Consider the following 62,471-nt stretch of genomic DNA (forward strand, 5'->3'; position numbering starts at 1 on the left):
ATGTTATTGCAGAGAGCGCAGCACTCTGTAAACTCAAGTAGCAGGAACTAGGGCATGTCTCAATTTCCCATAGTAGCACTGCAATAAGCCAGCTCCTCTGTAAACAGCAAGCCAAGGGCAGGGTGGCCCTATTGGGCTGTGGAGACTTTCCTTTTCTTTGGGATAATTCTTACTTTGTTTTCGACTTTTCTCCTTCCTTTATGCCCTCTTTTAGGCTCTCTCTCTTTTCTCTTTTTTTTTTTTTACTAGAAAAATAACACATGCCAGGTGTAAAGTCTGTAAAGTTCTTTGAAGTACAGAACTCAAAAACAAAGGCACTGGATTCTGCTTCTCAGTTAGGACCAGCTCTGGGAAACTGCACCCTCTTCCAGCATCTTTCCACGTGTGCCAAACATATTGATGCCCTGCTTCCTACGCTGACTATTGTAAGATATTTAAGAATCAATTGTAGCTATCATTTTAAGAGGCTAGTGAATGTTTTGCTCATGGAATTTGTCTGGATAGACCTCTAACATGAAATATGCTTCACTGAGTAATGTAACGTCAAAGTATCTGTGAAGAGTTTAGGTCATTTCTTTCACACAGATCTCAAGGCTGGAGTGCCCGGCAAGAGAGCAGACTATTTTGAAGCCTCTCTGAATACATTGTAAAGTTGCTGTTCATAGAGGTTTCACCGAGCTTCCCTCCCTCCACCAGCCATATGGGAGCCAACACACTTTAACCCCCGTGCTGGCCAAGAAAGCCACATCTTATTAATTTTTAGCAAAAGCCACATCTTTTGCTAATTTGGAAAGTAAACAGAGTTTAATATACTGGCAGTTTTCGTTTTCAGCTATTGAATTATAGATGGATTTGTTCATTTTAACTAAATGTTTGCTGTTTAACTGTATTCACATCCATGTTCTGGTCCGCTGTCTGGTGAAAATTTAGAGTTATCTATTGTTTGACTCATTTTTATGAGCTCACTCAATGTTTGTTTTTGTAATTTCTCTCGAATGATTATTTATATTTCAAACTTGCATGTGTCTTTTTAGTTCATATAAATATAAATATTTATGCAGTTCAACCCCTCCCTCCCTCCCTCCCTCCCTCCCTCCCTCCCTCTTTCTTTCTTTCTTTCTTTCTTTCTTTCTTTCTTTCTTTCTTTCTTTCTTTCTTTCTTCTAACCCAGAGGCTTGCATGCTGGGTAAGTACTCTGTTATTGAATTGCGTCACAACCCTTGTGTTCCATAGTCAGTCAGTCACTCTCTCTCATTTGCTTTGAACCCATGAGCCTCCTGTTTGTCAAGCATATGCTGCCATGCTTGGCTTGTTTTGTTTATTTTTTAATTTATTTTTATTTTTTTAATGCTGGGGATGGAAGTCAGGGTCTTCTGCGTGCTAAGCACGTGCTCTTCCACTGAACTCTACCCTCAGTTCCCTTTTATGTCTTTTATTTATTTATTTAGTCTAGAAATATTTCACCTGCATGTTTGTGCACTATACATATACCTGGTGCCCACAAAAATCAGAAGAGGGCTTTGGATACCCTGGAACTGGAGTTATAGATGGCTGTGAACCACCATGTGGGTGCTGCGAATAAAACATAGGTCTACCAGAAGAACAGACAGTGTTTTCAAGCTGAGCCAACAGTCCAACCTGCATATGTGTGTGTGTGTGTGTGTGTGTATATATATATTTGAGACATGGTTTCTCTGTGTAGTTTTCCTGGAACTGGCTCTGTAGACCAGGCTAGCCTTTAACTCAGAGATTCATCTGCCTCTGTCTCCTGAGTCCTGGGATAGATAATAGGTGTGTGCCATCATGACCAGTTATATTATTATTATTATTATTATTATTATTAGTTTTTCGAGACAGGGTTTCTCTTTAGCTTTAGAGCCATCTAGCTCCTGTAGACCTGGCTGGCTTCAAACTCACAGAGATCCGCCTCCCTCTGCCTCCTGAGTGCTGGGCTTAAAGGCATGTGCCACCACTGCTTGGCCTTTTTATATTTTTAAAAAATGTATGTGTATGAGAGTTTTGCCTGCATGTATATATGCACTATGTGTGTCTGTTCCCACGGAAGCTAGAAAGGGATTCTAGACTTGAGTTACAGATGCCTGTGAGCTGCCCAGGATGTGCAGGAACCGGGTCTTGGACCTCTGCAAGAACAGTTAGCACTGTTAGCACAGTCAACTCTCCCTCCCCACCAGCTCCCTTTTCAAAGATTAGTTTTAGCAGGGTGGTGGTAGCACGTAGGCAAGTGGGACTGTGAGTTTAAGGCCAGCCTGGTCCACAGAGACAGGTCCAGGACAGCAAGGGCTGCACAAAGAAACCCTGTCTCCAAAACCCAAAAAACGACAACAACAACAATAAACAAACAAACAAGAAAATAAACCCCCAAAACCAAACCAAAACTAAACAAAATTTATTTTTTACGTCAGATCCAGTTGATAAGATTCAATAAAGCCTTCTATTTTCATTTTTTTTGTGTGTGTGTATATGTAATCTTTGGTTTTCAGATTAAATTTTATAGACAGGGCCTCACACTGTATGTGTGCAGCCTAGACTGGACTTCGGTGCTCAGAAATTTTTGTGCCTTAGTCTCTGGAATGCTGGAATTACAGACACCTGGCTACATAAACTGTTTTGAATGCAAAACACACAGACACACAGGCCTGCCCCTTCCTGGGTCTGGAGACTGAAGAGTCGACTCAAGGAAGGCAAAGGTAAAGACGCATGGAGTTAAAACTGTCGCCTGCTAGGAACCAGTTGGACCGCAAATCCCAACAGGAGCCCTTGAGCGTGTGCCACTCGGGAGGAGCTGCTGATCCTGGAACACCAGAAGAGGGTACTGGAGGAAAGAACTTTCACACCCAAGGTCTCCATTCTCCCCACCCCCCGCCCGAGTTTCTAGAGGAAATTAACGGCATTTGCGGACTTATGATGTGAGACAGCTTGGGGTGGTAGAATGTTCTATGGTTCCTTTTACAGAGACACCAGCAGACACAAGTACAAGAGGAGCATGCAATTCAGTGGTAGAGGTCCTGGCTTTGATCCTAGCAGCCCCCATTCCTCCCCACCCCCCAACTCCTACCCACAGAGACAGGGAGGGAGGCTGGGTGCGCGTGCACGCGTGTATACACACACACACACACACACACACACACACACACGGGGTGGGGGGGATGTGAGGACAGGGGAACTAAGCTCATGGGGAGTGTTGCCTGGGAATGCCTTTCCTCTAGTAACCAGAAGCAGCTCCTTAAAAGTGGAAAATGTGAGCCTCAGGGTACAGAAGGTGAGTCAGGTAGTTGTGAAGCAGACACAGTGGTCTGGCTTACTTTTATTTTTGCCATTTTGGATTATGTAACTATTTTTATCAGGGATGTATTCGGCAAATGCATTTCTTTTTCAGTCGCATCTATGAGAGGTCTTTACAATCTCTCTTCCTTGGGAGAGTCTAATGACTGGTTCAGCACCTCCGGCAAGGCTTTGCTCTGAGCCTCTCTGAAATGCAGGCATCGTGACTAAGAGGAACCACTCGGTTTGTTAAGAACTGGCTTTGTGAGCCTGGCCTTCTGAAGTGACCACAGATTTCACAAGTCCACACGTGTCTGTTTGATCATGTTTGCCAAGAGGCCTCTATAACGTGAGTCTGATTCTGCACCTTTGAGGAATTGAGGCCAGACTCTTCAGCTACGGCGTGGAGACTTGGGCTAGGTCTCCAAGCCTCCTCCTGCTTTACAGTTTGCTTGTAAAATTGGGCTGCAGGGGCGTACCTACCAGACAGAGCACTTCTCGCCTTCTTCCTTCATATGAAGACAGCGTTTCCAGACAGTCAAAGCCACCCCGAAATTCCTAGATGATCAGAATACTGGAGAGATAGGAGCAGTGTGAGTTGGAAGTCTGATTTTTAATAGAATTCCTTAGGAGTTTGACCTCTTGCTTTTCCAGCCTGGGCCAGGGAACCATGGACTTTACCTCCCAGCTAGCTACTTGCAGAGCGGTCAGGGCCCCCGGTGGTCACACTGGCCTAGAGTGGCCTCATCTTCCAGTTCAAGCCTGCCCAAAGTCAGACTTGTTCTTCTGGAGTGCCTCCAGTTAAGTCTGATCTTGGCATGTAACTCAAGAGTGTGGAGCTCCCCTAGGTTTGGACAAAAAAAAAACAAACAAACAAAAAAAACAAAATAAAACTGCATGCTAGTGACGGAGTTTCCAACAAAGAGCTGGTTTGTTTGTTTGTTTGTTTTAAATGTGTACCATATTCAATTAGGTTGAAAACCTTCCTTACACATTAATACACTTCAAAAAAAAAAAAAAAAGACATACATACTAATGTGTAAGGCCAAGGCCAGTTTTATCTACAAAGCAAGTTCCAGAAACTTCCTTACACATTAATACACACACACACACACACACACACACACACACACAAGACATACATACTATTCTGGAACTTGCTTTGTAGACTAAATTCTAAATTGGCCTGGAACTCACAGAGAACTGACTGCCTCAGCCTCCCGAGTGCTGGGATTAAAGGCATGTGCCACCATGTCTGGCTATACTATCCTTTCTCTTTGGTAGTTCTGGGGACCAAATCAGGAATCTCTCACATGACTGGTGACATGAACCACACCCATGCCCTGGAACACCTTTTTATTAGTAAAATCTTTACTGGAGAATTACTGTAACTGGAGCACTACTGCCACCTGGTGGAACATACCCTAATTACAGGAAAATATACAGTGAAGAAATGACAGCCAATGTCATTTGAAATTTATATTTAATAAGGAAATTGCTACATAGATCAATTAACATGTATTAATTAAAAATAAGAGTCATTAAATCTGAAGTCTTGTGACACTGACTTCAGGTTTTTCATCTCTATCTTTGGGAAAGAAAAAAAAATTTACCTTTTAAAAATTGCTCCAGGGACTGGAGAGATGGCTGCTCTTCCCAGCAGAGGGCCCAGCTTCAATTCCCAGCACCCACATGCCAGTTCAGAACCATCTGTGACTGTCACTCCAGTCCCAAGGGACCTGACTCCCTCTTCTGTCCTCTGCTGGCACCAGGCACAAATGCGCAGATATTCATGCTCGGAAACACTCACACACATTAAAAAGTTTATGCGTCAAACGGAGTCACGGCAGCCAAGAAAAGCCCGATAGTTCGTAGTGATGAGTGTGCGGTAGATGGAGTAAGCGTGGAAAAGGGAAATCTTTCTTAGACGTAAACTCCTAAATAGGATGGTAGAAGTCACCACTTTGAAGGAAAAGTAGTAAATGAGCGGTAGAGAAGCCAGGAAGGAACGGCCTGATCCTTATTTGGAGTGGGACCTCACGCGCCTACGGCGGGACGTGACTGCACATGAGTCATACAGGAGTCATGAGGACACATCAGACAGCCCAGGGTGAGCAGCCTGCTGCGGAAGGACTGGACGGTACCGATCAGAAAGTATCTTTCTTGTAAAGGGCAGTATAGCCAGGCGTGGTGATCTTTAATCTCAGCACTCAGAGGCAGAGGAAGAGCTCATGAAAAATGAGGAAGGTCTGAGGAGCGGCTTCAAAGTTAAGGAGACCAAAGAGCTAGAACAAATGAGTTTGGTTCATCATCTGGGCTTTCATTACTATAAAACTCATTATTGGCTGGGCATGGTGATGCAAGCTATTGGAGTCCGTGAGAAGTCCCCCCAAAACCACAGTCACGATGCAACATGGGGTACACACTTGTACAAAATGGCAACGACCCCAAGAGAGCCGTGTAAGATCCTTTTAAGCACAGCTACAGGAAATTTAAAAGCCGGGTGACCATTCTGCTTAGGATTGGCTTACGCAAGTGGCAATCATATTAAGACATTTTTAATTGGTTAGCGTTAGCAGGGGTGGGCTAAGGCAATAGTTTTTCCATTCTTGGGCAAGTCTGGACAAGCCCCAGGCTTTGTTCTTATTTAGTTATCACCAGTGTGTGTGTGTGTGTGTGTGTGGGGGGGGGGTTGGCCCAGGCCCAGTATGTGCAGGAACGGAGGTCTAATTCTTAAGTGAGTTGTTAGGTTCCTGTCATGATGTTTGTTTGCCCCTCTCACAAACCTGTAATCCTGGGAATTGTGGGACAGGGACTGGAGGATTGTGAATTCCAAGCCGGTTTGGGCTATAGAGCCAGACTTAGAATATCCAAAACAACAAAAGTCAGTATTGGGGCAATTGAAATAACTTAGATATGACTTTAAGATTAACTAACAGGATTTGATCAATATCAATAATTTAATCAACTTGATTTTGGTAATTGTATTAGGTTATGTAACAGAACTTCTTTGATTTAGAGAATGCATGTGAAAATATTTAGAGGTTAAGGAACATCATGTTTTCTCCATACCTTCAAAAAGTTTACATACATGATCACTCCCCACTTACCTTCCCAACACACACACACACACACACACACACACACACACACACACACACACACACACGGTAGGATGGGGGGGAGAAGTGAGGGCAGGACTAGAAGGTCTTTAACTTTTTAACCTTTGGGGTGTCTGGGTGAAGATTATAAAAAAATTTTGTAGCATTTTCCAAATTGTTGTATACATCTGAAATTTTATTAAACAACATTTAATGGTATCAAGGTAATTGTCCAGTAAAAGGGAACAAAAGTGACTTTGAGTCTCTTTTAAGCTGGGTCTGGTGGTGAGCTAGGACTTTGTAAGGAAGCTGAAGCAAGAAAATGGCTTGAGTCCAGGAACTCAGGACCAGTCTAGGCAATATGAGACCCTGAATCTGGGGGAGTTGAAAGAGGAGGAAAATCATGATATTGTATGAAAAAAAAATTATGTAAAAATCTCCTTTTAACTGCTGTCCTTAGACATTATCAGACTAATTATTTTAGTAAGTAGCCTACTAAATTTTTTCTATGCAAATATAAACTATATATGTATAGATTTTTATCTAAAAAACATGTTTATACACAGATTTATTTGTTTATTTTTGAACCAGAGTTTCTCTGTGTAGCCCTGGCTGTCCTAGAACTCTCTTTGTAGACCAGGCTGGCCTTGAGCTCAGAGATCTGCCAACCTCTGTATTCTGAGTGCTGGTATTAAAAGCATGCTCTTCCATGCCTAGCTCTAGACAGAAATTTTAGTAGGTCCATGCTATCCTACAATAGACCATACATGCTCCTTGAAATAAAATTTTATTACATTTGTTTTCCTGTTGCAAGGAAGCTACTTGTTCATTTTCCGGCCACTCAGACTCCAAAAATAATCACACAGAAACTATATTATTTGAATCATTGCTTGGCCCATTAGCTCTTGCTTCTTATTGGCTAACTCTTACATCTTAATTTAATCCATTTCCATTAATCTGTTCATCACCACGAGGTCGTGGCCTGCCAGCAAAGTTTCAGTGCATTTGTCTCCAATGGTGGATCCTTGGCTTCTCTCTGACTCTGCCCTTCTTTCTCCCAGCATTCAGTTTAGTTTTCCCCGCCTAGCTAAATTCTGCCCTGCTATAGGTCCAAAGCAGTTTCTTTATTCATTAATGGTAATCACAGCATACAGAGGGAAATCCCACATTACCTCCCCTTTCCTGCTTAAATAAAAAAGGAAGGTTTTAACTTCCTTTTTAACATATAACATATGTATTACCATAACTAAGGAAAACTATCTATTCTTAAACTCCATCTAAGACTTCAGAAGGATATAATATTACCTAAGTAAACAGGAAGTATATTATAAGCAACTTTCAAAAACTCTAAAATTGACAGAGACATCTCGCTACCTGGACAGTCACCCAAAGTTCTTCTGTACCATTGGGGTGCATCCATCTTCAGCCTACAGACCCATAGTATCCAGCAGACTTTTCCATGAAGCAGAATATTTCAAAGACAGTTCAGCCTATATTGTCAGTTTGTCAGTCACTTTCTTCTGTGTCCTGCAGAATGTCTGGCAGACTCTTTCATAAAGTAGGTGCCCTGAAGAACCGTCTCACCTTTAGGCAAACTCAGCAGTCATTTCTCTGTGGGTCCTGCATTTCCAGTTTATATAGCATACCATTAAGCAGTCTAGGTAAGAGCAGTTTCTTGCCCAAATGACTAACAAACTCCATGAGAAGCCTCTTCAATACCCATCCTCCTCTTGAGTAATTGGTGCTGCCAGGAGCAGATGTGTCTCATGAAAAGTCCTCAGTTCTTAAAACATTTTAAAAGACAATTCTGTAGTCTTTGAAAGGGTTGAAGAATATCTTTCTCACTGAAATATATCTCTATATATCTAGAAAACTTAACTAACATGATTAGAAGCTTGACTATTATAGATGACTCCCTATTAACCTATATTCTTTAATTATACAGTACATTTTTAAATGAGCTGGACAAACACAATACCTTAATCAAGAGCAGAAATATACATCTACAGTATAGCAAAAATGACCTTAGATTTGTACCAATAAAGCAAAATTCATGCTAATGCAAATCTGTATAGCATATCCCCCTTTAAATGTAAACTTAAACAATATTTGGGAATATGGGAGTAGTTCTTTCCAAACTGCTTCCTGCTTTTTGTTGGGTGAAGTAATTTTTTGAGGGGTGTTTAGGGCAACCTTTCAGGGGATTTTGGTCTATCAAACCACATTAGTCTGGAAGCAATCCACAGGTTCTCATCCTCTGTGGAAACAAAAGAAGAATCTCTTTTCCAAAACAACATGTACTTAGACTCAAACTTTGAAAACAAGATAACTTTAAAGTGTATATGTTGGCTTATCTTAGCAATCCCAAGAATCAAATGTCTCCCTGCAGCCAAGAAATCCAAAGAAAATACAATAGTATACATAATTCAGACTCTCTGTGTATATTCCATCTTTATGTGGCTTGTTTTTACTCTATTACTTTTTAATATTTATTTTATTATCTTTACCTTTTTATTACATTTACTATCTCTTTACTCTTTTTCTTCTCTCTCCCAAGCCTATGTACATTTATCCAGCACTGTGACCCATTTAGAGATCTTTTCCATCTGAATTTGTCTTTATTGTGTATCTGTAATTATCTTTTGACCAGAAGTGCTTCTTGAAATGCTAATTGCTTCTTAAAAGCCTAAGCTGCAACATTATTAGGGTATGTACGGCACTTCCCGCTTGCTCTGCTCAGTCCGATATGGCAGAGGAGGTCCGTTCACTGCCTCTGAGAGGTGCGCACACTGCCCCAGTTCCAAGTATGCAGTGGGTCTATGTCAAGTCATTGAGCAGTTTGTAACACACCACTTACAAACCCCACTTAAATGCTCAGTCTCTTGAAAGAGCCAGAGTGCAAAGCTGCGTGGCTTTTTTTCTGGTACTGCTGGATCAGGAAAACCTTTCTTAAAGGAGCTGTGGCATGCTGTTAGCAAACAGTGAAAGCTGTGTTAAACACTGTATTTTTGTGTTTAGAATTCCTTTGTAAGCTTTCTCAGGTTTTATATGAATTGAGTCCACCACTTTGGCACCAGTTTGTTGTTGGGAGGAGGCCACTTGTTGGTTCCAGCCCTGAAATAATCACACAGAAATCATATTATTTAAATCACTGTTTGGCCCATTAGTTCTAGCTTTTTATCTTAGTTTAACCCATCTCCATTAATCTGTGCATCACCATGAGGTCATGGCCTACCAGCAAAGTTTTAGTATATCTGTCTCCGGCGGCGGCTCCCTGGCTTCTCTCTGACTTCTCCACCCTTCTTTCTCCCAGAATTCAGTTTAGTTTTCCTTGCCTACCTAAGTTCTGCCCTGTTGTAGGTCCAAAGCACTTTCTTTATTCACTGATGGTAATCACGGCATACAGAGGGAAATCCCACATCATGTTCCTTTTTGTGTGTGTGAGGGATTTATACATGCCAGGGTGGACATGTGGAAGTCACGGGGCACCTTGCTGGAGTTAGCTCTCTCCTTACTTGTGGAGCTCTAAGAATCAGCTCAGATGATCAGAAGGGGACAGTACTTTATACGAATCATCTTGCCAGCCCCAGTTACCTGACTTTTTTAAAACATTTTTTATTTATTGGCTTTTTTTTTTTAAAAAAAAGAATATCTTGCTATATAGATGGCCTCAGACTTGTGACCCTTCTGACTCAGATACCAGAATATTATAATTGTTATTTTCTTGTATGTATGTATGTGTGTGAGGCATACATGCCTTCTTATTTTTAAAGCTCCCCTCCTTATATCTAGAGTCTGAATGTAATACAATTTATTTAATAATCTTCTTAGTCATCAATGTAGAGATTGTTTCCTTTTTCTAATGGAAAAACCACCTCATTTGACATTTTTGTATTTTTAATTATTTATATAGTTTAAGTGTGGAATCCCTGAGTCAAAGAGCATCCACCTTGAACTTACTGGTAAATATTTCAATGGTCATTTTAGATTGCAAAACTCAACTGGAATGGCTTCCAGTTGTTCCAACCACCAGTGCCATAACAATACATTCAGAAAAAGTGTGACCAGTGTTTAGGGTTGGTCTGTGTCCCATCTAAATGTTCCTTACACCCATGGCCTGCTCACCACTGTGTTTTGCTGACACACACAGAACCATGATTAACGCCCTGGGTTTTACCAGAGAACGTCTCTGGCTGTGTTCTCTCATGCAAGTTGGTACATGACCACAGTCTCTCAAGAGTTCACTGCTAACCCGAGGGGTTATGCCAGCTCTGCTAAGTGCTTTTAATTACCTGCATGTTTTCTGGTGTGTTTACTTTAGGGATAGAGCTACTAATTATTGTGACTCTTGGATCATTACTTTTCTTGCTTCTTTTGACAATTTTCCTGTCTTTTAATTGCTGCTAATGTAGTAATATCACTTGTATATATTTAGGAAAGTATTAGAAATACCAAGAAAGGTTTCATGTAAGTGAATAAATATAATTCTTCCTAAAACACATTCTTATATGCTAGATTTGTATCTACAGCAGGTTGTTGTGCTGGGAGAAGGGTGTTGTGCAAGGGGAGGAGCAGAAATAGTTATCCCAATGAAATGTGGGTTCAGAGATTGTTTCCAGGTCAATGGAAGTGTTTGGAGTCATTACTGTAAATTAGCATATGGAAAATATAAGAATAAGTAATGTGACTGCATATAGCAATAATGTTTTGTGGGTTAAGAAAGAAGTCGGTCATGGCAGCCAGAGCGACATAGTGAGACCCTGTCCAAAAAAAAAAAAAAAAAAAAAAGAAAAAAGAAAAGAAAAACTAAAAGAAGAAAGGATTTTGAAATGTTTAATCATAAAGAAACAACCAGTGTTTGGGGAGATAGACACGCTTACCCTGAAGCCAAGCTCACGAGTCCCAGCGCTTAGCAGGCTCAGTGGGAGAATCACTGGAGTTGAGGAGTTTGAGAGCAGTCTGGGTAACATAGCAAGATTCTCTGCCTCTGTCTCTCCGATAATGATAATGGTAAATAGATATGCATACCCTAATTTGAACGTTATATAATATATACAAGTGTATCAAAACAACACATGGTCTGGAATATGTAAAACTTCTACGCATCAATTAAAATTATATTAAAAGTATAAGAACAGCTTTTGAAGGCGAGGTTAAGATGTAAAAGTCTTCATATGGATAAGGCTTCACTCCTATGTTACTCTGAAACAGAGGGGGAATGGAGACAAAGGTAGCTTTCCCGGAACATTTGCTGAGTCTCTTCTGGGTTACTTGCAAGGGATGTAGAAGACTAAGACATACTTTTGTCCTTGAAGAACTCAGTTTCATGAGCATGTTCTATGATAGGAAAACTGTGTAATATTGGACGTGATGTGAAGGGTGAAAGGTGAAGGGTGTCGGGGGACTTCAACGTGATATGGGCATAGAAGGATGAGCAGGAGTTGGCCGAAACATGATAGATATTTCCAGTCATAAGCTTTCTCAGGAAAGCGTTTGGATCCCTGGTGCTCTTGTGACCTTGGAGGACACCGGAAGTTACTCTAAGTCCTAGGATAGCAGTTCTCCCATGGTATGCAGAACATCTGGGGTCTCCGTAAGGTGTGGGTTCTGATTGTGAAACTCTGGAGATGGCCTGCATTCCTGAAGAGCCCCCCAGGGGCTCTGTGGACCACACAGAGTAGAAAGGCTCTAGGCGCTGCAGACAGTGATTTTGGTTGCTCCTGTTAGTTGGCACAACTTCAGAGCAAAAAGCAGAGTGCACATTTGCCTTTGCCTCTAAGCAAATTAATAAAAAGCACCTGGAGGCTCGTTTTGGAAAATATGCCATTGTGCGGACAGATTCGGATTGTCGTTGTATCAGTCCGGGTGCAACTAGAGACTGACCCATCCTAGGGGTCGCTTGCCCGGATGACGCGGCAGGCAGTGCTGCCGGGAAGGCTCAGCCAGTCCCGCTGATTAAAGTAGCCGCCCAGAGGTGAAATCCTGAGTCTAGGGCCTGTGGTGGAGGGTGGGAGGAAGGCAGGACACATGGAGTTGTCACAGGTTTTTAATTGGTTGGGACTCCTTCGGCATAATAATTAGGAACACAAGCTAGAACAACAGCTGTTTTCGACTACGCCTTTTCAGACGTTTAGTTTGCAGTGAGAGAGCAGCTATACCATTCCGGGACAGGTTGGTTTGATCATGGCATTGCCTTATCTAAAAATACTTGCTCTTTGTAGATCAGTTAAGAATAAGTGACATTTTGGGATTGTCACAGTTGACTAAATAGTTCGAAATAAATCCTTCCTGTTCTAGCTTCCTAGTCACCCCCTTGGCTTCTCTGATTCTGTGAAGCCAGGACCAGTGAGCGGATGGGAATGTGGCCAAATAGAACCTGTGGTCAGAGCAGAGCTGGAGCGCCTGCCTGTTGTGTGACCTCCAGATGGGACTGCTAAGTTCTCACAGCTCCCCTGATGCTCGGGGCTGGTTGTGGGATGCAGTGAAAAGACTTTCCCAGGAGAATCCTAGCTCTCACCATGCCTGCCTTAGCCTGTGAGATCTGCAGCTTATATAGATGATCTAGAGCCCACCACGTGACTGGAATTTAGCACCAGGGACTGGGATACTCTCATTAGCTTTATCTCCAAACACGTCGCACATCGAGACCCTCGTGCAGATAAGATTGGACTAGAATACACTCAGAAAGACAGACATGTTGTGCACTCACTCATAAGTGGACAGAAGATGCAAAGCTAAGCAAAGAATAATCCATAGTTCCAGAGAATTGGGATCTAAGGGGCAGCGGGTAGGGTGGAAGGGGAGAAGGGAGGAAGGAAGGGGAGTGGGAAAAATATATACAGCTCAATAAAAAGAATGAAAAAAAGTAAAAAAAAAAAAGGGGTAAGTTATGGAGATACACAGCACAGTATCTAGAGTTAACAATATTGTATACTTGATATTTACTAAGTAGATATTATTACTATAAATAAAATGATTAATATGTGATGTGAAAAATATATTTATATACATATATATATATATGTATCTATCTCTATATATAGAGAGGTCTTATGAATTTGAGATAATAGTCATACCTTATGAAAAAGTTTTAAAGGGTCAAAATAAAACCAAAGGATTATGAAAAAAGAGATTGGACTAGAATAAATGCAATTAATGCTGAAGACTCACCAGGGAGAAAACCCACCAGACACGTGAGCTTGTGGAGGAAAGAGATAAGTCTCGGGGCTGAAGGAGCCTAGGTAGGAGGATACCACCCTGCAAAGTGAACTCTGGGCAGCTTTCATGTGTTGCCAGCCCAAGCTCAGAACCCACATCACCTAGCACCTCTGTCTTGTCAGCTTTACTTGGTTACAGGGTGTCTAGATATTTTGCTAGAAATTTCTGATGTGTCTGTGCTTTTCAGGATGATACTAACATCAGAATCAGTCAGAATCACTCAGTGTGGGTGGGCATCACCTCATTGGTGGAAGGCCTGAGTAAAACAGAAGGCAAGAGAAAGGGAGAATTTGTCTTCTTTCTGGCATGACGGGTCCAGCTGGGCCATCCTATCTCATCTGTTACTGAACCGAGATTTTCCTTTTTCCTTTTTTCTTTTCTTTTTAGATTTTGACCTTTTTTTTTTTTTAAAAAAAAGATTTTTATTTAACTCTGCAATTTTCTCTCCTCCCCTTCCTGTCTCTCCCCTCCCTTTCAACCTTCTCCCAAGGTACCCATGTAGTTTAGATCCATGTATGTTTCTCTTAGGGTCCTCATTGTTGTCTAAGTTCTCTGGGAATGTGATTTGTAGGCTGGTTTTCTTTGCTTTATGTTTAAAAACCACTTATGAGTGAGTACATGTGATAATTGTCTTTCTGTGTCTGGGTTACCTCACTCAAAATGATGTTTTCTAGCTCCATCCATTTTCCTGCAAAATTCAAGATGTTGATATTTTTTTCTGCTGTGTAGTACTCCATCGTGTAAATGTACCACATTTTCCTTATCCATTTTTTGGTTGAGGTGCATTTAGGTTGTTTCCAGGTTCTGACTATGACAAACAATGCTGCTATGAACATAGTTGAGCACATGTCCTTGTGGCACAATTGAGCATCCTTTGGATATATACCCAAAGGTAGTATTACTGGGTCTTGAGGAAGGTTGTTTCCTTATTTTCTGAGAAATCACCACACTGACATCCAAAGTGGCTGTACCAGCTTGTATTCCCACCAGCAATGCAGGAGTGTTCCCTTTTCCCCACAACCTCTCCAGCATAAGTTGTCATCAGTGTTTTTGATCTTGGCCATTCTTACAGGTGTTAAATCGAATCTCAGAGTTGTTTTTTTTTTTTTTTTTAAATATATTTTTATGGTTTATTTTAACTTTATTTTATGTGCATCGGTGTGAAAGTGTCAGATCCCCTGCAACTGGATCTTCAGACAGTTGTGAGCTGCCATGTGGGTGCTGGGAATTGAACCCGGGTCTTCTGGAAGAGCAGTCAGTGCTCTTAACCACTGAGCCATCTCTCCAGCCCCAGAGTTGTTTTAATTTGCATTTCTCTGATGACTAAGGATGTTGGACATTTCCTTAAATGTCTTTCAGCCATTTTAGATTCCTCTGTTGAGAGTTCTCTGTTTAGGTCTGTATTCCATTGTTTTTATTGGATTATGTGTTCTTTTGGTGTCCAATTTCTTGAGTTCTTTGTATATTTTGGAGATCAGACCTCTGTCTGATGTGGGATTAGTGAAGATCTTTCCCTGTTCTGTAGGCTGTTGTTTTGTCTTGTTGACCATGTTCTTTGCGTTACAGAAGCTTTTCAGTTTCAGGAGGCCCCATTTATTAATTGTTTCTCTCAGTGTCTGTGCTGCTGGGTTTACATTTAGGAAGTGGTCTCCTGTGCCAATGCTGAACTGAGATTTTCACGGAGTGCTTTGTTCCCAGCCAAGCTGAATGACACCACCAGCTTCCCTGACCACCCTGCTTGTAACTGGCAGGTTGAGGGGCAGTCACTGGGTACCGCCATAATTGTGAGCTACTTCCTAACGGTAAGTATCTTAGTGAGTTGTGTTGGACAGTCACAGGGTTTGCCCATCCTTCTGCAGTCCGGAGAAAGCTTGTTCTGAGAATGATGTATTGGAGGTGCTGCCTTCTGGGGCAACTGTTACTTGTTGGAGTCAGCCTTGGGATTTACTGTTTGTTCAGGAACCATGAATCCTTTGGTGGAAGAATAGTATTGAAAAAGTGAGATTTAGATCTAGTTTATTTCTAGGCCAGAACACATGAATGTGATTAGTGGCTCAGTATATGTGTTGACAGAGTCTTTTAAATAAGATGACACTAAAGACCCTGCCATCAGCATTATCCAGGGTTATTAAATGCCAGTGTCAATTTGAATTATCACTTATCTCTTTTCTCCTTCTCCTTTATTTTTTGCATTACCTTTATCTTCATTCTCACTTTATAGTTTAATCTACCAAAAACCAAAGCAAACAAAGAAAACCAAGTCACTTAATTTACAGTCCAAAACAAGTGAGTATGGACATGCCATTCTTTTAGCAGACCTGTAGTGATGCCAATACCAAGTCAGTTTCTAGGCAATTTGATCATCTTTTAGTTGTTCTTTGAGAGGAATTTCTTTTTCCATAGTTTCACTTTTAATGTGTTGGCATCTTTGGATTGGAAATAACTGTACCTCGCACATGGTTATATAACTATGTATAATATACGTGAATTATTAGTGTGTGTGTAAGAGTAGGTACCATGGTATGTGTGGAGGTTAGATGATTGCTTCCTGGAGTCAGTCCTTTCCTTCCCCCTTTATGTCCACTCCAGGGACTGAACTCAGGTTGCCAGGCTTGCACAAGTACCCTTATTTTAAACTGAGCCACCTTGTTGGTCCAAGATCATATATATATATTTATTTATTCATTCTTCTGGTCTCTGTCTTTTACCTAGAGAATTTGATCAATTGACATCAAAGTAATTACTAATTTAGAATGATTTACTTTTGCCGTTTTTCTGTTTTCTATATGTCTTATGGCTAATCTGTCCCTTGTTGTCTATATTCTATTCACTACTATCTAGTCTATCTATATACTATTATCTTTTGTGTTTAGTTGATTTGTTTTGGTAGTAAAATATTTAACTCTTCTTCCTCTTATTTAATTTTGAGCATATTACAGAATTATTTCTTTGTGGTTGCCAAGAGGATTGCAATTTAACATCCTAAAGTTATAACACTCTAAATTTACAAGAGCTGACTTTTTTCTTTATGTATTTTTTATTATTTAAAACAACTTTAACAATTAAATACATCTTCCAAAAACCAACCAACCAACCAACAAATAAAAAGTTGGATAGTGGTGGTGCATGCCTTTAATCCCGGCATTTGGGAAGCAGAGATGGGTGGATCTCTGTGAGTTTGAGGTCAGCCTGGTCTACAGAGTGAGTTCCAGGACAGGCTTCAAGGCTACAGAGATACCCTGTCTCGAAAAACCAGAAATAAAATAAAATACATCTTTATCATAGTCTTCCTATCCCTTAAGACCTTCTAGGTCCTTTCCTCACCCCTACACATCCAACTTTAAGTTCTTTCTCAAAACAAGCAAACAATCAACCCCAATACAGCAACAAATTCCCTCAAAACCAAGAAGACAAAGTAAAACAATACAATACTCAAACAGAAAAAAAAATCCCACCAAATTGTAACCCAATAAAAGCACACACACACACACACACACACACACACACACACACACACACACAGAGAGAGAGAGTGAGAGAGAGAGAGAGAGAGAGAGAGAGAGAGAGAGAGAGAGAGAGGAGAGAGAGAGATTAAATCTGTGGAGTTCATTATGTGTTGGTCAACTATTCCTGAACATGAGGCCTGTCCTGGAGTGATTGATATGCCTAGTGTCACTTATTGGGAGAAAACTGATTTTTTTCTCCCAGCAGATATAAATATTCAGTTCAGTTGTTAGCTTTTATCCTAGTTTTCACTCATTCATTAAAAAAATAACAATATAAAATACAATAAGATAAACCAAAAACTATCATGTCGAAGTTGGACAAGACAAACCAACAAGAGGAGAAGCGGGACAAGACAAACCAACAAGAGGAGAAGCGGTTAAGAGCAGGTCCAAGAGTCAGAGACCGACTTGTTCACACACTCAGGAATCCCATAACAACACGCAACTGGAAGCCATGATATATACCTGAGGACTTGGTGCAGACCTGAGCAGCTCTATGCACGCTGCTTCGGTCTCTGTGAACTCACAGCAGCTTTGCTCACGGTGATCTAGAGGGCTTTGTTTTCTTGGTGTCTTTCATCCCTTTTGACCCCTACACTCTTTCCACCTCTTCTTACATAGGGTTCCCTGTCCTCTGAGGGAAGGGATTTGATGGACACATCCCATTTAGGGCTGAGTTTCCAGGATCTCTCACTGTCTTTCTAATATCTGACGGTGGGTCTCTATTTGTTCCTATCTGCTGCAGGAGGAAGCTTCTCTGATGATGGCTGAACAAGATACCAATCTATGAGTATCACAGAATATTAGCAGCCATTCTATTAATTTGTTTATTTACTTATTTGTGTCCCCCCCTTTTTTAAAAACTGTAGTATTTGGTTTTATCCTAGGTCTCTGGCCTATCTAGTCTTTGATTCTTGGTCACCCAAGCAGTGTTTGGTATGAGTTTCATCTTGTGGAGTGGACCTTAAGTCAAATTACTTATGGCTTGGTTTCGCCCACTACCTTTGGGTCACCCCTGCCCTAGCATGTCTAACAGGCAGTATGCAATTGTAGATCAAATAGTTTGATGTTTACATTGAAAAGCTAACTTTTAATCACATGTAAAACTGCTGGGTTTTGTTTGTTCTTTGTTTCTGTTTTTTGAGACAGGGTTTCTCTGGGTAGCCCTGACTGTCCTGGAACTCGCTCTGTAGATCAAGCTGGCCTTGAACTCAGAGATCTACCTGCCTCTGCCTTGGAGTGTTGAGGTTAGAGGCAGGGTCTCAGTATATAGCTCTAGCTGGCCTGAAGTTCTTTATATAGACCGTGCTGGCCTTGAATGTAGAGATCCATAGAACTTTGTCTTATAGCTCTGTCCACATCCCTTTTGATTATTGATATGAAATTGTATCTATATATTATATAGCCCAAACTATAGGTTAAACATTCTTAGATTGTGTAGTCAATGAAATACTTACAAACTGAAGTTGTGTTAATAGTAGCTCTTAGAATAAGTTTTGCTTTCATTTTAAAGATTAGGTCTTACTCTGAAGCCCAGCCTGGCCCATAACTCTTTTGTATCCCTGGATGGCCCCTGACTCCCTTATAGTCCAGGGTGGCCCATGACTCCCTTGTATCGCAGGATGGCCCCTGACTACCTGGTGCGGGAGAATTATCTGTATTCTGTCAATCATGTATTTTAATAAAACGCTGATTGGCCAGGCAGGAAGTATAGGCGGGTCAACCAGACAGGAAGTAGAGGCGGGGCAATGAGAATAGGATAAGGCTAGGGAGGAGAAAGCTCCCTCAGCCATTCCTATGCAGACCACTGAAGAGACAGCATGTAACCTGCCCAGCTGGAAAAGGTACTGAGCCATTATGGCTAACATAGATAATGATAATGGATTAATATAAGTTAAAAGGACTAATAAGAAGCCTGACCTAATGAGCCAATCAGTTTATAACTTTATGGAGTCTTGTGTGTGATTTTCTTTGTTGCTTTCCAGCTGTTGGGGTACTTGGAGGGATGGAAACCCCAACAAGCCGGCCCCCTCATGTTACAACTACCTTGTAGTCCAGGGTGGCCCATGCCTCCCTTATATCCCAGGATGGGCCCTGAGTCCCTTGTAGTCCAGGGTGGCCCATGACTCCCTTGTATCCCAGGATGACCCCTGACTCTTGTATCCCAGGATGGTCCCTGATTCTCCTGAAGTCCAGGGAGGCTGTTAGCTGGTGGTGATCCTCCCTGAGCCACCACATCTTGTTTAACGATTGTTTATTTTTCCAAAGTGCTGCTGTTCTATGGATGAGGGAGATAGGCCAATGGTGGGACACTTCCTTAGCAGGTACAAAGCCCTGAGTTCAATCTCCAGCACTGTAAAATAAAATAGAGAAAAAAAATGTTGATTTTTCTAAATCACACATAAAGTAAAAAGTAGAGCTGAAAACCTTTGTTACAGTTTTATACTAGCTTTGGTGTTTACCTTCCTTGATGTGCTTAGATGGCTTTGGTCACTGTTTCATGCCTTCTTTTACCCTGCAGGGCTTTGCTCATTTTCTATGAAGCAGGTCTAGTGGTGACAATATCTTTCAGCTTCCGTTGACCGGGAAACGCTTTAATGCCGTTCTCACGTTAGAGGGACAGTTTTCCTTTCAGCACTTCGCCTGTACCTGCTGCTCTATTCCGGCTGTCCTTTGGTGAGAAGCAGGAGACACGGGGACACTCTGGAGCCCTCGTGTGGGAACTGCTTCACACTTGCTGCCCTTCGGCTTAGTATTTGTCTTTGATTCTCTAAAATTGGATTGCACTGTTTCTTAGTGTGGGCCTCTGAGTTTCTGTCCTTGAAATTCATTGAGTTTCCTGGACATATATATTTATGACTTTTACCAAATTTGGAAAATTTTAGCCTTGATTTCTTCTAATATCTGATGTTCTGTTTCTCTTCCTTTAGACTTCCTCCATGTCTGTGCTAGTCTGCTTATGGTATTCCATGGGTCTGTTAGGCTCTGACAGGTTTTAATCCTTTTTCATTCTCTTTCCCTTTGTGTCTTTAGCCTGCTCAGATCTGCCTTTCTCAGCCTGGATGCTGGGGTCTCAGAAGACTCAATCAAGGGTCACCCAAGCCCTCTTGAGCCCGTGGCATTCAGGGTTTTGTTTCTTTAACTTGAAAAATGAAACTCATGGACCACAGAGGCATTTATTGTAGATGCATAGGTGGGCACGGAAGAGGGAGAGAGAGGCATGCTGTTTGAATTAAGCTGGCATGGAGGTCAGCCATATGGTGAGAAGGTTAGCTTCAGAGAGGGTGGAAAAGCCCAGATACTGGGAAAAGTCTACCGAGGTTCTAGCCAGCACCTGAAAGACAGACGAGAAGAAAAAGAAAGAGTCATGCCTTTCTGGAGGCTTGTATGGACTGCACTAGGGGACAGGAGTTCTCGTTAAAGGACTAATTCTTCCTCCTATCTCTTTAGCCTGGCTTAAGGTGAGCCAGCCTTTCCTGATGGGTGGTCCCTTGGCCAGGTTTTTGGCAGGCCTGACTGGAAGAGGTAGAATTCCATTCTTTTGACAGTTTGTCAGTGATAGTTTTCATTAATGGGCCTACAGCGGTACTGTAACATTGGGATTACAAATGCCAACTTTTTTGACTTAAAAAATTTAATGTGAGTACCAAGGATCAAACTCAGGTTCCCATGTTTATGTGGCAAGCATTTTATTAGCTGAGCCTTCTCCCCAGTCCCTCTTAGGCTTTCTACCTGTGTTTTGAATGTTTCTGTTTTTTAATACTTCTCTCTCTCTCTCTCTCTCTCTCTCTCTCTCTCTCTCTCTCTCTCTCTCTCCCTCCCTCTCTCCCTCCCTCCCCCCTTTCCTTCCTCTCTCCTTCTTTTTTTTTAACTTTCATCACATCTTTTTGTAGCTCTTTCAGAAACTTATTTTAAAGTATTTGTAGATTAACTATGTAGTTTTTTTTTTCTTGGTAAATTTCTGTGTTTTCCTTTGAGGCATAGACTTCATGTCTTAGCTAGGCTTTCTACTGCTATTCTATTGCTGTGAGGAAGCACCATGACCAAAAGGTAACATGGGGAGGAAAGAGTTTATTTATCTTACACTTCTGTTCATCATTGAAGGAAGTCAGGGCAGAAACTCAAACAGGGCAGAAACTTGGAGACAGAAGCTGATGCAGAAACCATGGAGGAGTGGGCTTACTGGCTTGCTTCATATGGCTTGCTCAGCCTGCTTTCTTTCTTTTTTATAAAATTATTGTTTGTTTGTTTTATTTTTCAAGACAGGGTTTCTATCTATAGCCCTGGCTTTCCTGGAGCTCACTCTGTAGATTAGGCTGGCCTCAAACTCAGAGATCCACCTGCCTCTGTCTCCCAAGTGCTGGGATTAAAGGTGTGTTCCACCACTGCTGACTTGCATTGCTTTCTTATAGAACCCAGAACCACCAGCCCAGGGTTGGCAGCATCTACCAGTGGCTGGGCACCCCGCCATTGATCACTAATTAAGAAAATGTCTTATAGCCAGACTTTATGGAGGCATTTTCTCAGTTGAGGCTCCTTTTCTCTGATGTCTCTAGCTTGTGTCAAGTTGCAATAAAAACCAGCCAGGACACTCCAGCAGAAAGGAAAAACTGTCCAGTCTTTGCGTTTTCTGCTTTTCCTGAGGATTGAATCCAGGGTCTTGCACATACTAGATCAGCTTTCTACCACAGCCATTCCATTCCCCTTCTTCCCCCTTTTTTTGGTGGTGATCAGGAAAATGGTCCAAATGCTTTGTGATTTTAGTTTTTGTTACTGTTGAACATGACATTGGAATCAAATAATGTGGTAAGTCTCAAACTTTATTCTCCTTTCCATAGGTCTTTCTGCTTTATGTTTGTTTGTTTGGTTTTATATTGTTTTTTCTAAGTTTTGTGTTTCACTATTGTAGGCTCTCTCTGTGACACAGATCAATAAGTACATAAACTTAAGGTCTTTTTAGGTCTTTCTGTCTCTGTGCCCTTCTCTGGGCACATATGGTCACATTTTAATTTCCACTGGATGTGCTTTGAATACACCAACCTTTAATAGATAGCTCCCAAAAGGTAAAAATCAGAAACATGGGGAGGGAAGAAGGGCACTGATCCCTTAAATGCTTGGAACTCATGTCAGCTAGGAACCAGTGAAGAGAAAGGTACAAATGATGCCCGCTTGTCTCTACCTGCACCGTGTGTGCTCAGGGCAGCAATCAGTGTTGAGCACAGTTGCTGGAAGCCAAGGTTTAGCTTTGCCCACTGTGTTTCCTGCAGGGTGTGTGCAGGCTGTGCAGGAGGAATGCCTAGCTATTACCGTGCTAAGAGCTGAAATTGACCCAAATTAAGTGCGGTTTACCTCCCAAGCTTTCCATAGGAAGCTGTAAACCCTCAACACACCCTAATGTTCTAAAATAATTACACCTGACACACAGAGCCAGGGCCATTGCTGGCCAAGTAGAGACAGATTCCTGATGCTCCTTCCCAGAATCCTCTCCCTGGACACCCATTCTGAATCTCCTTTGGGGCTTCTGTAATTACTTCAACTTAGAGAAGAACCTCTATGTCTATGTTTAACTGTGGGGGTCCCTATAAATGCTACGGCCAGCAGAGGCACGGTCTGCATGAGGCAAGAAGGAAATCCAGTTCAACACGATTTAGTGATGCTCATCCAAGCGTCTGGAGTCCGCCACCAGGCAACTTATTTTAGGTGTATTTAAGTACAGTACAATTTTGAAAAGAAGTTTCCTGTAGCAATTATCTCAAGCCCCTGTGCACAATAAAACTTACGCGGTGACTACATTGAAATTCTTTTGCAAAGTACTTGTGATCTCTACCGTGAAGATGGGCTCTATAGCTTAAGACCCAGGATCTGGTGTGGTCTCTGACCCACATAGCATAGAGGTCACCTGGTTATGAAAAAACAGGTGATATCTCTCCATGAGAATGGGTTCTGTTGACTGAGAAATAGTGCTCAAGACAAAGACCTTGGGAGGGAGAGTCTGGGAAAAACACAATAGTACAGGGGATTCAAGTGTAGCCAGGTCTTACAGCTAGCATAGGTCACTGGGCTATTAACAGCATCTGTCCCCAGTCTTCTGGGCAGACAACAGGCTTACACATCTCTTCTGTTGAAGAGATAAGCCTGTGTGCATAACATTCCTGGTTTCCCTAGTTCTTGTCTGTGAGCTCGAAACCCCGTGCCCTCTATATTTAACAAGTTACTTCATTCTATTTATTTACAGCTTCTATTTTAATAGTTTTCTGTTTGTTTTGAGACAGGGGTTCTCTGTGTAGCTCTGACTGTCCTTGAACTCGCTTTGTAGACCAGGATGGCCTTGAACTCATAGAGATCCATCTTGAGTGCTGGGATTAAAGGTATGTTCTACCACCATTCAGCCTTAATAGTTTTTTTTTTAGTGATTTATTTATTTTTTTTTACATGCACTGGTGCTTTGCCTCCATATATGTCTGTGTGAGGGTGTGGAATCCACTGGAACTAGAGTTATAGACGGTTGTAAGTTGTCATGTGGGTGCTAGGAATTGAACCTGGGTTCTCTGGAAGAGCAGCCAGTGCTCTTAACCTCTGAGCCATATCTCCAACCACCTTTAATAGTGTTTTAAGGTTGAAAAAAAATTTAATTTATGTGTATTGTTCAGTTGGAACCTCCAGCTCACTCCTGCTTGATCTGGAAAGCCCCATTACTGTTTCTCTCCAAACCGTGCTCTCTCAGAGAATCTCTGAACAAAGGGGAGGCACTGAAAAGCCCAGTTCCTCATTCTTGGCAGCTATAGCAGCTCTTCCCCTGAAGTTGCAGGCAGCCCAAGTTCTGCCCAAGCATCCCAGCTTTTGACCATACTGGGGCACAAACCCGGCTTGTGATGGACACGTCATCACCGCTCTCGTATAAGCTGTATAATCTCCATGCTCTAGTTTGGGTGTGTGACTTCTCTGGTCTCAATCTCTGGGGCTGGAGGACTCACCCAGGAGTTGCTTTGCTCAAATAAACCCGTTCTTTTGCTTTTTCAGTCCTTGATTTGGCTTACTGCGTTGGCAGAGAAACCTATTATTGGGGTACCAAAAACCCTATTATGTTTGTGTGGGGGCATGTACATATGTATATGGGTACCCAAGGAGATCAGAAGAGGGAGTTAGATCTCTAGGAGCAAGGGTTATAGGTGCCATGAGTCCCCCCATCCCCTATGAATGCTGGGGACCCAACTTTGTTCCTCTGAAGAGCAGTAAACCTCTTCATTTCTGAGCTGTCTCTCTAGTCCCACATTTTAAGGTTTGACTGTTGGCCCCTCCAAAATGTTTCAAATGCATGGTATAAGATGATGGCTGAAATAGCTCATATAATATCAATCCAGTTGCCACAAATTGTCACACCTCATCTGTTCACCATTTTTAAATCATGTTTGTTTATTTATTTGTGTTTGTGTGGGAGTACATACCATGTCACACATATAGACCAGTGGAGAAGCTGCAGGAATTGGTGCTTTCTTTTCATCACATGGCTCGTGGAGCTGGAACCCAGACCATCAGACTTGGTGGCAAAAACCCTGCTGAGTTGTTTTGCTGACTCTTGATGGATTAGTTATTTTCTTTAAAAAAAAAATTCCTTTTAGGGCTGGAGAGATGGCTCAGTGGTTAAGAGCACTGCCTGCTCTTCCAAAAGTCCTGAGTTCTATTCCCAGCAACCACATGGTTGTGGCTCACAACCATCTGTAATGAGATCTGGTGCCCTCTTCTGGCCTGCAGGCATACATGCAGACAGAATACTGAGAATACTGTACACATAATAAATAAATAAATCTTTTGAAAAAAATGCCTTTTATTTATTTTATATTATGTATGTGTCTGCCACGTGTGTGCAGGTTCCCAAAGTGGTCAGCAGGGGTGGGGTCAGATCCTCTGGAGCTGGAGCTACAGGCAATTGTGATCTGCCTGATGTGGGTGATGGGAACCAAACTATGGACCTCTGGAAGAGCAGGGCATGCTCTTAACCACTGAGCCATCTCTCTAGGTCCTTATACATTAATTCTTATACATTGCAGAATATTTTGGGGTAATATATTTTCCCAGTTATATATTCTGGCATCGATATTGCTTTTTATGGGGGGTGGTTTGAGACAGGGTTTCTTTGTGTAGCCCTTGCTGGAACTTAATTTGTAGACCAGGCTGGCCTTGAACTCACAAGAGATCTACCTGCCATTGCCTTCCAAGTGCTGGGATTAAAGGTATATACCATCACTACCTGGATATATTCATATCTAAAATATATATATATATACATTATATATATGTACATGCATATACTTTTATACACACACACACACATATATATATATCTTACTATACCATCTTAACCTCTGTTCTTTTTTTATTCCAGAATTATTGATTCCTTTGTCTTTACCTTTGTATTCATTGTCTTATCTTCTAGTTTCTTCAGAACACCCTACACTGACAGACGGCAAGGTCTGACCCTCCTTTCCTGGCGTTTGCTGTCTACTGTCATGGGCGTCATTTGGAAGATGCTGACTCTGAGCCTCTATGTCGGTCCCTTTCAGCACTTTCCCTTCCCCCGTAGTAAAGAGCTGTGGTGACCAATCCAGTTCCTTGAGGTTTTACACCATTCAAAAACGGTATAAAACTTCAACCATTGTTTTTCTCATAACTGTGAATCTTTTATCACTATTTCACAGAGGAAAAAAAGAACCTTTTTTTCTTTTTCTTTTTAGTTTTCCAAGACAGGGTTTCTCTGTGTTGCTCTGGGTGTCCTGGAACTCTCTCTCTGTTAGACAGGCTGGCCTTATGTAAATCCCACCGATTGAGGATAAGACCACTACCACAGTTTAAAGTCAAATTTCGAGCAAGGTTTAACTAAATAGTGGCCAGCTGGCTGGGCTCTGGGCAGGTCCATACCCAGGTTCCTAGGAAATGGCCCCAAATCAAGGTTTGCGTGCTTTAAGAAAGAAAACTCATAATTCACTACATTTCCCATCAGGTACAATCAGAGGCAAGCACACATTGATGTACCTCCAGCCTACACCCAGTCAGGGGCAAGCATACATCCTGATGTACCTCCAGCCTATACCCAGTCAGGGGCAAGCATACATCCTGATGTACCTCCAGCCTACACCCAGTCAGGGGCAAGCATACATCCTGATGTACCTCCAGCCTACACCCAGTCAGGGGCAAGCGTACATCCTGACACACCTCCAGCCTACACCCAGTCAGGGGCAAGCATATATGATGACATATTTCTGGCCTGTGAACCTTCCGCTCATATGTGATCAAGCACATCTGGTGTAGAGGGGTCAAACAAACTTGTTCATGGGAAGGAAAAGCTCGTGGCTCGTTATCTTCCATAAACAATGGCCTCCAGCATTTCTAGAACTGTCTGTCCTTGAGCAAGAGGTTTGCAATCAGGGGCATTTTTGTTTCCTGGATCTCTAAGGCAAAATGTAACTTTGGTTCTCTTTCTTGAACTCACAGAGATCTACCTGTCTCTGCCTCCCAAGTGCTGGGATTAAAGGTGTGTGCCACACCACCCGGCTGATTTTTTTTTGAGGCAGGATCTTATCGTTGAACTCTGGCTGGCCTGGAGCTTGGTATGTAGATCAGGCTGGTCTCAAAGTCAATGTGGTCCCATATCCTTATTCTGTTTGGATACTTATTTATTGTACAGCTCAGGGGACTGAAACCGGAGTCCTTAGTACTGTAGTTCCCACCGAGCACCATCCCAACTGCCATCTCCTGTCTTCGCCCTTCCACAGTTCACCTAGCATTCTGACTGGTACATAGGATATCTACATTTGTTTCAGAATTATGGTATCATTTTTACTAATGTTTATGATACTTTTTATGTTTTGTTTTGTTTTGTTTTTTTGTTTGTTTGTTTTGTTTTTTTGAGAGAGGGTTTCTCTGTGGCTTTGGAGCCTGTCCTGGAACTAGCTCTTATAGACTAGGCTGGCCTCATACTCCACCTGCCTCTGCCTCCTGAGTGCTGGGATTAAAGGCGTGCACCACCACCGCTGACCGGCCCTTTTACGTATTGAATCATCATTTTATCTATTCTTTAGAGTCCACCGCTGTTTAAGCTTGGCCAGGTAGATGTTGTTGGAGCAGGATAAGGACTGGTCTGTCTTACCTTCCTCATAGTAGCAAGCACATGGGTGCACACCCTGCTTCAGGGTCCAGGCGATTTTACCATTTCCTCTTCCCCTTGCGTATAGGGGACGCTTGTTTATCTGTCGCAAGGTTCAGTAGTTTCACAACCTTTTTGCATATGAATAACAACTTTTTATTAAGTGTGTGAAATTTTGGATTTTCTGTCAGTTTCTAAAGATTTAAATTTAAAGATTTGCTAAATTCTGATTAGAAAAAGGCCCCTGGGTACCTAGGAAATTTTACTTGAGTTAGAGAGCTCAATAATTTATCAGCTGGGGAACTTTGGCCAAGTTACTTTAAGGCGTGTTTTAAGTTCTAAAAGTAAGGTTCCCAGATGAGCAGCATTAGCAAGCCCTAAGAGCGAGCCTGTTACACATGCAAATCCTGGGTCCTACCAGAGACCTGAGTAAGGCTGACCAGTGGGGCCCATCCATCCGTGCCTAACAAGATCTCAGTAGGATACTGAGGAATACTTGATCTGAGAAACATGAACTGATTGACAGCGATCTTTTTTATTTTTTATTTTTATTTTCTTTTAGACAGGGTCTCTGTAGCCTAGCTGGCCTCAGCAGCCCAGCATGGCAGCAATCCTCCTGGACTCCGGCTTCTGCTTCCTTAGTGCTGGGATTTACAGGCCACACACCCAACTTCAGTGCTATTTCTTAGCCTTGGATGCAGAGCAGAGCCACCTCAGGAGTTATTTGCAGGGCTGGGGTGTAGCTCAGGGAAAAGTGAGTACTGCAGACTCAGCTTTCCTCTTTCCGGAATTCTCCTATTCTCATTGCCTCGCCCATACTTCCTGTCTGATTACTGGCCAATCAGCATTTTATTAAACAAGTACACGAAACAAATCTTTACAGGGTAAAACCATTGTCCCACAGCAGAGAACTGGACCTAGCATGGGCTTTTGAAACCTCAAAGCCCACCTCCAGTGACACACTTCCTCCAACAAGGCCACACCTCCTAATTCTTCCAAACAGTTTCATTCCCTGGTGACCAAGGATTCAAATATATGAGCCATTATCCAAACCACCACAGGAGTGACTAACCGTTGCTAAGGTTCCCTGTAGCCTGAGCTATTGAAGCTCATCCATTAGTTAACCAGGAGAAATTCTTCTTATATCCTCTTTTTTAAAAAAGATTTATTTATTTATTAGAAATTATTTATTTATTATGTATACAGTATTCTTAGTACAGAAGAAGGCACCAGATCTCATTACAGATGGTTGTGAGCCACCATGTGGTTGCTGGGAATTGAACTCGGGACCTTCGGAAGAGTAGGCAGTGCTCTTAACCTTTGAGCGATCTCTCCAGCCCTTCTTATATCCTCTTATGTCTTCTTAGTTCCTTTTGATTCAGGGTTTCTTTAAAATTTGTAAAAATATTTTACGCATCTGGGGTTTTGCCTGCATGTATATATATGTATCACATGTGCATTTGATGACCCCTGAGGGCATCCAATCCCCTCACACTGGAGTTACAGATAGTTGTGAGTCAGCGAGTAGGTGCTGAGAACCAAACCCAGATCCTCTGCAACACAAGCCCTCTTAGCTGTTGAGCCATCGCTTCAGCCCTGGGGCTCATTGAAAAGCTGGAGAATCATCACAGCTCTCCCAGGTTCAGGCTATGACTATTTCCCACTTCTGCGCCTACCCTGGGTCAGCTGCACCGCCAGAGGCATCTTTTCTAAGCTCTTGCCTCTACTTTGTAACAGCAGCAGCACTCATTCACAATCTTGGAGAGACCATATCTATTCATTTTATCACCTCACAACTATTATGAGCCAGGCATATGGCAGGTACTCAGCAGACAGTGTTAAGTGAACGGATTCTGAACCGTCTGCTTGAGGTCAGTTCTATCAGACACAAATCACCCAATTTTAAGTACCCTCCCAACAGGCTATATAAGCACTAGCCATGCCATCTGGACTATGCATGTTTAAAAATAACATTTGTCAAAACATATGCACTTGTGTTCTTACTAGTCCAAGACTCATTCAATGTTCAGGGAGAGAAAATCCTGTTTAAAGTAGCTGCTATGTCTACTCTTGCATCTGCACTTCACATTTTGACCAAGCGGTTAAAAAGGACTTTATCAGGACATATACCATTCTCCTTTTCCTGTTTTGATACAGGGTCTTGTTAAGTTTTCCAGGCTGGCCTCAAACTTGCTGTCCTGCCTAAGCCTCCCAAGCATCGCGAGGTTATAGAACTGGCCTGGCCTGTCTATGTCCTTAAGTGTTTTCAATTTTTGGAATGAGAATTTTTCTTTTTCTTTTTTTGTTTGAGACAGGGTTTCTCTGTGTAGTCCTGGCTGTCCTGGAATTTGCTTTGTAGAACAGGCTGGTCTTGAACTCACAAAGATCCGACTGCTTCTGCCTCCCAACTGCTGGGATTAAAGGTGTGCGCCACCACTACCACCAGGCGAAGAATTGCTTCTTAGTTTAGGACTTTTCAATCTTTCTTTACTTCAAATACTTTCCTCATTATTTTTTCTCTTATTTATCCTTTGTCTTCAGTTAAATATAATTCTTTTTTCTTTAGGAAGGTTTCAAATTTCTTAATGTGGTTTTGTCAATATTTTCATTTTTTTCATTTACCTACCCACTCACCATCTCAAAAAGTTTTCTTCATAGCACTTAATACAATTATGGATAAATGAAATCACAATTATATTAAATACATGTATTTATATTATTCTCTTCTATAAGACTTAAAGTTCCATGAAAAAACTATCACTTTATTACCAAGGTTCCAATATCTTGTATATACTAGGCATTCAATCTTCCCTTTCCCAGAAATCTCACTTAGGTACCTTCAAAAGAGTATGCTTGAAGGTGAAGACAAAAGCTGAATGGTCAGAGAGAGGAAAGGTTAGGGTTGAATGGGGAAGCAATAAATTAAGAAAGTGCAGGATACTCATTTAAGGAGGTTCCCCCTATTCCAATCCCTGATGTAGGATGTCCTTCTGTATATGTGTTGCTTTGATTGGTTGATTAATCAAGTGGTTTCAGCCAATGACATAGCAGAGTAAAGCCAGGCAGAAAATCTGAATAGAGATATATATAGAGAATAGGCAGAGTTCAAAGAAATGCCATGTAACTTCCCAAGGAGGACGTCGGAACCTACCAGTAAGCCACAGACTCATGGCAATACATAGATTTAATAGAAATGGGTTAATTTAAGAGTTAGCTAGGAATAAGCCTAGGCTATTGGCCAAATAGCTGTAATTAATATAATTTCTGTGTGATTATTCAGGTCTGGGTGGTCAGGAAATGAATGAGCAGTCTCCTTTTATAAATTGTGCCTAATGTGGGGCAACTACATTCACATAAAACCTGAGAGAGCTTGAGAAGGGATTCTAGACATAAAAAAACAAAGTTAAGCATGGCTTTTTGATAGCTTCAACTTTTTTTTTCAGATTTGCTCGTTTGCTGGAGGCAAGCAGAGGTGCGGCTCCTTTAAGAGAAGGCTTCTTCAGAATTAGTAGCAAAAACTGCACAGCTTCTTTAAGAAATGGCTTCCTGATTCATGCTGGCAGCATTAACTCTGACTCTTTCGGGAGGTCCTGCACTTAAATGGGGTTTGTGAGCAGCGTGCTACTAGTGTTCAACGGCAACATAGACCCACTGTGTTTCTGGAGCTGTGGTGGTGAGCATGGTTAGCTCTGCCATGTTGGACAGGGCGGAGTCAACAAGCAGGGTCACGGACTTGGTCCTTGCCATGTCTGCTTAGCATTAAAAAAAAAAAAAAAAAGGTGCTCCTGGTCAGAAAATGATTACAGATATGCAATAAAGACAGATTCAGACAAAAATTAACCTCGGAACGAGTCACAGTGTGTTTAAAAAATGTATGTAGGCTTGGGAGAGAGATTATTAGACAGCTATAAAAAGAAATAGTTTTAAAAAATAAAGCAAAATCTTTAAAGAGACAGTAAAAGTAATATAAAAGAATATAGACAGTCATAGATTAAAGAAGAAAAATGAGCCACATAAAGATGGAAAGTACAGAGCCTGAATTATGCAAATTATTGTTTTCTTTGCCTTTTTGACTGTGAATGTGCTAAGTACAGAGAGACATTTGATTCTGGGGACTGCTAAGTTAAACCAATATAAAGGTATCTTGATTTCAAAATTTGAGTCTAAGGATATGTTACTTTGGAAAAGAAGGTTCTGCTCTTGTTTCCGCAGAAAATGAGAACCTGTGGATTCCTTCCAGACCCCCCTGAAAGGTCTCAATGATCCATAAAAATACTTCTCCCAACAAACAGCAGGAAGCAGTTTAGAGAAAACTATGCCCAAATTCCCAAAATGATAGTTTATAAGTGTTTGTTTTCATTTAAAGGGGGTTGATTATAACTGGTTAATGGCCCCAGGCAAAGTCTTTCTAAAGAACAAAAGGGGGGGGGATACAATATAGAAATGAATACTTTATATTGGTATGGACTTTGTTTTATTGATACACATTTGAAGTCAATTATGTTATATGTATATTTCTACTCTTGTTTAAGGTATCATGCTTATACAGCTCATTTCAAAATGTAATGTATAATTAAAATTATAGATTAATAGTCATTTATAATAGTCAAACTTGTAGTTATGTTAGTTAGGTTTTCTAGATATAGAGAAATATTTCAGTTAGATAATCTTCAATACTTCAAAGATATATAGAATGACATTTAAAAGGTTTTAAGAACTTAGACTTTTCTCAACAGTGAGACATGTGTTTCTGGCAGCATCAATTGCTTCAGAGAGGTTGACAGGCATTGAAGAAACTTGTTATGGAATTTGCCTCCAATGTGACAAGGCTAGTCATTTGGGCAAGAAACTATTCTTTGCCTGGACTGCTTGATGGTATATGGTATAAACTGGACATGCAGGATCCACAGAAAAATGACTGCTGAACTTGCCTAAAGAAGATGAGAGGGTTCTTCAGGGTTCCTACATCACAGAAGAAACTGCCAGACATTCTACAGGACACAGAAGAAAGCAACTGATGAACTTTTCCAGTATGAGGCAGAACAGATCTTCAAATTTCCTGCTTCATGGAAAAGTCTACCAGACTGGGCCTGTAGGCTAAAGATGGATGCCCCAGTTACAGAAGAATTTTGGGTGACATCCCAGGCAATGAGATGTCTCTAGCAATTCTAGTTTTGGAAGTTGCTTACAAGACACTTCCTGTTTACTTGGGTAATATTATATCCTTCTGGGGTCTTTGATGGAGCTGAAGCCAGATAGTTATATAGTTTTCCTTAGTTATCATAAAAGATAATTAGATATAAACCTTTAGGCTCACAAAGATAGGATAGATAATAGAGTATTTTTCTTAATTTGCCAAATGTAAATAGACTAAATACTGTTACTATAATTCTTGCTTAATAACTGTTTTGTTATATGTAATTTTACCATGTTAAAGTTAAAACCTTCCTTTTTAATTAGACAGAAAAGGGAAGATGACATGGGATGTCCTTCTATATATGTATTGCTTTGCTTTGATTGGTTGATGAATAAAGCTGTTTCAGTCAATGGCTTAGCAGAGTACAGCAAGGCAGGAAATATGAACATATATATATATATATATATATATATATATATATATATATATATATATATATAGAGAGAGAGAGAGAGAGAGAGAGAGAATAGGCAGGGTCAAAGAGATGCCATGTAGCTGCCAAAGGAGAAGGACATCAGAACCTACTGGTAAGCCACAGCCTCGTGGCAATACACAGATTAATAGAAATGGGTTAATTTAAGATGTAGGAGCTAACTAGGAATATACCCAAGCTATCTGCCAAACAAGTGTTGTAGTTAATATAGTTTCTGTGTGATTATTCAGGTCTAGGTTGCCGGGAAACAAATAAGCAGTCTGTATTTACAAATCACAATATTTCATTCCCATCTTAAACAAATCACAAGACAATAGTTTATTCATTCCATCAGAGAATTAGGTAAACTTCATATTACAAAACCAAAGTAAGTATAATTTTGAAGAATTTGATTATCTTCAAATACCAGTTACAGTTTAACTGAAGTGGATGTGAACACAGGGTTGGTGTCCACTGAGGAAGGTCACATTCCTCTAATATATAAAAAGATAACGAGATACACTTTCTTAGTCATCGAGGAAGAAATTTTCTTTCTTGACAGGCTGGTACTACTTCTTTTTTGTAGCTCTTTTCCCTTCTCCTTTCTTTGGTTTTACCTTTCCACGGAGCTTCTTTAGACGTCTTTGCTCATCCTTAAAATCCTGATGCTCATCTCTTGATAAAGGAGGAAAGAGAAAAAAAAACACCAAAATATTTACTCAACTATGTTTATCACACTAGAGAAGTGCCAATGAACTGTTCTCTTAGGCTGCTGAGCATGGTTTTCAGGGCATGTGCTTAGTTTGGCGAACAGAAAGTATAGACTGGCTGGGTTGTAAGAATTCAGATGTCAGTTTTCCTTCACAGACACAAAGAGTAGTAAACTTCCAGATGAGACCAAGAAAACCTATGTAACTATGAGATATACCACCCAACATTTCCCTATATAAAATAGGTATATATATATATGTATATATATACATATATATATATATATATATATAAATAACTTGGGTTAGATGCCCAGTATCCAAACAAACAAACACACAACAAACAAACAAAAAAACCAACCTTAAAAAATAAATAAAGACTGAACATTGAGAGGAGTAAAATTTGGACAATAGCAGGCAGATCTTTGTGAGGCCAGCCTGGTCTACAGATTGAGTTCCAGGACAGCCAGAGCTACACAGAGAAACCCTGTCTTGAAAAACAAAACTTGAACATAATTTTCAGTAGCTGCACAGAGATCCCGATTGCCCTAGGAACTAGCATCTACTAAAAATGGCAGTTCTCCAGAACAGCCTGCATGGCAGTGAAAGTCCCACACATACAGGCTGTTGGGAAAAGCTCAAGCAGATGGAAAGCAAATCAAGGTAAGCCTTCTAGGAGTCATAGCAGCCAGGACTAATTATACACGTGGACAGTGCAGAAGGCGAAGAAGGCTACAACTGTAACATGTCTACAGCCTAAGACTAAATACCCCCAAAATGTGCTTAAACATGTAAACACATGTAAGCCATGAGACCCATGTAAATCTGGTTTTAAAACACAGCTCCACCAGACAGACACGAGCTCTGTAACTTTGGATACAAGACCTAGCTCTCTCATTGCACCTTAGTTTCCTCATCTGTAACAGGCAGCAATAATGGCTTATGGATTGAATATACATTATTTAATGGATTTAATAAAATGGACCAAATATATAAAAAAGGGATGCTTTGCTGGGCCCAATTAAATTACTTTTTTTAAAAAGATTGATTTTAAATGATTTGATATCTCATTCCACGTACATGATGGACAATATAGCACAGACCTCATTGGGATTAGCTATGACTGACAAATAAGTCTCAATATAACCATAAAAATTCATCCAAAATAGAGGTTAGATCATGTTGTTCAAATTCTATTGTCCAGGGCAAAAGTCCTGTTCTTTACCACAGCACTCACAGACCCCTGTGACTTGCCTTCTGTCTCCCAGTTGGTCCCTTAGCCCAAACTATTCCTGGGTCATTGCAGGTACACTCCAGCCTCAGTAAGAGAGGCCTTGCTCACTCTTGCCTCTGTCCCACAAGCTCTTCTACAGGTCTCACCAGGTTCACTCATTACCCACGAGCCTGTCTAAACCTCAGTCTCCTCTATGGGGCTGACCCTGACTGCCCTGTTTAAGACTGTTACCATGCCTGTTCCCCAGGTCACCACAGGCTCTGTCAGCACTCTGGATCCTGCCTGGCTAGTTCTGCCCCCCTCAACCGCCTGCAGCATGTTCAACATTGTCACAAAACATATCGTATTATTTATTACATCATTTTTCCATTCTTCATTCCCTCACTGTTTCTGCCTACCACCAGAAGAAAACTACAAAGGCTGCTAGCACAGCAAGGCAGCTTGTTAACTGAGCAAATCGACTGTTTTGGTTGATTTTATTTCCCTCCCTCTTCTGCAGGCTTTTATATTAGACTTTATTGAAGGGATGTCTATATCCATCCTGTCTGATGCTACAGATGGCCATGTATTAGAGGCGTCATTTGCCATAACTACTGACTAAACACGTAAAAATAACTTTGCTTCTCAATGAACAACTAAGCACTTAGCATTTTTTCCCCTTGTCCCCAAAGATAGCTAGGTCTTTGTTCTTCAAATAAATGAAGAACAATATCAAACAGACATATTAAAATAGTTGAATGTGATTTTGTTAGGGGTTATAATCTTCCATGGGATCTGGCTTCTGATATTTTATTCTGGGTCATAATAAAATTAGGTTTTATTTTCTGAGCCAAGACTAATGGCAAAGGAGATAGTCCCTAGCAATTCTAGACACTCAAAAGTAGGCCATACATTATAATCTCTAATAATTTATTAACTTAGAATATCCATTTGTTTTGTTTACTGCTGGTCCTTTAACGTTCATCTTAAATACCTGTACATGGAAAGTACTTAAAAATATGTTGGATAAATGAATACCAACCTTTAGCTCTCTGGAATGAGTATCACGCTGTGCTATTTATTTTATATTACAACAAACGGTCCCAAGCTAGTAGTTAGGACTAATTAAAACATGTTATATTTTAAAGATGGTATGCAATTAAATTTAATGAAATATACTATTTTAGTTCTTTGTAAGGGGCATGTATTAGTTTGGAAATTTTCTTAAAAAATTTTTTTTTTAAAGAAAAATGACCATCTTGGTATTTTATTACTATTTTTTCTACAAGGGTCCTAGGCACTCACTTCTTAGTCCTACCAAACAAACAAAACACAGTATTAAGAGTTATGTGATTTATAAATTACCATTAAAAGTGAACTACAGCTTATCAAAGTCAAATTAATATACCAAAGACACAAAATCAAAATGCCAGAAGTGTGTAGGAGGAGTAAGAATGTCAACAACACTGCCACCAGCCGAGAATGGAGGCTCCCACACTCCCAGTAAGAGGCGGATCAGGTGTGGGGCAGGGCTCTGTTCCTCTATACCAAGAACCAGCTGCTCTGGCAGTCATGGTGCTTGGTGCGTTTTATCCCTCATCGTTTTGGCCCACTCCCACCCCCATCCTTTTTAGAGCACCCTTAATTAACGAGCAATTGTACGTCTCTCTATAGTTCAGTACAATTTGATGCTGGTTATGTTTTAGACATAATTCCAACAAGCAATTTTGAAAGAGCACCTACCCCCACACACTGTACCTTTTGATGTACCTGGACTCTCTCGTAAGAGCCACAAAACTGTAGGGAGAGACAGGCTAATTGTTTTCCTTTGCTGCTTTGCTAACACTGCCTCTGACAAGCCCTATCTTTTTATCTCTCCTCACCTGTAAAGGCCAAGGAAACGGAGTGTGCCCATGAGTGCAAAATATGTGTTGTGATTTGGATACCAGTCGTAAGTCTCTTTCTTTTTGGCCCAGGGCTGCTCACTGAACATATTCACCACTTTCATGGACTTTGAATCAGTAGGCCTGGCCACTTCACCAAAGATCCGGGCACTTAGACGAGACATACGTAGTGCATACTCTGAAAGCGAAGCCATTTCTTAAGCCGTGAGGTACAAGATTCCCTAGAGAAAAGGAGATTAATAGGCGAGTGTGAGAAATTCTGCACTTATCTAGTAAACACTGTAGAAAATGAAACACAGCAAGCCACCCATGAATTATCGTGTACATTGGCAAGATCTGCTCTGGAGTTGAGACATACCCACTGTGCAGCGATGTCTTTCCTCACACCTGTGGTTTTTATATTTTGTGTTTATATACTACGTTTCTTTGGTGTATTGCCTTTCTTACAATTTGTGATCCAATAGGCTATTTACTTGCCGCCAAGTTTACTTGTTTGCAAGCGGGATGAAGGGGCCAGGGAAACAAGTTATTCTGCTAGAGCATCGTTATTAGACCTGGAGAAAACCACCACCCTGGCAATCTGCAGATAAATATGCTGACTGCTTGCCATCTAAAGGTGTAATCATGGCAGAGAAGTAATTATGCTGTTGTCTTTATTATCAGTCCTTTGAACGCTGTTCTCCTCAAGGGCACCAGATGGCTCTGAGAACTGCTAATGAGTTATGAGGTCATTTGGCCTCTAGGTTACTGGATTGAATTCTGCCTAGCAACTGAAAGCCATTTGGGAAAAACAGACAGTAGTTCTATAGAAACAAAACTCAACAGCTCAAATAAGGATCCTCAGCTTAAAAGATCTGTTATCCCCGAACAAAAGTCACCGAGGAATTATGATGCTATTTATCAGCCTTAATGCAGACTGGCTCAGCAGCACCTTGTCCTTCAGAGGTGCAGAATGTAGACACAGACGTAAGAATGATAACTAGGGCACTGAAAATTATAGCTAATAGACAGAAAAAAAAACCCCACATAATGGACATGTAAAAATCAAGAATGCTTCTGGGGGCTGGAGAGACAGCCTGCAGTGAAGAGCACCCGCCGCTCTTCCAGAGACGGTTCAGTTCCCAGCGCCCATGCTGGACTGCTCACAAGTGCCTGGCACTAACTCCAGCCCCATGGGATCTGATGCCTTCTTTTGGCCTCTGTGGGCACCACACTCAAATGGCATGGATTCACACAGACACAGACATAAGAAAGAGTGAAAAAATATTTACCACCAACAATAAAAAGAATGCTTCTGGTAGAATAACTATGCCATCTCATCCCAGGTCAGGTAGATGGGCTACTGTCGGCAAAACACGCTAATTTATGTGAATTTTTCATGCCAAGATGAGAATTCTTGCTGGCTAAAGGACTATTCGGGGGATAGTCTGGCTGACAGAAAAAGGAGCTGGTTTTTAAACATAAAAAAGGCATAAATCTATCTTGAAAAAACCGATGGGAGAACTGCACCAAAACCTCCCAAGGAGAAGGTGCTAAAATAAAACCGCTCTTCAGAGTTTTGCACATTACCCTTGCAAAGTCTGCTTCCATCAAACCAATACTTCAAAAATAAAAATGCCAGGAGTGTGGGAGGAAGAAAGAACGCCAATAAAACCGCCTGCCACCTGCGGAGACGAGGTCCCACACACCTGCTGAAAGACAAGGCTAGGTGCAGGACACCTGATAAAACTTCAAAATAGTGCTCGCATGAAGTAAACTCAGTTTGCCTGAAGAAAGTTTTACTGCCATTTCAACAGAGACAGAACAGAGGTTGACCTGAATCCAACTGTAGAATGCCAGCCTCAAACCATTTGCCGCCTTGAATGCCAACTGGGTGATCTTGGGCCAGCAGTGCCACCCAAAGGCTAGCAAGGGCAGAAGAGTCAGACTGGAGGCCTCATCACGGGATCTGGGCTCACTTAGCTTTCCTTGCTCCTCCTTTCTTACGCACTTTTCTGCCATCTCTGGCTTGGCTGTGTGGCTGCAGATGGGCTCAGGCTGGTGCTATTAGAATGAGGGTTTCATTTTTATCAGAGAAAAAAATGTCATGACCAGTTTAATACCTAAGTGGAAAATAGTGACCGGCAGGCATAGCAACCCTCCAGGGCTTTGCAGGTATCCACAGGTCTTCAGAACCAGCCATGTTTCCATGGATGCTGTTCTTTTTGAAAACCTTGAATCTTTTTTCAAACGCAAGTTTGAAACAAACAAATTGCTTTTGCACTCTTTTCCTTTGCCCTCTTTTGCTTCATTACTAGTATAATAGAAGAATAGATTTCCATTGTAATTGCAGAGGGTTTAAAGAGATACTTTAAGGCAGGCTGGGAACTATCATGTGGCCACTAGCATTTAAAGGAAAATACATCTTGACTTCCCAATCACTTTAGTTTTAAATAGCGGCTACAGTATGAGACCTGGCTTTGCATCCTGCCTCCACCACTCCGTCTATTCCGAACTTTGCCTCTCTAAATTTGACTTTCCCTTTTCTCTAAAAAGAAAGGTTGCAGGAATATTGTGAGAAGTAGGGCAGCGATACTCAGTAAGTGGTAACTCAGAAAAGGAACAACTCTACACCTCTTTGAAAGCCTGGCGTTTGTGTGTTCACACAGACACATCTGCTGATTTCTCGTCCTCCCTTGAGAGCGTGCACAAGCACACATGGTTACGCCTGATAAAATTTCAGGCGTAGCTGTGTGGGCTGGTTACCTGAAATGATACCTTCATTTACAAAGCCTGACGAGGGGGGTGGGGCAACCAGCACCTTGGTAACCCAACAGGTAGGAAAGAGGGGAAAGGGCTCTCTAGAAACAGTCAAAGCCGTCACAGGATGCTAAGGTAATTCCATACTCACTTTGCAGTGTAGTAGACAGGTGGGATATACGGCCAGTAATAGGATCACATTAGAATCCATGGCAACACAGACCACAAAACTCATGCCCTGAAGTGACAAAGTCTTTATGACAAAGAAAGAGAATAAACCTCTTCAGACCTGAGACCTGACTTCCAGCACCATGGCTTTAGTTTCCTTCCAAAGCACAGACACACATCCTAATAAATGACAGAGGAACTTGGTTAAAAAAAAAAAATTAAAAAACAAAAGGATGTGCTTTTTTAAAAAAAAAAACACTTTAAAATTGCATTTATTTATTTTGTGCCGTGTTGTATGCAAGTATGTGGGCACACATGTACTACAGTACACATGTGGAGGTAAGAGGATAATTTATGGTTCTTCCACCATATGGGCCTCTGATACTGAACTCAGGTCGTTAGGTTTGACTGCGGTGCCTTTATCCATTGAGCTATCTGACTGGTCTGAGAAACTTAAAGTACCGACAAACACTCAAATAAACCAACACAGGCCTGGTGTGGCCTTGAAGCTTAGCACTCGGAAGCACAGGCAGGCGAATCTCTGTGAGTTCAAGGCCAGCCTGTTCTAAGAAAAGTTTTAGGTCAGCCAGGGCTACATGGTGAGACCTCATCTCAAAACAAAAACACAAGCTAACCAAGATTGTTTTCTGTAGATACTAGTCCTAAGACTGACACCTTGCTGTCTTTTCTTCCCCCTCTCTAACTTTAAATAAAAAAAGAAAGAAAAAATTAGACTTGAGAGATGGCTTAGCAGTTTCGGGTGCTTGCCACTAGACCTGCGCTCCGAGTGTGATCCCTGGAGCGCACATGTTGGAAGGAGAGAACTGACTCCCCCAAGATACCTTCTCATCTTGGAAGGCTTGTGCATGCGCACGTGCACACACACACGTAAAATAAAATAATTAGGACTTTTCAAGATCTTAGCACGCTTTCTTAAAGGATTTCAATTTTATGAAAGAATATGACTTTTAAAAACGACATCAAGTCAAATAATTTACATGTCGATTAGATTTTAATTCGTAAACAATTATCCCAGGAGTTACATAATAGTGTGAAAAATTTTAATTTCTAAAAATTTATGTGGGTGGATCTGTGTGAGTATGTGCATGTGAGCACAGGGCCCGAGGATGCAAGATGGTGTTGAATCCCCCATAGCAGTGGTTCATAACCTTCCTAATGCTTCGACCCTTAAACACAGTTCTTCATGTTGTGGTGAGCCCCCCAACCTAAAATTTAGTTGCTATTTCATAACTGTAGTTTTGCTACTGTTATGAATCATAATGTAAGTTTTTAACCCTAGATTAAGAAACGTTGCTCGAGACCGGTGTTAGAGGTAGTTGTGAGCCACCCGACACAGGGACTAGGAACTCAACTTGGGTCCTCCGCTAGACCAATACGCACTATTAACTGCTGAACCATCTCTCCAAATTAGTCCCCTTGAAACGTCATGTTTCTTTAAATGTGAACGAAATAATAATACAGTTATCGAGACAATGATTGTTGAAAATGAGAAGCAAAACCAAATTACTTAAATATGTCAAGGAAAACACATTAAGCCCACATCTGAAAACTCAAAATTCCTTTATCTTTTTTCTTTGGTATAAAAAGGGAAGTTTCTTATCTTTCTGATGGGTCTGATTTGTTTCATTTATTTACAGTGGGTGCAGGTCATTGGTTACCATCAGGTTCCCATTTGTTCTCTACCTTATTTTTGGAGACAAGGTCTTTCATAGTACCTAAAGCGCATGGATCAGGCGAGACTGGTTGAAGAGTGAGTTCAGGCTCAGCCTCCCAAGCAAACATCCCTGAGATTCCAGCGCTTTTGTTTTTGCTTATTTTGTTGTTGACTGTTTTTATTAAACGTGGGCACTGGGGATACAATTCAAGTACCCATGCTTGCATGATAAGCACTCCATTCACAGGTCTACTTCTCCAGCTTCTAGATTTGATTTAAAAGATCAATTCTAGTTCAGAATTGGCTGAACTAATCTGGCTTTGGATTAAGTTTGCTTTTCCTTTTTGAAAGGTGAAGATGAAGTGTGCTGTTAATATCAACTGACTCTACTATGTGAATTTGTAAACCACTTGTATGAGATGTACATCATGCATTTTCCTGGGAAGAAGCTTTCTTCAGTTCCTCAAAGCAGAGTACCGAGTGCACCGAACTTGATGTAGAAAGGTAGCTAAGACCCTTTCTATGCTTTTAAATAAAAGGTCATGTTGTCGTCCTTATCTGCCACTATACTCTCCCCAAGTAAATGAAGACAGTCATATGGTCTCCCTGGATTGGGAGATTGATGCAAAACTGAAGGCATGGTGCCTGCCAATCATGACCCAAGGAATGCACACGTGCTGTGACTGAGAAGCAACCTAATCTGAACGAGCATTTAAAAATTGGTGCCAACTCTTTTACTAGGTCACAGGGCAAGAAAGCCATTGAACAGATACTAACTTTATTCCGTTCATTATGAACCAGTCATATTCTCCGCTGTCTGATTCGATCACTACTCAGGTGATGGAGCTGGAATGGTGTCATACATTTTCCTAAGTATCATCTTAATTGCATTTATTAAAACTAACAACAAACAGAGTCTGCACCTCCCACACAAAACCACAGTGTTGAGGGCGGGCTAACCGGGGGAGAGGAAGTGCATTCTTGGTTGGTTTAATTCCTTACAGGACGTAGGGAAAGGCCAGGGTGTTTGTGGGGTACACGTGGGACGTCCGGGCGGGCCCCTAACGGACTCGTCTGGATCCTGGCAACAGCACCAGGCGAGCGACCTGGGTCGCCCTGCACCGCCGCCGCCCTCGGCTGCGACCCCAACAGTCCGCGCGCCTTACCTGCATCTGACCTTGCTCGCACGCGTCCCGGAAAGCCCGCCCCAGCTCGCCACCAGCTCCGGAGAGCAGGGGAGAGGCGGAAGCTTGGCGGCTAGAGCGGAGCCACGGACAACCCGGAACTACTAGGGTTCCCTGGGGCCGGGCCTCGGGTGACACCTAGCGGTCCGGCTCGCTCGGCGCCGAGGGCCTCCGCCGGTGAGGAAAGCTGTGTGTGCTGCTGTGGTTCTGAGAGTGAGGCAGGCTCGGCTTTCTTGGAAGGTTCTGGAGGGCTCGCAAGCTTCATTTTGTTGAGAATGGCCACAGAGCTGCGTCCCTCGTCTCTGAAACTACTTGCTCTTTGATAATAGAACGAAATGCAGTGTTTTTTCATGCCGTATGTGCTCCAAAGATACTAGTTGATGCTAGATTGGAGTCTTTTTGAGCCTCTTTGGAAGATTCTTTTCTATTAGTCAAAGGGTTATCTTTGGAGCTGTATTTCTCTCTTCTGGGCGCAGTGATGGAGCTGCTGGAAGGAAGCTAGACGGGAGCGGTACCACGGAGAGAATTGTGTCTTGGAAGACAGTCCAAGGTCTGATTCTCCTCGTACAGTTGGACAAGCTCTTGTAAAATTCTGCTCCCAACTTTTTCCTTTAAAATGTGTTTTATTAGTTCAACTTATTCATTCATTTTACATCCTGACCACAGTTTCCCTTCTGTCCTCTCCTCCCACCCCACCTCCCCGCCCACTCCTCCTCTGTTTCTGGCATCTGTACTGGCCGGCCCTTAGGGTCCTGACAGGATACGTCCTCAGCGGTAGCTAGTCAGAGCACTTCCTGTGCGCATTGGCTATGTTCCTTTTTAAAAGGTGGACCCGCCCACCTCCCATCCCTTTCCCTTTTTTCTCTTTTCCTTTCTCTTTCTCTCTCTCCCCCTCCCCCCCCTCCCTCTTTTTTTCTCTTCCGCCACTCTTGTCCCCAGGGACTTGTCTCTGCCTCCCTCTCTGTCCCCTTCTTTGCTCCTTTTCTTTCCTCTTCCAAAAAACCTCCAGTGTGAGCTATGTATAGCATGATTTCTCTTTTAGGCTTTAAAAAAAATTGCAACAGACAGCCCTCCCATGGGTGTCAACAAAGTACTGCCTATCGAGTTGAGGTAGGACTGAGCTCCTCCCCTTATGTTAAGGTTTGGTAAAGCAACCCAGTATAAGGAATAGGTTCCCAAAAACCTGCCAAAGTGTCAGGGGCAGGCTCTGCTCCCACTGCTAGGAGTCCGTCCCATACATAAGGTGTCTTAACTGTGGGGCAGGAAAATGTCTTAACCAGTGGACAGTTGTGAGATCAGTCATGGGACCTTGGGCAATCTCGGAAGGAAATCAGATACGTGGACCAACAAAAGTGCAGTTTTATCTGTGTCTGTTGGCAGTCAGAGTGCCCTTTTTGGTCAACTGTCCTTGGGGCCACAGATGGGTTGTTCACACCATATCAAAAACTAATGCACTGAGGTATTTGCCCATCTGTGCACTAGTGAAGGGTTTGCATGTTCAAAAGACCAAGACTTCATGATAGTATCATTTTCTCCGTGGCTTTGGCTTCTGTTATAAGCTTTTCTAGAGGATCCTGGGAAAAAGTATCCCAAAAAGGCGATCTGATTCACCATGATTTGGGAAGGAAGAAGCCTCACCTTACTCTACCGGTGTGACACCCACTTCATAAATATAAAAATTAAAAAAAATTACAATGCAGAATCTACTGCGCTACTCCCCTTCTCTTTGGGACAGCTCATTCCTTGGCAACTTTTTTTTGCTTTGTTAAGTAAACTGCTTAAACTGCGAGTCTCCCCTGAATTTTTCCTTGAAAAGACAAGAGCTGAGAAAGGCACGTCTTCTCAGTCATTAGCTAAGCCTCTAATTGGCAACAGAGACACTCTAAGTCTTTCACCCCTTGCAAATCTGCTTTCAACAGAGTCACGTTTTATAGAGATTCTGCACAGCACTTATTGAATGCTTAATAGTTCGATTGAGAAACCAGTACTTATTTTCTGAGCATTAATCAAGCCCTTACAAAAATACAGTAAAATAGATCTTAGAAATAAGGCAAGTCAGCAGTGAGTTCTATATCTAGAGGGTATTCCATTGACATTGTCTTCATTCCTATAGAATTGTTGTTTGCCAGGTTTTGATATGTTATCAACCAAGCTATAGTAAGCAATCTTATAGACATTTATACCGAGGCTATTAAAATCCCATACATAACTACAGCTGCCTACCTCACAGAATCCTGGGCAGCAGCCGTCCTTGGAGAAATCTCACCCTGCGTTTGCGGTTTCTGTAGATTTGGGTTGTTTTTAACCAATGCCTTCTTAGAGTTTATAAACAAGAAGACTTCTATCCTTGCTTGCCTCTCTGTTGCTGTGATGAAACACTGGCCAAAAACTACTTGGGGGGGGCAGTTGATTTGACTTGCCACTTGCAGTCCGTCATTCAGGGAGACCAAAACAGGGACTCAGGGCAGAGAGCGTGGAGGAACACTGTTTAGCTGACTTGCTCGCATGACTTGCTCGGCCTGCTTTCTTCTACAACCCAGGGCCACCTGCTCAGGAATGACCCAGCCCACCAGGGGCGTGGCCCTTCCCCATCAATTATTAATCAAGAAAATGTCCCACAGACATGCCCTCAGCCCAAGGTGCTGGAGGCAATTACTCAGTTAAAATCCCCTCTTCCTGGGTAACTCTAGTTTATGTCAAACTGATAACTAACCAGTACAAACTCATTTATATATTGGCTGTTAGCTTTAAAGCCAGATTTGTTTTTTTTTAAATATTTATTTATTATGTATACAATATTCTGTCTGTGTGTCTGCCTGCAGGCCAGAAGGGGGCACCAGACCTCATTACAGATGGTTGTGAGCTACCATGTGGTTGCTGGGAATTGAACTCAGTACCTCTGGGAAGAGCAGGCAATGCTCTTAACCATTGAGCCATCTCTCCAGCCCAAAAGCCAGATTTGTAATTGATTCATGGCATGAAATATTCTAAATGTATCCTCACTACATATGGGAGTTGGTTCCATGGACATCATAATCTGTGGTTGTTCAACTCATAGACTGATATTTGCATATAATATATGCACAGCTTATAATATACTTCAAATTATTTCTAGATTAGTTATGCTATCTCATACAGTGTAAAGATCTGTGAATAGTTGTTATTCTGTATTCGTAAGGAAATACTGACAAAAAATGTCTGCCTACCTTTACTATAGATACAAGACCCCCCAAAGTTATTGATCTATGATTAAGTGACTCTATGCATAGAAGATCCATGAACATGGAGGACCTGCTATATTTGCATAAAGCTTGGTTATGCTTCACATGTCTTTTTTAAAAATCATTTTAACTGATTTGCTGTATTTTATAAATATTTGTTTTTAATTGTGTGTGTGTCTGAGTATGAGTATGTGTAGCTATGTTCACATGATGGCAGATGCTAGTGCAGGACAGAAGAGGATGTCATATAACCCAGAGCTGAAGATTTGGGTCCTCCTCTTCAAGAGTGGTATGTGCTCCCCATTGTTGAGCCATCTCTGCTGATTTCTGTTATTAGTATGTTTTGTGCAAGTTTTCCTTCCTTCCTTCCTTCCTTCCTTCCTTCCTTCCTTCCTTCCTTCCTTCCTTCCTTTCTTCCTTCAACCCTTCCTTCCTTTATTTATTTCCTTTAAGACTGAGTCTCCCAGTGTAGCCCTGGCTTACACGGAACTCACTCTATAGACCAGGCTGGCCCTGGGATCACAGAGACCCACCTGCTTCTGCCTCCTGAGTGCTGGGATTAAAGGCGTGCTCTATCATTTCTGGAAATAAATCCTTCTTAAAACACAGCAAGGTGATTGGTGGCTACTTCCTTCTCTGCCCCACACCTTTCCTGACATGGAAAGGTGCCACCTTAGGACTTCCTGGAGGTCCCCACCATACCCCATGGAAGAGGATGAGGAAATCCTGAGAAGAGCTGTGAAAGGAGGCAAAGTGTGGGGAAAGCAGAACAGAGACCGTGGGACTGATGAGCTCAATGAAGTGTCCTCTTGCTGGAACAAATAAAAGATTCCTGATTAACACAGTTAAGAACACACCACCCTTTCATAAAGAGCAAGACCATGAATAAAAAGAGGGCAGCGAGGAACCTGACAGACACCAAGACCAGAAAGAAACAAATGCAAAGAAGCACAGAAGCCACCCTGTAAGTGCAGCCAGCACCCGACCAGCGGCTCAGTGGCTGCTCTCCCAAGGAAGTGCCCCCTCCCAAGTGTGATCCACCTTCCTGCTGGCTTTGAGGTAGAGCGGCAGGGTCACCCAGCCCAGCCCACTACTGCACCTGCCACTCCTGCAGTGAGGAGCCCTGGAGGTGGGAGGGCTCTGACATCTGAGACCTGCTTTCCCAGTAGGTCCTTTGTTTTTACAGTGATTGCTGCTTTTGTTGTATTGTTGTTGTTCCTAAAGCAAGCCTTACCTACCTTGTCCTGAAGGTGTCGTGACAAGAGTAAGCTGTCTGGGCATTGTCATGAACATCCATGATTCTTTATGTATCCTATCTTGTTTGGAAGTTAGTTTCAAAACAAGCAATGCTAGAATTTAAAATTTTCAGGTTGTTAAAAACTAGCCCCAGTTTTTTTTGTCGTACTGCACTTTTGTGGTTATTTCCAGAATTTCTCAATAGAAAAGAAAAGAAATGTAAAAAACAAACACAAACCCAGAGCACCAAGGTGTATTAGTTTTTTTGTCTGTTACTAACCAATGGCATTACAGATTTAGTATGTTGGAAAGAAGTTTATTTTGGCTCCTGGTTCTGTTCTGAAAAAGAGGACCCACATTCTGCAATAGCTTTCTTTCCTGGGGTATGTGTACAATGTTTGCCTGCACATTCATGTATGTGAGTGTGGATGTATGCATGTATGTCTGGAGGGCAGAGAACAAGTTCAGGTGTTGGTCGTTGTCTTGCACCTTGTCTGAGACAGGATCACTACGGTACACTGCTGTGGACAGCAGGCTAGCTGGCCTGGGAGCCCACAGCAGGGTTCTCTCTCGGCTTTGGTCTCCCAGTGGTGGTGCGCTGGTGTGACAGATAGGTGCTACTGTACCCAGCTTTTGTGCAGGTTCTGGGGAGTGCAGCAAGTACTGCATTTATTGAGCTGTCTCCGGTGCTCCTGGCAATCTTCTCTTGCTTGCAGAATCTTAAGCGGGTAAAGAGCAGTGCATGGTGAGAGACGGAGCATGCGTGTATCTTCCCTGGTCTCTTTCTTAAGAAACCACCAGCATTCTTCATGAGGACTCCACCCCGTGGCTTATTTATTTAATATTAATTACCTCCCAAAGGCCCCGTCTCTAAATGCCGTGATGGATTAATTTTCTACTCTCTTAATACCTCATAGTGAGGGTTAAACTTCAACCCATGAGCCCTTGGATGATGCTCCCAAGCCATATCCAAACCGTAGCACAAGGTGTAGAGAGCTATAGGTGGGCACCATGCCTGTCATTAAGTAGAATTCATGGGGCTCATGTTACCTTCTTGAAGCTGTCGTAATAAAATTCCACCCATAGTGGCTTACCACGTGTGTTTGTTCATCACATTTCCGGAAGACAGAAGTTGAAATTCAGTACTATTGGACTGAAATCAGGATATTGTCTGGGCCATGCTCCTAGGGAAGCATATGCTCCTTTTGGGGAGAATCAGTTCTTTGACTCTTCTAGCATCTTGTGGTCACTGGCACGCATTGGTGTGTGGCCGTATCATTTCAATCTTCAAGGCCAGTATGTTCAAATAATACTTTTCTCTCTACTCTTCTTGCCTTTTCCTCTGTGTGTGATTTCTTACTGAGTTTTTTCCAGACAGGGTTTCTCTGTAGCTCTATAGCCCAGACTGGCCTTGAACTCACAGAGATCTACCTGTCTTTGTCTTCACAAATGCTGATATTAAAGGTGTGCCCCATCACCGCCTGGCTCCCTCTGATCTTAAGAGAGTTATGTGATTACATTTATGACTCATCTGGCTAGTCTTTTTGTCTCAAGACCCTTAATTTAACCACATATTTGAAGAGCCTATTCCAATATAGGGTAATGCAAATAAGGACTATATGACTTCCTTTCCTATTTGTAGATATTTTACTATTTTTCTTTCCTTATTTCTTTAGCTAAGATCCAGAACACTGTATTGAATAAGGGAGATCAGAGTGGGCACTTTTGCCTGGCTCCTGATTTTAGAAGGATGTTTTGAGTTGTTTTTCTATTTAGTATAATGTTGGTATCCATTTGTTATACATAGTCTTTGTTATGTTGAGGTATGTTTGTTCTCTTGCTACTGTCTTCAGGACTTTTATTATGAAAAGACATTGAACTTTGACAAAGGCCTTTTATGCACTTATTCTGATTGTGTGACTTGTGACCTTGAAGTTAAAAGTTATCCTGCCTCAGTCTCTAGAGGGCTGGAGTTACAGACTTAAACCTCCATATCCCACCATAGCAGTTTTATTGATAAGAGCCCAAACTAAGACACAACTCAAAGGTCCATCGGTGGGTTAATAGATAAGCACATTGTGGTACCTCTGTACAGTGGAATTCTATGAAGTAACAAAAGGGAATAAATTATGTATTCTTTTGTGCTGGGTAGTCTTATATATACTTGATACAAGCTAAAGTTATCAGAGGAGGAAGCCTCAATTAAAAAAATGCTTCCTTAATATCTGTTGGCAAGCCTGTAAGGGCATTTTCTTAATTAGAGATTGATGGGGAAGGGCCCAGCCTTTTGTGGGTGGTACCACCCCTGGGCAGTCAGTCCTGGTTCTATAAGAAAGCAGGCTGAGCAAACCATGGGCAGCAAGCCAGTAAGCATCACCCCTCATGGCCCCTTTGAGAGTTCCTGCATCCAGGTTCTAGCACTGCTTGAGTTCCTGTCTTGGCTTCCTTCAAGACAGACTACAGTATGGAAGTGTATGCCAAATAAACCCTTTCTTTCTCTCTTAGGGTTTCTATTGCTGTGAAGAGACACATGACCATAGCAACTCTTATAAAGGAAAACATTTAATTGGGTCTGACTTACAGCTTCAGAGGGGTAGCTCATTCTCACTATGGCAGAACATGGTGGTGTGAGGGCAGACATGGTTCTGGGGAAGGAGCTGAGAGTACTATATCTTGACCCACAGGCAACAGGAAGTGAACTGAAGAAGGCATAGCTTGGGCATAGGAGACCTCAAAGCCCACACCAGGTAAGGAGAATATAATTCCTCCAACGAGACCACACCTACTTAAAGCACCACTCCCTATGGCTTATGGGGGCCAATTCCATTCAAACTACCACACTTTTCAACTTGCTTTTTGGTCATGGTGTTTCATCACAGCAATAGAAACCCTATCTAGGACAACATATGAGTATGTCCGTGAGTCTCAGAAGCATTGTGCTAAGCGATATGTAAGACCCAATAGGCTACATGCCTTTTAGTCCTTTTAGGTGTCATTGTGGAGATACTTCACTGGGATTGGAAACTACAGGACAGATGACCATAGGGGGCGCTAGTGACGAGGAAGAGTTATTGGCCACAGAGGGGCTGAGGGAACTTTCTGGGCAGTAGATGTGCTTTTTCCATTACACTAGCGGTTACACAACTGTACTTGTTTGCTAACACTCATCAAACTGTGTATGTAGAGCAGGCCGAATCTTGTGGTATGTAAATGATAACTCAGAAAACCGGCTTTAAAATGAGAGGTGTTCTTTTTATAGCTTGTCAAATGAATGCTTCCTCTTCTTCTTCCTCTTTAAAATTTAGATTTTGCTGTGTAGATATGAATACAGAAGAGATGAAGCTCCATTCCTCCTACTTTCTCTCTTACCCTCCGTCTTCTTGGAGATGATGATCGTTCTGAGGTTGATGTGTATTATTCCTGTGTGTGCATTTGTCCTTTTGGACATCTATATGTGCCATAAATAGGATACAGAAGCCATGCCTTTCATTTCAAAAGGACAGAGCTGGGAATTTCCTATATACATCTTTTGCATCTTGTTTTAATCACTTGAAGTTGTGTTTCTGAGAGTCATACATCTTAATATATACATAAGTAATGGATCTATTTTAATTTATGTAGAGTATTCCACTATATGAATATATTATGGTTATTTAACATTTTGCACCAAGGGAATACTTGTCTCTAGTTTTTTTCATTATCAGAAGCATTCAGTGAACATCCTCCTGCAAGCTGCCTTTTAGTACATACATACGCATCTCTTCAGGTGAGGGGCCTGAAGTGTCATCTTTGTGTTTACAGACTTTTAAGTAGCCTTTCATAATTGCATTGATTATAACCCACCATCAGTGTATCTAACATTTCATATGGCAGACTTGTTAAGTGTTGGGAAGCAATACCTAGTATGCATATTTTAGATTACAAGTAATAACATTATAGCTCTTTTCAGTGTGTGTGTGTGTGTGTGTGTGTGTGTGTGTGTGTGTGTGTGTGTGATATCAATTATCTTGCTGGATTTTTTCCCCATAAGCTGTCCACCTTGCTTGTTGGGACAGAGTTTCTTTCTCATTGGCCTGGAATTCATCAACTGAATGAGGCCAGAAGGCCAGTGAGCTCCAGGGATATACATGTATGGGGGTTTGAATAAGAATCATCCCCACAGGCTCATATGTTTGAATGCTTAGTTATCAAGGAGTGGGACTATTTGAGGATTATGAGGTGTGGTCTTGTGGGGGGAAGTATGTCACTGACGGTGGGCTTTAAGGTTTCCAAAGGCCATGCCAGGCCCAGTCTCTCTGTCTCTGTGTGATCTGAAGATCAAGATGTAAACGTTCAGCTACTTCTCCAGTACCGGTCTGCTTGCGTGCCGTCAGGCTCCCCACCATGAGGATAATGGACTGAACCCCCGAAACTAAGCAAATCTCCACTTTCTTATAAAAGAAATGAAATACTTTCTTTTGATAAGAGTTGCTGTGGCGATGGTGTCTTTGCACAGAAATGCAGCACTGACTAAGACACTGGGTCTCGGCCTGCCTAGCACTGGCAACACAAGTGTGTCCTCCACACCTGGCTGTTTACTCCTGTTCTGGGGTCAGACTCAAGTTGTTAAGCTTTTACCATGAGCACTTTACTGACGGAGCTGTCTCTCCACCCCAGACTGTGTCTCCACCCCAGGCTGTGTCTCCACTCCAGACTGTCTCTCCATCCCAGACTGTCTCTCTATCTCCCAGACTGTCTTTCTATCCCCAGACTGTCTCTCTATCCCCAGACTGTCTCTCTATCTCCCAGAATGTCTCTCCACCCCAGACTGTGTCTCCACTCCAGACTGTCTCTCCACCCCAGACTGTGTCTCCATCCCAGACTGTGTCTCCACTCCAGACTGTCTCTCCATCCCAGACTGTCTCTCTATCTCCCAGACTGTCTCTCCATCCCAGACTATCTCTCCATCCCAGACTGTCTCTCTATCTCCCAGACTGTCTCTCCATCCCAGAATGTCTCTCCACCCCAGACTGTGTCTCCACTCCAGACTGTCTCTCCATCCCAGACTGTGTCTCCATCCCAGACTGTGTCTCCACTCCAGACTGTCTCTCCATCCCAGACTGTCTCTCTATCTCCCAGACTGTCTCTCCATCCCAGACTATCTCTCCATCCCAGACTGTCTCTCTATCTCCCAGACTGTCTTTCTATCCCAGACTGTCTCTCTATCTCCCAGACAGTTTCTTTATCCCAGACTGTCTCTCTATCCCAGACTGTCTCTCTATCTCCCAGACAGTTTCTTTATCCCAGACTGTCTCTCTATCCCAGACTGTCTCTCTATCTCCCAGACAGTCTCTTTATCCCAGACTGTCTCTCCATCCCCAGACTGTCTCTCTATCTCCCAGACTGTCTCTCTATCCCCAGACTGTCTCTCTATCCCCAGACTGTCTCTCTATCCCCCAGACTGTCTATCTTTGGTTTCACTCTCCGCCCCGTTTTATTCTTCATTGTTCCTTTTTCCATGTTATTCGTTCTGACAAAACACATCACTGTTACCTAGATGCTCACACCAGAAATTCATCTATTATTCTGAACTCCCAGCTGCCTTCTCCCAAATCTGCCCTCCAAGTCTCCTTAGCCTTTATTTCGTGGGCACAGCATCACGCTGACCTGCTGTCTAGTCTCCTTCCATCAGTAGACTTTCCTCATTGTAGCAGTGATCCTTTGTGAAGTACAGATCTGTGTCCTTCCCTCAACCTTCACTGATGGCTTTCCACGCTCCAAAGTCCCATCGCTGCAGGTCTCTCCAAGCTGCCTGTGTGTATGTGAGTGTGTGTGTGTGTGTGTGTGTGTGTGTGTGTGTGTGTGTGATTGTATATACACATGCTTGACACATGTTTGTGTGTGTGTGCCTGTGGAGGTAAGAGGCTGAAGTCGGGTGTCATTCTTGGTCATCTCTACCTTACCTTTGAGAAAGCCTCTCACTGAGCCTTGAGCTCACTGACGCAGCTAGGTTGTCTGGCCAGTGAGCGTCCAGTGCCCCACTGGTCCCTGTTTTCCCGAGCTGGGATTACAGGCTTGTACTGCGGTACCTGCCTTTTTATGTGGGTCCTGAGAACTGAAACACAGGTCCTTATGCTTGCACACCAAGCACTTTACCTGCCCCCAGGCCCCTCTAGTGACTTCAGATGCTAGAAATATGCTTTTTATTGTGAGTCTTTAGTCACTTCTCTTAATTAGGCTCCTAGGATGACTGGCATATCATAGCTTCTCTCCAGGCACTTGCTTCCTGGTGGCGTTTTCGCCTTCCCTTCCCTTTGTTAAGATACTGTTACCAATATAATTACCTCATCTCCTCTCTGTAACTCCCGGCTGTCTCTGCTCCTGGGGTTTCTGGAAGTTGCCATCTTCATCTATACATCAGCACCATTGTCATCATCAGTGTTGGAGCCCATTACATGTATTTCTGTGTACTAGTTGCAGTGACTATATAGCTAAAACAAAAAATCCTTTTTCTGTATTATGCTGATGGTTTTACCATTCAATTTTGGAATAGAATCAACTTGGTTGTGAAATTCAATTATTTCATGTTTTTCTCTACTTAGCCTGAGAATATTTTGTTTGGGAATTGTGCATGTGTACTAAGGGATGTGATTAGTGTGTAATTTTACTTTCTCTAAGTCTAGTCATCAGGTTTCAGGGTCAAAGTCATACTACCAGGGGAGAGACTGCCCCCTGCTTTGTATCCCCTGGAACAGCTGTGAAAGTAACATTGATACTTCTAAAAATACTTGGTAGACTTTGCTGGTATTTGAATTTATCTGTATCTAAGTTTCTTTTTGTACCAAGGCCTTAAATTAAAAATTCTTTAAGAATTATTTTTTATTGTTTTGATAATTCTCACTGGTCATTTAAGACAAGGTTTTTAGCAATTTCTTTGTCATTATATCCATTTTGGCAAGATATATATTTTCTAGAAAGTTGTTGATATCACAAAAAATTTAATCTGTGCTTGCACAATATACTAAAGGTTATAAATATTTAAAGAAACAACTTCAGACTGATATTGCAATAGCCCCCCCAGACCTTAGTAGGTCCCCAGACACTGACATGCCCCCAGACCTTTGCACAACTGACTCCGTGATAAAGTACCATTCAGGCCATAAAACTCAGCATGTAGACGGCACCACCTGCCAAAACAAAACCAAAGACTTAAACTATGAAAATCCATGTCTTTGGAAGTCTCTAAATGTACTAACCTTGCTTTTGAGTTCCACTAGTGGCTAATTGTTCTTGTTAACTGAGGTGTGTCAACCCGAGATATGGTTTTTGTGCTTAAAAGTTCATCCCGAGTGAGGCTTGGGATCCCAAACACTTAGCCTAGTTGTCGAGCCACTTGCTGGTGAAGACTTTCTACTGGCTTAAGCCCGTGTCTGAGTAGTCACAGGAGGACACCCCACAACAATATAATCTCTGTATGTTTGCTTTCTGTTTTGTGTTTGCATTCATCTTGTCTTCTTTCTACTCTATTTGAGCTAAATTTGCTGGATTTTACCCCCCATAAACTAAGGTAGAGACTGAGCTTGCTGGTGTCAGTCGCAAACAGATGTGGTTATTCATCCCCTTTATACTAAGCGTGTTTGGGGTTCTCACTAAAATCACGTTAAAAGCATTCTGGCCGCCAGGCTTCCATCTGTAACACCCCTCTCACAGCCCCTCCTCTCTCTGAAAGCTCAAGTGCCACACTCTGTGACCACTTCTTCAGATGTACCCCGCGAGAGCTTGAAAATCAAATGTGTATTTCCTTCTCGACGTAGATCCCGAACAGCGCCTCCTCCTCCTCCTCCTCTTCATTACTATTGGACTGAAGATTGAGCGCAGGACCTCACTCATGCTTGGCCCGTGCTCTTTTGGCGCTACATTCCCTTCCCAATGACACTCTTTTGAAATACAAAACACTCCCCACCTCAGCCTATTGGGGACCTTGTAGTGAGGTGCCGCTAGAGCAACATTATCGTGGTTCTTTGGTCTCATGGGAGGGGTAATCTCAATTGTCAACTTGGCTAACTCTAGGATCATGTGGAAGACAGGCACACCGGTCCAGGGTTATCTTGATTTAGCTGTGGGAAGCCCCATTCTAAGATAGGATATTGGAATGTGTAAGAAAGGAGAAAGGATGCTGAGTACAAGTGTTCATGTGTTCTTCGTCTCAGCCATAGGTGCTGTGATGGGTGTCTGACACAAACAACTTTATGCAAGAAAGGCTTGTTTTGGCTCACAGTTTTGAGAAGGTTCCGTTCTGGTCACTTGGCCCCATGTGTTCTGGAAGAACATCAGGGTAGTATTGATGGTGTGGTAGGATACTGGATAGAATCCTGGATAGGATTCTACTGGACATCCAGCCTACTGGATAGAAAGTTGAGGAGGAAGGATTAGTGGCCATCCGTAACCTTTGAAGTCACACTTCTGTTGATCTGCTTCCCCTAGTGAGGCCTTATCTTCTAAAGTTTCTAGAACCTCCCTAGAGAATACCATCAGCGATCTTACGTGGAATATTTCATTTCTGAAACATAACAGAGGTAAGCCCGAGATTGACACAGCCCAGGGTAGCCAACAGCCACTGGGAGTCTCCTGTTTCAGGGCTGTGGTGTTGTGTGTTAATTACAGGCGCAGTTTGGGGGCAGATTGCTTCCTTTTCTCTGCTGCCTTTCCTAGCTCCCCCGGCCAGGGTGGGTTTTGTGGTCCTGGGAGAGGCGCAGCCTAATGGAACAGAATAAAAATGTGTGGAGTCAAAGCTAGGCATTTATCTTCCCTACCCCAAACTTTTTTTTTTATTTTTGAGACAGGGTTTCTCTTTAGTTTTGGGGTCTGTTCTGGAACTCGCTCTGTAGACCAACCAGGCTGGCCTCAAGCTCACATCCAATTTTTTTTTTTTGAAAACATTTTGCTCATTAATAAAACATTTTGGTCATGGCTGCCCAAGGAGGCTATGAGGAGTAACAGTGTATGAGGATTTGTTGTGTTTGCTACCTGTGTCGACGTTCCTTTCAGCTTTAGGTTGAACCTGCCTCCCTAGGAGTTTCTTGAACCTTCGCATCCCTGGCCTCTGTCAACAAAAAGTCCATAAATCAAACTCTATTTCCAGCACTTATTAATATTAAGTTGTCTGCTTCTAAAATGTTCTCCATATATTTTAATGTTTGAAACCAAAATTTCTCTCAAAGTTCCAGCGTTTCCACAGTGTTGCTCTGGGTGGCAAAGAGTTCTTGTCCTTGGATACACCCTGGAATGCTAGAAATTCATATTTCACCGAAGCATCATGCCTTTGAACTTTCTACTGACAGCATTAGCATTCTGAGAAGTTCACACTGATATTTCTATATTAACCCATTTTGAGTTCTTAATCGAGTCATAATAATTTGAAGAGGACATATTCCTTTCCAATAGCACTGAGGGGAATCTTAAAGATGAGGGAAAGAGGTTTGAGAAAGAGTTTGGAAGCCCCAGAGGAAACATTAATTTGCTTCACAAATTTGCCTGCAGTTTGCTTTTGCAGTGACTAGACCGGCTGTGTGTCACTGTGGCCTCTGTGACTATACTTCACCATCTTTAATAGACAGCAGTGTCAGTGGCCAGTGGCCTCTGAATGGAGCCTGAATAAATAGGCCCATGGTTTTTAATAGTGATAGCATCGCCACACTTACCCACAGGTCGGGGAGTCAGGTGAGGGTTGTACTTCAACACAAGTGCCAGATGGCCAGGTCTGGAGCTTAGCCTCACCATTCACCTCTCATGCAACCTTGGGAAATAGTTTATATTTTTAAGCTTTTCAATTAATTAATAATTAATTAATTAATTATTTTGAGACAGGGTTTCCTCTGTGTAACAGCCCTAGCTGTCCTGGAACTAGCTCTTGTAGACCAGGCTGGCCTCAAACTCACAGAAATCTGCCTGTCTCTGTCTCTCAAGTGCTGGGATTAAAGGCCTGCGTCACCACCGCCCAGCTTAAACTTTATTTTCTTTGTGCTTGAAATGACAGTAATAGTAACATCTTAGGGGTGTTATACTGGATACAGTAAGCTGCCATTTAAGTGCTCTTTAAAATGATTTATAACTTTTACTTATTCTTTAATAACTTCATATTTGAATACAACATATTTAAGTTTTATCTACCCCCTGTTCCTCACTCTCTAGCTCCTCCAGGGTCGCCCCACACATCTCCCTCCCGACTTCTCCTCCTCTTCTTGTCACCCTGGCTCTAACTATTGCCGCCAATATGCACTGTGAATGTAGGCGCCTTCCACCAGGGAAGTCTGTGACCAACTCCTGAAGTAAAGTAGCTCTCCCTACTCCAGCAGCTACCAGCTGCCAATAACCTGCAGTTATGGACAGGGCCTGTGAAACACTACCCTTTCCACGTCATAGTGCTGACTGACTGGCTCGATCCTGTGCATGCCCGAGCTGGCAGCCACAGCTGCTGTGAGCTCATGAATACAATGACTTTGTCATGCCAGTAAGATCTTTGGCAGCAGGGTCTCCCAACCTATGGTCTTCCCTCTGACTATTCTTCTGTGATGTTCTCTGAGCCTTGGTGGGGTGGGGATGTGGATTAGTGCTGAACACCCAACAGTTGCTTATACCCCAAACTGTTGAGTCTCTTTCTAACTGCTATCTACTGTATAAAGAGGCCTTTTGGCAAGGGTCTGGGTTTGCGGCCAAAGCGACAGTGCAGGAGGTGTTCACAAATAAGCGATGGGATTGGTGGCTCTTTTCTCTGTCTTTTAACCTGTCCTTGTTTGTCATCTTTGCTCTGAACAGCAAATATATAAAGCAAATGGCATCTGGGTGCAGCATTGTGTGTGTGTAGTCCCAGTCTCTTAAGACTCAAGAGTTGGCGATGAGCCTGGGCAACAGTGAGCTACCTCCTATCCCCACAAAGAAAAGACGAAGGAAAAGTTTGAACCCTGGAAGCAGATTCTCTGTGTTCCAGTCCTCAGTCTAATAATGTTTGCCAACTTTGTGACCTTAAGTAAGTTACTTACTTTCTCTGGGGTTCACTTTCCTGTAAAGAAAGAATAGTAGCAGAACCTACCTCAGAGTGTTAGTGTCAGAACTAAGAGTAAAGAATTTAGCTACAGCACCAACACTATATGTGTGTGTGTGTGTGTGTGTGTGCGTGCGCACGCACGTGTATGTGTATACATTCATATATAATTCCAGAAGCATATGCTCACATTATGTAAATGGTAGATGATTGACATTTTTAGGTTGGATGAATTGTGGATTAATTATGTGGCATAAAATAGGATTTGGATGGGGAGATAGCTCACTTGGTAGAGTACTTATTATACAAGCATGAAGACCTGAGTCTAGATTCCCAGTACCCATGTAAAAAGCTGAGTATAGTGGTGCATCCCCATAATCTCAGCACTGAGAATGAAAAGACAGGGGGATCCCTGGAGCTTGCTGCCCAGTCGGTCTAGCCAAACAATGATCCCCAGGGTCAGTGAGAGACCCTATCTCACAATGAAGGAGGAGAGCAATATGAATGTTGGTCTACAGACTCCATGCACCATAAATGCCCCCAACAAACACACCCCATACACAGGTTTGAAATTTCAGAGTAAGAAGCAGGAAAACCGACTGTATGTAGTTATGTTAATAATGAGCACTCATTCAATACCTATTACAGGTTAGTTACTGATTGATAGTGACTCATATCACCGTGGTTGGAGCTATTTCAACTTGATTTACAGGTCAGAAAAATGATGCTCAGAGCGTCTGATAACTTGCTTGTGATCATAGAACATAGCTAGTGTTTAAACTGTGGGTCTGATTTCGTGGCCCTTGCATGCCCCATGCCCACCTAGATGATCACAGCGGGGCTCTACGACTCTGAGCACTTGGTTAATCGTTGGCCTGCTTGAGATAGAGATATAATACTCTCTCTTTGATTTATTATTTTTATTTTATGTATGTAAGTTTGAAATATTTTGCCTGCATGTATATATGTGTGCTGCATGCATGCCTGGTGCCTACAGAGACAAGAAAATGGCCCCAGATACCCTGGAACTGAAGTTAAAGATGGTTGTAAGCCATCACGTGAATGCTAGGAGCCCAACCTAGATCATCCACAAGAAAAAAAAGCTTTTAACCTCCAAGCCATATTGGCGAATCAATCCCACACCAGTTAGGTTTTAAAGGGGTATTTTATTTTTAGGGGGTAAAACTTACATACACAGAAACCATCAGGAAAAGGAGCCTAGTCACTGGAGCAGGAGCCGGAACCAAGAGAGGCCGAGCCGAGACTTGCGACTCTTTTTAAAAGAGAAATATACCACGCCCCAATGGGCTGGTATTTCTCCGGCTATTGGCTGAAGGAGCGGAAGGCGCTTCCGCAGCAAAGCCATCTCTCCAGCCTCTGGGATTCTCTTGCCTTAGTTACTTCTTCATTGCTGTGATCTGACACAATGACCAAGGCAACTTACAGAAGGAAGATTTATTTTTGGGGGGCTTATAGTTCAGAGGATGAGTCTATGACCATGTGGTGAGGAGCATAGTAGCAGTCAGGCAGGCATGATGCTGTAACAGCACCTGAGAGCTTACATCTTGAGATGTAACCATGACACACACACACACACACACACACACACACACACACACACACACACACACACTGAGAGAGAGAGAGAGAGAGAGAGCGCACTTATTGGAAATGATATGAGCTTTTAAAACTTTAAATCCTACTCCCAGTGAAACATCTCCACTAAAAAGTTCATACCTCCTTAGGCTTTCCAAACAGTTCCACCAACTAAGGATCAGATATTCAAATCTATGAGGCCATGGGGCCATTCTCATTCAAAACACCACAACCGTCTTTGGAAAACATCTATTCTCTTTGTTCAGAGAAATGCACTGAGTACACGGTGTCAGTCTTCTACACAGCCTAATTCTAGCTCAAGAATTCAAGTATCTACAGTCTGTTAACTAAAACTGATGTCACTGTCTCTCCCAAGATATATCTGAGAGCACACGCACACACCCAAAGCAGACAGCTAACAAATGTAGACACTCCTGTGTTTGTTATAAGGAAAGAACACGTTGGATGCATTAAAGGCTCAATGGAAAATGAGGTCATTATTTTAGGTACAGAGTACTGCCTTGATGACGGTACATTGATGGTTGAATCTGAACACAGAAAGGCAACAGGCTGTAACCAAGCTTTTGGATTATTTTTAGAGGGGCCACAAAACAGTCACATTCTGCCTATTTCCCAGAACATTTGCCTTTGCTAAGTCCCCGGGATTGTCCCCGTCTTCCCAAACAGGGAAGGTTTAATACTGCAGTGCTGTGTGTTTAGGGTCCAGCTCTCAAATATCGGAGTCCCTGGGTTTTGGGTTGTTTCATTTTTCTTTGAATCCAGTGCCTCATACATACTAGGCAAGTGCCAAGCTCTGAGCTACACCACCATCCCCAATTTTGCCTTAAATATCTGTGGGAAATATTTACTGTTTTAGCCATCCATTGTGTATATTTTTGGATTGGGATACCTGGAATTCTCTTTCTTTCTTTCTTTCTTTCTTTCTTTCTTTCTTTTTTTCTTTCTTTCTTTCTTTCTTTCTTTCTTTCTTTCTTTCTTTCTTTCTTTCTCTCTCTCTCTCTCTCTCTCTCTCTCTCTCTCTTTCTTTCTTTCTTTCTTGTGCATTTCTGTAGAATCATTTCTCTACAATGTCAGTCAATGAGGCTTATAGCTTGGATGGGGGCTCATTTCTTTCTCCAGAGGTGCCACATGTGTCCAAGGTTTGGCTAATCAGGAGTAGAAATACGTACTTATGGAAGGTATGGAAGGTACAGAAGGCATTGAGGAAGGAATCGCAAAAGGTCCTCTTTTCTTTGTGGGAACACCAGCTCAAGCCACAGCTAGATTGTGAGACTAAAGACAATGGAGGACAAAGACAAAGAGAAGAAACGGAAAGAACCTGAGCCCTGATAAAAATCATCAGGACTTCTGACCAAATCAACCCTAAGACTCTTCCTGGGATTTCCCTTCCATTTCATTTCCTCCTTTTTCTATCTGTTCCCCTCCTTCCTCCCTCCTCCGGTCCTCCTCCCCTCCTCTTCTCACGAGCCCCTTCCCTCTCCTTGCTGGAATGTGGGTGGCTTGACCTTTGTGCTGGCAACGGGGACTGCTGTGAGTTGGTGAGTCAATGTTCCTCCCACACCCAGAAGACACTTGGCAGCATTCTTTCCCAACCTATGGTTCTTACCTCAATCCCCTTCCCCCTCTCTCCCCTAACCTCCCACATCCTTCCCTTACATTTCATCTTTTAAAACACTTCTTCAGGTCTCACTGTGCAGCACAGGCTTGAACCTGTGACTTTCCTTCCTCAACCTCTAAGGAGCTTGGATGATCCAGGTTGGGCTCCTAGCATCCACATGTGTGAGGTACATGCTTGTGAGCGGATGCTTATGGAGGCCATAGAAGGTGATGGAGTCCCTAAATCTGGAGTTATAGATGGTTGTGAGTCACCTAATATGGCTTCTAATAACCAAACGCAGGACTTCTGAAAGAGTAGCAAGCCATGTCCCTGGCCCCACTTTTAAAAGACGTTTTTAAAGGTTTATTTATTTTTCAGTTGTGTGTATATGTGTATGTGCCTGTGAGTGGGTATATTCACTGGGAGTGTAGGTGCTTGTGGAGTACAGAAGAGGCTTTGGAGCCCTTGAAGTTGGACCTCCAGACAGTCTTAAGTCTCCTTAAGTGGGTGCTGGGTCCCTTGCAAGAGCAGGATGTGCTCCAACCATCTCTCTAGACCTTTCCTGGTAGTTTCCAATGAGATAAAATCCTTTGCCTATGACAAACTGAACTTCTGTCACTCTCAATAGGAAGAGTTATAACTAGTATTGTACCTAACAGTCAGATTATGGATTTTTATTAGCTACAGTAATTTCTGTTATTGTTTTTTTTAAATTTATTTTTCTTTTACAGATATTTTTATTTATTATATGTCTTAAAAATATGGTGAATCATCTGGGTGGGTGGGTGGTGGTGTGCTCCTTTAATTCCAGCACTTGGGAGGCAGAGGCAGGCAGATCTCGGTGAGTTCGAGACCAGCCTGGTCTACAGAGCAAGTTCCAGGACAGGCACCAAAGCTATAGAGAAACCCTGTCTCGAAAAAACCAGAAACCAAAGAAAAAAAATTATGGTGAATCCTTGTGATATTTTGAAAAACTTCCAGAGACCTTCATAAATTTTTAACTATTCATTAATATTATACCATCTAATTTTTTCCTAATGCACCTGCGGGTGAACATGTCCATTGCCACATATCAAGGGCAAATAAAGCTGTGGTGGAATTTGAATGCTGGGAGTCATGTATCAGCTGCTTGGGCTATAGGATTCTGAAAATTAATGTTTTAGCAATTACATATGATAGGGACTTTATGGTCATTAAAAGATTGGACTAACTTTAACGCAAAATCCCAGGGCTTAGGGCAGCTGTTTCTCAGAATCATGCTAATTTATTCATTTGCAGTGAGTTCCCATTCTCTGTCATTGCAAGTCACCTTTTTCTTTCCAAAGATTTT

General features: G+C 42.2%; 1 protein-coding gene and 1 long non-coding RNA gene across 2 annotated transcripts; both read right to left on the minus strand.

Annotated features, from left to right (window-relative positions):
- Positions 1–2,476: 2,476 nt before the first annotated feature.
- On the minus strand, positions 2,477–5,294 carry LOC146889547 (uncharacterized). The gene is made up of 4 exons (XR_014999921.2): positions 4,896–5,294; positions 3,964–4,126; positions 3,766–3,856; positions 2,477–2,812 (listed from the first exon to the last, which is right to left on the minus strand). It is a non-coding gene; the product is annotated as an uncharacterized LOC146889547 (long non-coding RNA).
- A 27,878-nt stretch (positions 5,295–33,172) lies between these two features.
- On the minus strand, positions 33,173–42,546 carry Mrps33 (mitochondrial ribosomal protein S33). The gene is made up of 3 exons (XM_085683950.2): positions 42,433–42,546; positions 36,664–36,905; positions 33,173–33,532 (listed from the first exon to the last, which is right to left on the minus strand). Exons 2-3 carry the CDS (start codon positions 36,876–36,878, stop codon positions 33,427–33,429), a joined length of 321 nt encoding a protein of 106 aa, XP_085540076.1. The 5' UTR covers positions 36,879–36,905; positions 42,433–42,546; the 3' UTR covers positions 33,173–33,426.
- Positions 42,547–62,471: the final 19,925 nt, after the last annotated feature.

The sequence above is a fragment of the Myodes glareolus genome, chromosome 25, assembly GCF_982192425.1.
Source record: "Myodes glareolus chromosome 25, mMyoGla1.1, whole genome shotgun sequence".
Lineage (NCBI taxonomy): Eukaryota > Metazoa > Chordata > Mammalia > Rodentia > Cricetidae > Myodes > Myodes glareolus.

Bases quoted from the DNA above. Each gene is read 5' to 3' on its own strand.
- Mrps33 (XM_085683950.2), bottom strand. From the start codon at position 36,878: ATGGCTTCGCTTTCAGAGTATGCACTACGTATGTCTCGTCTAAGTGCC. The intron at 33,533-36,663 runs GTGAGGAGAGAT...TCCTTTATCAAG, and splicing joins CGTTTCCTTGGCCTTTACAG to AGATGAGCATCAGGATTTTA.